Below are 72,089 nucleotides of genomic sequence, written 5' to 3' on the forward strand. Positions count from 1 at the left end.
ATGAGCCTATTCCCCATAGACAACTCCCCACTGCCCCACACCTGATATCACATGTGATAATGTCTGGTGTGAAGCTTTACAAAATACTCCCACTGGGCCCAGAGGTATTGCTGACAACGTGCTCCAAACCTCCAGATAACCCCACCCAGTGTTTTCATGTAGATGTTAAACAGCACAGGGCATTGAGCCCTGAGAAACCCCACACTGAAGGCTCCATGGGACCGAAGAACTGTCCCCAATCAACACCCTCTGGGAACATACAGCCAAGTAGGACCAGAACCACAGCAAAGTGGTGCTACCCACCCTGAGCTCCTACAGCCATTCCAGAAGAATACAATGGCTGATGGTATCAAAAGCTGCTGAGAGGTTGAGGAGAATTAATGGGGACACATTTCCCCTGTCTTTCTCCTGTCAGAGAGGTGACCAATGCAGTTTCTGTGCCAATACCAGGCCTAAACGCCAACTGAAATGGATTTAGAAAGTCAGTTTCCTCCAAGAGTGCCTGGATCAGGTCTGTAATGATTTGCTCAAGAACCTTGCCCAAGAAGGGGAGATTAGCAACTGTCCTGTAGTTACTTAGACTGTCCGAATCCAGTGAGGGTTTCTTGAGAAGCGGTTTCATCGGATACCCCTTATCTAAGAGCATATTTCCTCCCGCCTTCAGATGTATCTCTTTATCCAGCTGCAGATATAGTTAGATTCAATTGATTTAAAAGATTTCGTTTATCAGATGACAGCTGCAGAAACAAAGCAAGGTCTTGCTACTTAAAAACAAAATTCTCTTTTAAAAACTCACAGTGCATTTTCTCTCTTCAATTATTTAGCACACAATCTTGGCCCCATTAAAGGCAGACTTAGTGGGGCTTGTTTGCAAGTTACTGAAAACATGCAGCTTTTTAATTGCTGGCTGAGGCAGGGGTAGGGGGTGGGGCGGAAAAACAAGGACTACTTTTCTACCCCCACTTTCAACTTCACAGCAGCGCTTAATTACAAGCTAGAAGGCAAAGAGCCAGGGACCCAAATCACCTTTCTCCATGAGAACAGCAGCCACAGATAGCAGAGCAGCTGTTCACTGATTTGGTGGGTGGAGCAGAAGAAGAAGAGCATGGCTGGATCAGGCCTATGAAAAACCTGCAAGCAAGAACTGAGTGCAATTGCACTGTCCCCATTTGTGATTCCCAGAAACCCACAAATTTCAGAGGCTTAATGCCTCTGAAAGTGGAGGAAGAACCAAGAAGAATTACCGACGAAAGAAGAATGGAGGACGAAACTGATGGACTATGCAGAGCTAGATAAATTAACAGGAAGGATTCGAAACCTGTGGGACCAGACCTTCTCAGAAGACTGGAGTAAATATACGAACTATTTGAAAAGTAATTGTAATGAACAGATGACGCTAGTAGGATTGCAAGAAGTTTTGTAAGGAGGATTATTTGAAATATTGCAAAAAGGACTATGAAGAAAATTAGTTAATGATAATTAAGAGTAATAGAAAAATTTGGAAATGCAGAGTAAGTGATAAAAAAGGTAAATCCCCAGAGGTGTTGACGGAAGTCTAAAACATTGTATAAGATGAGAAGATATGTTGTATGACATATGTATGTTGGAACTGATATGTTAAAAAATTAATAAAAATGTGTGTGTGTGTGTATATATATATATATATATATATATGCTTTCGTAGATTTTCACGGGTACAGGAATGCAGGTTTTGGTGTCCTCGGGTGTCTTCCCGTGTAAAAGTTGGGGTGTCTAGGCGACGTTTCGACCTCGTCGAAACGTCGCCTAGACACCCCAACTTTTACACGGGAAGACACCCGAGGACACCAAAACCTGCATATATATATATATATATATATATATGAGAAAGTGGAGGAAGAACAAAAACCATCATGGCAAGTAGTCACTGATTAGGTCTATACCCCATTAGTTTGTCCAAACCCCTTTCAAAGCTCTCCAGGTTGGTGGCCATTACGACTTCTTCTGGGAGCTAATTCCACAACTATGCGCTGTGTGAAGAAGTCTTTTCTTTTGTCCTTTATCAGGCCAGCACTGCAGCCTAAGCTGACACACTTCAAACCCCAGAACACAGTCTACCAGTCTTGGAGTGGAAACTGGTTGAAGGAACCACAGCTTAGTGGCAGAGTATTTGGTTTACATATAGAAGGTCCTGGTACGATTTCTGGCATTTGCCTGAAACCCTGCAGAACCACTGCCAGCCAGTCTATTTTTTAAAATTCATTATATTTTATTAAATTTCAAAAATTTCACACATATACTCCAAAACATAATAAACTTTTCTTTGCTTTTTCCCGACTTCCCCTCCCATTTTCCACTGCGTTTTTAATGTCTCCCCCTATTTTCTCTCTCTCATATCATAACCACCACACAGTAATCGGCAATTCCTTCTGTTGCTCATAGTTCAAATCCTGCTCACAAATTCGTCATACTATAATATTTCTGTAAATATTCCAAAATTGGCTTCCGTTCTTCCACAAAACAATCCTCATTAGGTCCTCTTATTTTTGCTGTTAGCTTTGCCAATTCAGCATAGTCCATCACTTTATTTATCCGTTCTTCTTTGCTAGGAACTTCTTCTTCCTTCCATCTTTGTGCATAGAGGATCCTAGCTGCTGTCCTTACATACAGCCACTGCCACTAGACGGACCAATGAACTGACTCAGTATAAAGCAGCTTTGCAACTTATTATGTTGCTATGGTTGCACTGGAGCTAATATCCCAGTCTGACAGTTGAAAGTTGCTGAGATGCGCACACAAAAATGTGCCTTACAGTACCAATGCTGAAATCCCTAGAAGCCATACATCCATGATAGCAAGCTTCTATGTGCATATCCCTAACTGGGTTAGGAGTTCATAAGTGGGACGCTGGTGGCACTGTGGTTTAAACCACTGAGCCTCTTGGGCTTGTCAATCAGAAGGTCAGTGGTTCAAATCCCCATAACGAGGTGAGCTGCCCCTTGCTCTTTCCCAGCTCCTGCCAACCTAGAAGTTCAAAAGTACACCAGTACAAGTAGATAAATAGGTACTGCTGTGGCGGGAAGGTAAATGGTGTTTCTGTGCACTCTGGTTTCTGTCACGGTGTCCCGTTGCGCCACAAGCAGTTTAGTCCTACTGGCCGCATGACCCAGAAAGCTGTCTGTGGACAAATGCTGGCTCCCTTGGCCTGAAAGCGAGATGAGCACCGCAACCCCATAGTCGCCTTTGACTGGACTTATCCGTCCAGGGGTCCTTTATCTTTTTACTTTAGGAGTTCATACATACAGAGAACTGGCACTCCTGTGTTCATAGTTAGGGCTAGGCAGCTTGCATGGTTAGCCCTAAAAAATGATCTACAATTTACTCAATCTACTTCTGGGTTGCTGGACTGCAGTTAAGATTTGCTGAGTTATGAGCATACAACCATGGCTGCTGGAAGTGCATGCCGCTGGATCAGGGCCAGTCTATATTTCTCTTTAATGTGTCCGACAACAGTAAATTTTTCAACAAAACTTTCAAAATTTAAGAGTTCGGGTTCAACAGGTTGTGCTTTCGAAAGGGCCTTCCCTTCACTTAGTGTTGCTGGATAATAAGAACAAATGTTGTTGTTTAGTCGTTTAGTCGTGTCCGACTCTTCGTGAGCCCATGGACCAGAGCACGCCAGGCACTCCTGTCTTCCACTGCCTCCCGCAGTTCGGTCAAACTCATGCTGGTAGCTTCGAGAACACTATCCAACCATCTCGTCCTCTGTCATCCCCTTCTCCTTGTGCCCTCCGTCTTTCCCAACATCAGGGTCTTTTCCAGGGAGTCTTCTCTTCTCATGAGGTGGCCAAAGTATTGGAGCCTCAGCTTCAGGATCTGTCCTTCCAGTGAGCACTCAGGGCTGATTTCCTCCAGAATGGATAAGTTTGATCTTCTTGCAGTCCATGGGACTCTCAAGAGTCTCCTCCAGCACCAACTGGAGCAGGAACCGGCAAGCCACTCCAGTATCCCTGCCAAGAAAACTCCATGGACAAAGACAACAGGCAATAAGAACAAATACAAGACCCTGAATTCATTCTGCAGAAATCAACCCTGCCCAGGAACTCTGAGCCAAAGCAAGGCTTAATCCCATTAATTCCCTTCCACATCTTGGAGCGATGAGATGATGACTTTCTGTACGCAGCCTGCAGGCTTCCAAAGCTTTCTGGCTCTGGTGACACGGCACTAATAGTGTCCTTGGTGCAGCACAGGGACTAAATCAGTGTCAGCTCCAAACCTCTTTGGATCGCTGCGTGCAAAGTGGAGCGTGGCCAAAGCCTGCTGAACCAAATGACGCGCCATGATCTTGAAGCACTCGTCAGAATGAAAGGCTTTCCTCCTTTGATGCCGGCCACTTTTTAAGCAGCTGTTTATTTGCAGCCAACTGTACTTTTGATGTGTCAGAGACCAAGAACATAATAAGAACAACCAAGAACAACCCAAACACCTAATATGGCAAATCCTCTAGGGATGAATTACTGGTATCAATCATGCCAGTTATGCTGTAGAACAGTGGCCTGCCTGAATAGTGGCCCAAGATAGATAGATAGATAGATAGATAGATAGATAGATAGATAGATGATAGATAGATGATAGATAGATAGATAGATAGATAGATAGATAGATAGATAGATGATAGATAGATAGATAGATAGATAGATAGATAGATAGATGATAGATAGATGATAGATAGATAGATAGATAGATAGATAGATAGATAGATAGATGATAGATAGATAGATAGATAGATAGATAGATGATAGATGATAGATAGATAGATAGATAGATAGATAGATAGATGATAGATAGATGATAGATAGATAGATAGATAGATAGATAGATAGATAGATAGATAGATAGATGATAGATAGATAGATAGATAGATAGATGATAGATAGATGATAGATAGATGATAGATAGATAGATAGATAGATAGATAGATGATAGATAGATAGATAGATAGATGATAGACAGATAGATAGATAGATAGATGATAGATAGATGATAGATAGATAGATAGATAGATAGATAGATAGATAGATAGATAGATAATTTATTAAGGTAAGAGACTGGCTTATAAAACATAAAACACACTTGGGGGTACAATCCCAGAAGGAAAACAAACATTTAAAAAATGTACAACAATAAATTTAAAATTTATAAATGCAATAAGTGTATAGACACTTAAAACTTTAAGGTAAGCTACCACAGAGAGATGACCCAGAATCACCCATGGAACCGAGTTTGGGGATTTTATTAACGAACTAGTTTGGGTTGGGGGATGGTCTGTGCCCCTTCTAGAGTTCTGAAATATACTCGGAGTCGAGAGTGGATTTCATGCTCTTTATTCAGCTCATAGTAGTGAGGAATGCCAGTTCCTCCAAAATGTCTGCTTTACATACATTATTTACACAATGGGCCCCGCGTGATTGGCTAATTCCGGGATTCTCCTGTGGGCCAATCAGGTTGCGGATTCACTTCCACCTGGAGCTGGATTGGGTGGCTGCTGCGTTCTGAATCCTATTGTTCTAGGACCAATCAGACTGCTGCATTTTGGATCCTATTGTTCTAGGACCAATCAGACTGCTGCATTTTGGATCCTATTCAACTCAGTACATAACAAGTTCCTATGATCATTTATGGCACCGTGCATACCCCAGCTCTACTACTGTTACATAAAAGCAGGAAGCAGGCTTCTAATGTCCTGTGTCGCCCAGAGCCAGGCTTGGTGGGGAATTTCACTTTTCGGCCAGCCCCAGAGCCCACCCAGTATGGTGAGAGATTCTGCTCTCCCTCTCTCAGGTCCGTTCTCCCCTTATAGAGGGAGACACTGCCACGACTCTCCTGGGCTAAAGAGAAACGAGCATGTTAGCTGCCCGGGCTTAGCACCTGGAGGACTGAGGAGGCGACAGCACTGAGGAGGTAGAGTCCCAGCAAAGGAAGAATGGATACAGAAACTTATGGAGTATGCAGAAATGGCGAAATTTATCGGAGGAATAAGAAATCAAGATGACAAACTTTTTTATATAAAAGATTGGTTTATTGAATATTTACAGATGAATTGTAAACCGATAAGAACATTGGTAGGATTACCGTAATCACCTGCAGTTTCATAAGAGTATATATTTGAAGAAGATGAATGAATGAGCAAATTAAGTTAATTTGGACGTGCAGAAGATATTAAAAATAGATTTAAGGAACCGCAGAAAGAGGGGGAAGGGAGTCAAGTTTTGAAATGTCGAAATGATTGTAAAATTAGTGAAATGTATAAACCTGAAAAATATAAATAACATTTTTTAAAAGGGGGAGGGGGAAGCACTGAGGAGGTAGAATGGGCTGCACCATTTTAGGAGGGGGAGATGGTTTCACACACACACACACCACACCCAATGCCATGACTCAAAAACAGAGCACCAGGCAAAGGGCTGTGCTAGATTCATTTTCTAGTTTCCCGGCCTTTTATTTCTAAGGAATCATCTACATGTGGCTCCCCCCCCCCCAAACCTTAAGTGGTGAAGTCTGTTCCCCATTCTCACTCACACCTGGCTCAGCTGCCCTATGGAGGCTCAGCCTCATGTTGTCCCTGGGGAGGGTGAAGAATTGGAGAACTGGCAGCTTCCACCCCACCCGGAAAAAAGCACTGGGTGTACTACAATCCCAGCCATTAATCGCGGGTGGCGCTGTAGGTTAAACCACAGAGCCTAGGACTTGCTGATCAGAAGGTTGGCGGTTCAAATCCCCGCCACGGGGTGAGCTCCCATTGATCGGCCCCTGCTCCTGCCCACCTAGCAGTTTGAAAGCACGTCAAAGTGCTAGTATATCAATAGGTACCGCTCCAGCGGGAAGGTAAACAGCATTTCCGTGCGCTGCTCTGGTTCGCCAGAAGCGGCTTAGTCGGAAGCTGTACGCCGGCTCCCTTGGCCAGTAAAGCGAGATGAGTGCCGCAACCCCAGAGTCGGTCATGACTGGACCTAATGGTCAGCGGTCCCTTTACCTTTACCATCTTTCCTAAACTGGAGCTCCACCAACCCTTAGTAGATCTTGGTATAGCTACCAATGATTCTGGCGGCATTGCAGGAATTCTCAAGGCAAATTTATCTGCAGCTGGGGGAGCATGTTCTTTGAGAGTGTTTCAGTGACCATCTCTTGGAGCAGAGGCCTCAGCTGCTACATTTGGCAAGGAAAAGATGAAGTCCTAATGACTTTTGGAGTTTGTGCTGAAATTACATTTTTGGCGCCATTAAATCCCACTGCATGCTGCAAAGGATATATAATGCAATATCCATCAGATGAAGGCAAGACTGCAAAGCTTCCTGGCACTTGAAATCGATAGAGCCTGAAAAGAAAAAGAAAAAGTGGCTCCAAGTGATTTAGGATTAGGCGTGCATCTCTTTTCCGTGAGCTCAGATCCATTTGGAAAGGCATTAATTCATTAAAGGGCTCTTGAAGGAGGCCATCAGCCGGTGTGGTCTCAGCCTATGGAAGCCTCAAGGAAACAGAGAGCAGAACAATGGAGAGTAGGGAGGGATGGAGAGATCAATCATCCTTCCTTGGGCCAGACAGGCTTCAAACTAGCCGTCACTCAAGAGGAATGAGAAACACTGCTTCTTTTTCTGCAGTGTACTTGACCGGCTTTTGCAAGTTCTCTGAGAACCACAAGGAATCTCCTGTCACTGCATTGGAAGCTTTGTTGTTGTTGTTTAGTCGTTTAGTCGTGTCCGCCTCTTCGTGACCCCATGGACCAGCGCACGCCAGGCACTTCTGTCTTCCACTGCCTCCCACAGTTTGGTCAAACTCATGCTGGTAGCTTCGAGAACACTGTCCAACCATCTCGTCGTCTGTCATCCCCTTCTCCTTCTGCCCTCCATCTTTCCCAGCATCAGGGTCTTTTCCAGTGAGTCTTCTCTTCTCATGAGGTGGCCAAAGTATTGGAGCCTCAGCTTCAGGATCTGTCCTTCCAGTGAGCACTCAGGGCTGATTTCCTTCAGAATGGAGAGGTTTGATCTTCTTGCAGTCCATGGGACTCTCAAGAGTCTCCCCCAGCACCATAATTCAAAAGCATCAATTCTTTGGCAATCAGCCTTCTTTATGGCCCAGCTCTCACTTCCATACATCACTACTGGGAAAACCATGGCTTTAACTATACGGACCTTTGTTGGCAAGGTGATGTCTCTGCTTTTTAGGATGCTGTCACTAACTCCCATTGCTTTCAGAGCGAACCGCAGCTCCCTGTCACAGTGCATGCTCCCAGGTGCATTCCCCAGCATCTCCAGGTACAACCTGGGGGATGCCTCTGTTTGAAACCTTGGCAATCCACTGCTAGCCCGTGTAGACAGTACTAAGCTAGATGGGCCAGTCATCTAACTTGGTATAAGGCAGCATCCTATTGTCAGGCATCATGGAATCTGATCCCTCCCATGGTAGCAGCCAAGAAGCAGATTAGCAAGAAGAGCTCTTACCAAATCACTAATTCAATTTTCAGAGATATAGAGAGAGGGAGGGAGAGAGACAGGCAGAGAGAGAGAGAGAGAGAAAGGAATGTGGTCTCTCTTAGAATAATAGCGTTGCTCCGAGTAAAGTCCCACCCACTCCATCTCTCCTATTCTATATCATCCCTGCGTCGGCTGATCTGAGCTTTCTGTTCTACTACCCTCAATGTGTGCCTGGTCCTGAGAGAGGGTGTGTTGGTCAGGAATGCTTTCCAAGGACAGTCTGTCAGCTGTCTCTCCCCTGGCTCTTCTTCTTCTTGCTGTTCCTCTCCCAATATTTCCCAGCTCCTCCCCTCTACAGCCTCTGAACTGTGCCCTTCTGCAAACCACTGTTCTAAATTTATACTGTCCTCCTGTTCTCGGGAAGGTTCAGGAGAAGGGGAGGTGGTCCCCACCATTCTTCCTCAGTCCAGCCCCTCATACCTATGTTCCTTTTTTATATATTATATTTTTATTGGTTTTCAAATACAAAAACAAATTTATACATTCCATACATCTTAATTACATCTTACTTCTCTTTTTGACTTCCCTCAATTTGTCTGCCATTCCTTCCCTTTGTTACCTTTTACACATTTCTGCCCTTTTAACCATTTCCCCTCACAGAGCTTCCTTAAAACTTACAAACGTAATTTGATTATCACTCAGTTTTTGCATATATTGGATAAACTTTTCCCAATCTTCTGTAAATATTTGATCTCTTCGATTCCGGATCCTTCCTGTCATTCTATCCAGTTCTGCATAATCCATCATTTTAGTTCTCCATTCTTCTATCGTAGGTAATTCCTCCTGTTTCCATTTCTGGGCCATCAATATTCTTCCTGCTGTCACTGCATATAAAAATAACTTCATTTCTTTCAACACTTCTGTTACCGTATTCATGGGGTCTTCCAAAGTTAATACTAAGTCATCCGCAAATGCTTTAACCTTAAATTCTTTTCTACCCACCGTTACCCCTTTTATCTGATTATTATTTCTAATTGCTCTTAAGAACACTTCCAGGACCGCGATAAATAACAAAGGTGATAGAGGACATCCTTGTCTTGCTCCCTTAGTTATCTTTATATTTTCCATCGTCACATTATTAACTATTAATTTAGTTCTTTGATCCATATATATATACCTATGTTCCTGGGTACACCTCTGGCATAGCCAAGTTAGGTGATCACGGGCAACAGGAAATAATGTATTTAAGATGTGCCGTAGGCAGAGATTAAAACGAATTTGCTTCCAGCAATTCTTTCCGGAGATGTTAGATGCGAGGCCCAATCGGGGGCAATCTAGGGATGTGTCCACTCGATTCACTCAAAGGCCATATGCTCAATTCAGTTTGGGCTCCAACCAAAATGAGTGCATAGCTCAGGTTGATAGACAGGTTGTCTGGAAGTGAAAATTGACTAGCACCCCAGGTCATCCACTGAGCTCCATGCACAAGTGGGGGATTTGAACCTGGGTCTCCCGATCCATAATAGCTGCATTCTATCTCTGCTGTAGGAGGCAGGATGCCTCGGAATAGCTATTGCTGGCAATCTCAGGTAGGAAGGTTGCTGGTGCCCCCCAGGTTCTGCTTGTGGGCTTCCCAAAGGCATCTGGTTGGTCGCTATGTGAACAGGATGATGGATGAGATGGTCCTTTGGCCTGATCCACCAGGGATCTTCTTATGTTCTCACCCTAGTGCAATGACCCAATCACTGCCATTCCTGCTAGGAAATCTGTGGGGGTCCTGAGAACCAGCACAACACAGAAGAAGATTTGCTAACTATCCTTCTTGTTAACAATTATGCACATAGCATCCATTAAGGCATGTAGCAACTTGCAAAAATTAAATCAAATGACCCCCCCCTGCTGGAACTGTACTTTCTGAAATCCAAACAAAGGAAAAAACATTGGGAATGACAGGAGGTGCAGGATAAAGCCAATGCAAATATCTGCAGGGACGGGGGAGCGGGGACTTCCTAATGACTATGACCATCCCAAATTGGAACATGGGACAACACCAATGCACAGAAAACAGATACTCCAATGCACTGAAGTGCCAAGAAGGGCAATAAGGAATTTGTCAGTTTTTATTGAACGAATATGCCGTCCTGATTCCAAAGGGGTGGCTGCATCCTGGGCACTGTAGGGCTGTGGCTGTACTCAAGGACTTGATATATTTGCCTGCTTATTTGTATAGCAGTGTCAAGATGCACCACACTTTACAGGACACAGGAGGACAGGTGTCTGCCCCAAGGAGGAAACAATCTAGAATTCAACACTGGGGAGACAAAGAGGGAGATGGAGGCTGGAGTAGACAGGGCCGTCAATATTTTTGTGCAAGTGTCTCATAATACGCACATTTTTGCATGCAATTTTGTCTGACTTGCATACTTTTGCAAGCAACCCCCCACCCCCAATTTAATGCTTCTCTTTTTTGCTCACTTTATACATTTTTTGCACACCTTGTTGGGCTGGAGAATGCATTGCAAAATTCAGAGAAGTGTTTCACCAACCCCCACTTGAGCTACATGCACACCAAACACTTAAAGTGTTACAATACCACTTTAAATGGTCGTGGCTTCCCCAAAAGAATTCTGGGAACTGTAGTTTCTTTAAAGCACTGAGAGTGGTTAGGAGAGCCCCTATTTCCCTCCCAGAGCTACAGTTCCCAGAGTTCCCTTGGAAGAGGGATTGATGGTTAAACTACCTTGGGAATTGAAGTTCTGGGAGGAGAATAAGGATCTCCAAACAAATCTCAGCAGCCCTCTTAACACACTACATCTCCCAGAATTCTTGGGGAGCACCTGGGACTGTTTAAAGCGATATTGTAGTGTTTTAAATGTACAGTGTGAATGTGGCCTTGGGTAGATTGGTCTTTACATGTGGACTGAACCACGTTTCTCCTCCAACTGGGCTCCCAAAAGCAAGCAGCCTTTCAGACCCCTGAAGGTAATTTTAAAGCTCAGCATCTCATCTTTGTCCCTGCCGTGTGGGGCAGAACAAAAGCTCTGTGGAGGAATGAAAGTGGAAGTGTGCGCAGGGACACGGCAGGGACATTCCCGAAGAAAGCGGTGCTGCCGTCGGACCTCCAGCTCTTTCCCTAGAGAGCGTCCGTCAGCATCTATAGGACCCGAAAGAAGGGCAAACCAGAGACAAGGCTGTGAGGAAGGCCTGTCAAGTGTGCAGTGATTGAGGTCCAGGCAATGGGTGGGAGGGGCGGCAGAGGTGGTGCGAGAGATACAGGGTCACCCTGAAAGAGCATCTGTTCAGGCACGAGCCATATGGAGCCTTTATCCTTTCCTGGGGAGGCACGAGCTTCCCCTCCCCTCCAGCTTCCTTCCCCATTGTGCCAAGAGAATGCAGAGGCCTAACTAGGGATGGGGAGGGGGGGGGACAGCTGCCACCCCAAATGCCTTTGCAGACCCACGGCTGGCAGGAACACATAAAAGGGTGTTATGTGTGCCCCCCTCCTCTGATGAGCTCTTCCCAAATTGCCTCCTCATCAATGAGCTACTCAAAGCATATTGAAGAGGGCGAGAGATGCTTAGCTTCTTCCATCCCAGCGTATACAAATCAGCCCTCACGCCTTAGCTGTGTCCAGATTGGATTATTGCAATCTGCTCTATGCCGGGGAAACCTTTGATGACCCTTTGGGAACTTCTGCTGGTCCCAGAATGCAACAGTGGCGGCGGCAAGTAGGTGCTCACGTCAGGCGTCCCATCAAATGTACTCTGCAATGCCAGCTCCGCTTGCCAGTTTGTTTTCAGGCACAATTCAAAGTGCTGGTGATATGGACGGGGGGAGACATTTGATTCCGTTTGCATTTACAGTGGTACCTCGGGTTAAGAACTTAATTCGTTCTGGAGGGTCTGTTCTTAACCTGGAACTGTTCTTAACCTGAGGTACCACTTTAGCTAATGGGGCCTCCCACTGCTGCCGCCATGCGATTTTTGTTCTCATCCTGAAGCAAAGTTCTTAACCCGGCGTACTATTTCTGGGTTAGCGCAGAAATAGTATCTGCATCTTAAGGCAGCCCTGTTCAGGGAAGTTTTTAATCTGTGATATTTTAGTGTACTTTTGGTTTCTATGGAAGCCGCCCAGAGTGGCTGGGGAAACCCAGCCAGATGGGCGGGGTACAAATAAAATATTATTATTATTATTATTATTATTATTATTATTATTATTATTATTGGAGTCTGTAACCTGAAGCCTCTGTAACCTGAAGCATCTGTAACCCGAGGTACCACTGTAACGGTGAATCTTTAATCTGCACGTTCCAAAACATTGCGGGAACCGAACCAGGGTCATCCTTTGAAACTCACACGTCTATGAATTTAGAGATGTGGTTTCGTCACACACACACCCCACCCACCAAGCAGTTTCTCTCTCTTTTGTTCTTTGTTTTGCTGCTGCGTTTGTAGCACAACAACCTCTCTGCGGCACGAGCCTGGCTAGTGTTTACGGAGGTCCTGGGCTGCCCAGACAACACAACCCCCCCCCCCTTGGCCTGTCTGATGTGGTCCAAAGGATAGCAGAGCAAGGAGGGAGAAAGGTTGTTTTCTGCTGCTCCAGAGAAGCAGACACGGAGCAATGGATCCAAACTACAAGAAAGAAGATTCCACCTAAACATTAGGAAGAACTTCCTGACAGTAAGAGCTGTTTGACAGTGGAATTTGCTGCCAAGGAGTGTGGTGAAGTCTCCTTCTTTGGAGGTCTTTAAGCAGAGGCTTGACAACCATATGTCAGGAGTGCTCTGATGGTGTTTCCTGCTTGGCAGGGGGTTGGACTCGATGGCCCTTGTGGTCTCTTCCAACTATATGATTCTATGATTCTATGAAGACGTTTGGCACCAGCTTGGCTGCAAGAGTTGCCAGAAGAAGGTGTACAAGATGCCATCCAACTGCCTTAAGGACTCCACTCCAGATTTGTGTAGCATTTACACCTTCGCCTTTTCTTCTCCTGCAGTGCAGCAACTATAGATTTTTCCTCAGAGTTTACTCCTCAAGCCTTTCTCATGAATGAGCATAGCCGCAAGGCATGGAAACAGTGGGCATAAATATGCATCTAAAGACTTGATGTCAAGGGAGCCTCACCAACTCAGGAGACTCCTGAGTGCCCAAGCTAAAGGATCTAATGATGTTTTCTATAATGTGTTGCTTGTGCTATAAAGATCTGCTTGTGTGCAAATCAGCTCAAGGATGACCGTAATAGTAGGGTTGCAATATTCCCCAAAAATCCAGACAAAGTTTTTGAGCTGGGTTTTTTGTGTGTGTTTTTTTTGCGGGGGGCAGGGAACACTCCCCCTCCCCCCAAAAAATCATTTGGGGGCTTTTCTTTGATTTTAAAAGCATTTAAAAACAAAACAAAAACACCCCCCCTACTTGCCATACATCCGAGTTTTCACAGACATTTTTCCGATTCAGCAAAAATCCGCCTGGAGGCCATTTAGCGTCCTGATTCCTGGATATGTCCAGGAAAGTAGCACAAATGGCAGCCCTACAGAATAGAGAGGGCCCACCTTCCACCATTGTTGCAGGAAGTTCAATCAGGTATCACAAAGCAGTTTTGCATATGAAAGTGTTAGGTAAATAATAAAGAATAATGAGGATGGCATTTTACCATCTCTCAGGAACGGAGGGATTAATCGTTACAGGCGGGGGGGGGGGGCGGGATGAGAAAGCCCTCCCTTTTCTTTGAATATATGCAAGTTTTGGAAATATGGTTATTTAAGGATGTGTTGGAGGGGAGTAGTAATCCAGAACTAATTACACAGCTGTTGAAAAGCCCTGTAAATATGTGTTACTCAGGGACATATAATACCTTTGATGTAGTTGTAATCCGACAGAAGTTATTATAGGTTTCCACAGCTGCGAAGCATTCCGGCTTAGTGGGGATTTCTCCTCTCTCTCTCTCTCCACCCCCCCCCCCTTTTCTTTTGCTTTCACTCTGTGGCAATTGGTAGAAGCAGAAAACGAAAATTGTGCTGCCAAAGCAAAAGGATGATTCTCCTAGTAACACAGTAACACACTGCCTCTGGGGAGAAGAGAGAGAAATAGAGATTTTGCGGGGGGTGGGGGGGTGGAGAGAGATGGAGAAGGAGAGAGGCAGAGAAGATGCAGATACAGAAGAGCATTAACCTGTCGCGAGGCTTAAGGGGACTTAGGAGATAATAAAACTGCCTCTCTGAATCCAGGCCAGGCTCGGTTTCAACAAGGCTTTGCCATCAAGACAATGCAGAGGTTTAAATAAAAGAAGTGCAACTTCCGCGATGGAGTGGGGGGGATTCTCGAGGCACTTAGGCCTGGGAGGGAGCCAGTGGTCTTCACGTAATGCACACCACATGCACACAAACACACACACACACACACACACGGTATATACTGGATTTTTTAAGGAGGAGAAATGTAGCAAGGACAACAGCCCTATAGGAAAACACATTCAACCTGTTATCATTTAAATTGATCAGCGAAGCAAGAAGATCCTGGGGATTTGTAAACCTGGAGGGGAGGGCGGCGGGCGGGGGGGGGGGTAACAGCTGGAACTTATGGCTGTTTCCATTCCCCAATGCCTCCAGAATTGCAGCTCAGGGATAAAGAGATTTCACACAAGCCCATCAGGCATTAAATGGATCATTTGCTACATCTACTGGGCACTTCATAACACTCCGCGGTGTTATGCCTGGGGCGGGCAGGCTGCTCCCCACAGGCCCCACGGTCTGAGACACAGTCTTGGCATGGAAGAACAGCATAAAGGGGGGGGGGAGTGGGGAGCTGACCTTGCTGCAGGGATGCCACTGGGCAGCCAGCCCAAATCGCTGCTGTTATTCCAATACGTCCCTTTGTGTTAACCTTTGCTTTGCTGCTTCTTACTGAGTAACTTCAGAGACCTCCACCCTGATGCAACATAGACTCGTAATCTGGTGAACCAGGTTTGCTTCCCCGCTCCTCCACATGCAGCTGCTGAGTGGCCTTGGGCTAGTCACACTTCTCTGAAGTCTCTCAGCCCCACTCACCTCACAGAGTGTTTGTTGTGGGGGAGGAAGGGAAAGGAGAATGTTAGCCGCTTTGAGACTCCTTAAGGGGAGTGAAAGGCGGGATATCAAATCCAAACTCTTCTGTCCTGTTCATGATGGGAATGCTACGTACAGGTATGTGAAATTGTCCTGGTACCTTTGCAACAGCATGGGTGAACCTTCCTCCCTCTAGATGTTGCTGGACTCCCACTCTCATCAGCCCCAGATAGTATAGCCAACGGTCAGGGATGATGGGAGATGGAGTCTAAAACCAGAAAGAGGGCCACCGGTTCCCTGTCTTTGCTCTAGGCTGCAATGGCAGCTGTGGTGCCCTCCTTGTGGAATAGCCTCCCATCAGATGTCAATGACCATATAACACTGGTCCTGAAATACCTACTTTGGCTCCCAGTACATTTCCAAGCACAATTCAAAGTGTTGGTAGTGACCTTTAAAGCCCTAAACGGCCTCGGCCCAGTATACCTGGAGGAGCGTCTCCACCCCCATCATTCTGCCTGGACACTGAGGTCCAACACCGAGGGCCTTCTGGCAGTTCCCTCGCTGTGAGAAGCAAAATCACAGGGAGCCAGGCAGAGGGCCTTCTCGATAGTGGTGCCCACTCTGTGGAACACCCTCCCATCAGATGTCAAGGAAATAAACAACTATCTGGCTTTTAGAAGACATCTGAAGGCAGCCCTGTATTGGGAAGTTTTTAATGTTTAATGTCTTCTTACGTTTTTATATGTGCTGGAAGCCGCCCAGATATGGGAACTTATATGAGCAGATTTTCCAGAAGCCTCAAATTGCCTGCATTCCTGTGATCCGGGACCAAGTCTGACAGAAGTGGGATCTAGACACGCACATATTAAAAAAACGCTGTGAAAATTCTGTCTTAAAAATATGCATTGAATTTTCCAGAAGCTCACCATCGCCATCTAGTGCCACATTTGTATAATGCACTTAAAGCACACTTAAAATGTTAAATTTGCAGTTGTATGGGAGTCCAACAAAGGTCTGTATAGTTAAAGCCATGGTTTTCCCAGTAGTGATGTATGGAAGTGAGAGCTGGGCCATAAAGAAGGCTGCTCGCCGAAGAACTGATGCTTTTGAATTGTGGTGCTGGAGGAGACTCTTGAGAGTCCCATGGACTGCAAAAAGATCAAACGCATCCATTCTGAAGGAAATCAGCCCTGAGTGCTCACTGGAAGGAAAGATCATGAAGCTGATGCTCCAATACTTTGGCCACCTCATGAGAAGAGAAGACTCCCTGGAAAAGACCCTGGTGTTGGGAAAGATTGAGGGCACAAGGAGAAGGGGACGACAGAGGACGAGATGGTTGGACAGTGTTCTCGAAGCTACAAACATGAGTCTGACCAAACTGCGGGAGGCAGTGGAAGACAGAAGTGCCTGGCGTGCTCTGGTCCATGGGGCCACGAAGAGTCGGACACGACTAAACGACTAAACCACAACAACAAGCTGATTCCAGAGAATCTTCTGTTCCACGGATGTCCCCTGAATCTTCAGAAAGGACTCAACATGCCCTACAGAATGTGCAGACTTCCCAAACTCACTTCTTTGGGATCAGAGGCTGAAATTCTGTTGTCTTCAATGTCAGTATCCCTTGGCATAGAAGTTTCTTGGAATCAATAGCAGGGAGAGGATTGTGGTCTCAGGTCCACCTTGTCTGCTTCCCACAATCATCTGTTTGGCCACCATGAGAACAGGAAGCTGGGCTAGATGGTCTTTTGACTTGATGCTTTCAATTCTTCTTATGTGGTGCTAGCCTCACCATGTTTCCCTCAGTCCATAATCCTCTATGTGTCTGCAGTGTTTGTGTGTGTGTGTGTGTGTGTGTGTGTGTGTGTGTGTGTGTTTTAATCGGAACACTTAGATCTGCTGCCCCTAAAGCAGGTGAGGGGAAGAGAACAGGGCAAGGGGCAAGTGGAGAAATATTTCTGCTGCAGCACTTAGTTCTTATCCCTTTCAAGTTTAAATTTTGCATTCCAAATTTGCCTTGCAAAACTTTAAAATCCTAGTGTACAGTTGAATATTTGCAAGTATCCATTCCAGGTTTAGTAGGCACTGAGTCATTGTTTCCAAAGTTCAACATGAACATGAAAGCATTCAATCATTTGCTTGCGGGGATCTTTGTAAGACATAAAATACAAAAGAAAGTCCACAGCAGCCTGAGTAGGAGCCAGATCTTTGATATGCGAAAGCAGCCATAGAAGCCAAAGAATTTGCTGACTGATAAGGAATATATGTATCCGTGTCTGTGACTGTGTGTGTGTGTATGGGATTTGAAGGGGGAAGGGAATGAGGAGTCAAGCAAATGCTCCGAAATACATTTTCCTAGTTCAGCTTTGTTTTCAACATTCCCAGTCATGGATCTCTTTGGATTTGGAGATCTTTTTTTTTAAGTGTCAGGGAGGAAACAGACAAGGGATACCAGTAAAGTCTCTCCAACTGGCCCATTTATTTATTTATTTATTTATTTATTTATTTATTTATTTATTTATTTAATATTCTGCCCTTTACCCAGAGGTCTCAGGGCGGTTCACAGAGCAAAATCGAAGTATAAAACCATAAAATAGATAATCAAAATAAAAACAACCCAATAACCACCAGCACCACCACACCAAAAAAACCCACCCTTCACATTTTAAAAGGGCATAGTTTAATAGCTTGGGGCCAGTTTCCTTGCGAGAGCACTTTATGTGCCCACTTGACGACTCCAGTCTGCAGAACTGGCACTGTTTTAGATGCTACATAATACTCAGGTACGAAATACCTGAGTTTGGCAGCGCAAACACTTTGGGACTCCCGGCCAATTGACACCAGGGAGATGTCTTCCCTGTACAGTAGTACCTCTGGATGCGAACAGGATCCAGAAGCAGAACGCCCCCCGCGTCTGCACATGCGCCGGTCGCGATTCGCCGCTTCTGCGCATGTGCGTGACGTCATTTTGAGCATCTGCGCATGCGCGAACGGCAAAACCCAGAAGTAACCTGTTCCGTTACTTCCGGGTCGCTGTGGAACACAACCTGAAAAGGCTCAACCTGAAGCATCTTTAACCCGAGGTATGACTGTACTCCTTTCCGCACCTGCTGAAAACATTTTTCTATCCAGATGTCCACAATGTTGGCACACGTCTTTATTTGTTTTTTATGTTATCGTTGATTTCAATTATTTTCTGAACATTTTAAACAGTTGTGTTCAATTGTTTTTGCTGATAATGTTATTGTTTTCCTCTTTATGCAAAACACCTTGAGGCCTTATTACAATCAAATGGTTTGTAAATCATGTGAAATAAATCTTCTGAACATGGGCAGAAGGGCAGCTCTCCTCATCTCCACTTTGTTGTTGTGGTTTAGTCATTTAGTCGTGTCCGCCTCTTCGTGACCCCATGGACCAGAGCACGCCAGGCACTCCTGTCTTCCACTGCCTCCCGCAGTTTGGTCAAACTCATGCTGGTAGCTTCAAGAACACTATCCAACCATCTCGTCCTCTGTCGTCCCCTTCTCTTTGTGCACTCCATCTTTCACAGCATCAGGGTCTTTTCCAGGGAGTCTTCTCATGAGGTGGCCAAAGTATTGGAGCCTCAGCTTCAGGATCTGTCCTTCTAGTGAGCACTCAGGGCTGATTTCCTTCAGAATTGATAGGTTTGATCTTCTTGCAGTCCATGGGACTCTCAAGAGTCTCCTCCAGCACCACAATTCAAAAGCATCAATTTTTCGGCGATCAGCCCTCTTTATGGTCCAGCTCTCACTTCCATACATCACTACTGGGAAAACCATGGCTTTAACTATACGGACCTTTGTTGGACTCAGCTATACAATTGCAAATATAACATTTTAAGTGTGCTTTAAGTGCATTATACAAATGTGGCACCGCCCCCTTTTCACACAAAAATTACTCAGCGCCCCCCCCCGCTGGAAATCTACCAGGAAAACCCCTCACCTCCAACATGGATGTCGGATCCAGGGGAGGTGTCAAAGTCCTGCAATAGCACCCAAGCTGGTGCCAAGTGTTATTACACAACAGATGAAACATAGCTTTTCAAAATTTTCTTTTATTTTCTTCTTTCTTTATGCTTCTATCACCCCCCTTTTTTTTAATGCCCCCCCAGTTGCACTTGAGGCTACTACCACCCCCCTGGATCATTCCAGCGCCTCCTAGGGAGTGATATCGCCCATTTTGGGAAGCACTGCTCTTAAACTTTTCTCTCTTTTTGTGTGTATATACAGTCATACTTCGGGTTACAGACGCTTTCAGTTGCCTCTTTTTTGGTTACGGATGTGCCGAAACCCAGAAGTACCGGAACAGGTTACTTCCGGGTTTTGGCAGTTGTGCATGCGCAGAAGCGCTAAATCGCACTTTGCACATGTGCAGAAGCGCAAGCTGCGCATGTGCAGACGCGGTGCTGCGGGTTGCGAACAATGCAGGTTGCGAATGTACCTCCCACATGGATCACGTTCGCAAGCTGAGCATCCACTGCAATTTTTATTAAGTTTTCTGTTTTACAATTTAAGATACTCATTTACATCCTTAAGATATCAGTGACTTCCCTTCTTCTCTTTCCATGGTTCCTTTTACATATTATAAACCCCTGCATATTTTACAAAAACTATACCAGTCGGTATTCCATTATTGCATCCATCAAAACTTATTTACACTGTTGAATTTATCTTAATGCTGCCACTGTTTTCAGCTATACACAATTATTTCCCATATATTCAATAAACGTTTTCCAACCTTCTTTAAACACATGTTCTTTTTGTTCTCATATTCTATATGTTAAGTCTGCGAGTTGTGCATATTCTGTCAACTTAAGTTGCCATTCTTCTTTAGTTGGCACCTCACTTGTTTTCCATTTTGGGGCTAACAAAACACAGGCCGCAGTAGTAGCATACCTTTTTTGACACCTGGGAATTTCATTTGGAGTTATCCCCAACAGAAAGGGCTCTGTTTTTTTTTGAGGGAAAGTACTTTTAAACATTTTTTTCAATGCATTATGGATCATTTCCCAATACTCTTTTACCCTTTTGCAAGTCCACTGCTCTTAATGTTCTCAGTCCTGAAAATGTAAGGCAGTGTCTTGTCCAAAATTAACCCTCTTGAGAACTGAGATAGAGTGTTAGCACTTTATCATAGGTTTCTTCACAGGTTGGGGCAAGATTAACACCCATCTCAGAAGCCTGCTGTGATGTAACAAGGCTTTTAGTGTGGCTGCCCCTGTTCTGTGGAATAGCATCCCTGTCAAAAAGTGCTTTGGGGGGCTGATTTCATATGGGTCATGTGACTTGCCCGGGAGCACAGCCTGGAAGATGCGTGTCCCAGTTTTGGGCCTGGATATGTTTGAGGGTCTTTGTCTTTGTCCATGGAGTTTTCTTCGCAGGGATACTGCAGTGGCTTGCCGGTTCCTCCTCCAGGTGGATCACGTTTGGTCAAAACTCTCCACTATGACCTGTTCATCTTGGGTGCCCTGCTCAGCATTGTTCATAGCTTCTCTGAGTTATTCAAGCCCCTTCACCACGGCAAGGCGCTGAGGCTCCAATACTTTGGCCACCTCACGAGAAGAGAAGACTCCTTGGAAAAGACCCTGATGTTGGGAAAGATTGAGGGCACAAGGAGAAGGGGACGACAGAGGACGAGATGGTTGGGCAGTGTTCTCGAAGCTACCAGCATGAGTTTGACCAAACTGCGGGAGGCAGTGGAAGACAGGAGTGCCTGGCATGCTCTGGTCCACGGGGTCACAAAGAGTCGGACACGACTAAACAACAAAATGTTTGAGGGTAACAGACAGAAACCCAGAACTGGCTTATATAGTCAATAATATCCTGCAGCTTAGCATTGGGCTTTTCTGGAAGCCCATAAATCAGCAAGGAAAGATTTGGTCTTTTAGCCAACTGACCTTGTCAACGGGAACATCAACATCTAGCAAAGAAGAGGGTTTTGAAGGAGGAGCTTGCTGCGTTGTACAGTCATTTATATACTTTGCCATCCCCACCGCTTCCCACTGAGTGGGTGCTTAAAAGCTTATTGCAGCCGGCTCACTTCCAGCCCTGTAGTGATCTGTAGAGTAATAAAATGTCTGCCCAAAGCACTTCAGTTAGCTTGGGAATCCTTTTATAGATTAGCCATGAGAAACAGCCAGAGCATCAAAAGCACAACATTAGCTTTTTGATGAGAAACAATTACAGGCCAGCAACAACTCAGAGCTGACAGTGCAGTGGCCCCACTCGATTCAAATGCACTAACTATATATATATATATATATATATATATATATATGCTTTCGTAGATTTTCACGGGTACAGGAATGCAGGTTTTGGTGTCCTCGGGTGTCTTCCCGTGTAAAAGTTGGGGTGTCTAGGCGACGTTTCGACGAGGTCTCACTCGTCATCTTCAGGCTGGTGCTTTCGGCTTCTTGTTACTGGAACAGAGCAGGATCTCAGTGTTTGAGTTCCTATAAATACTGTTGAGGAGGTGTGGTGTATAGCCTCCAATGTTCTGGGCAGAGAGGAGGTTCCCAGGCTAGTGTGCCTTTTCTTCTTTTGTTCCTTAATTACTTGAGGGATATCTTGAGTGATTTCTTGAGTGATTTCCTGAATCCCACTTAGGTGGGTCATTAGGTGTGGATTAGTTGCTAAAGCCTTCGTGTCTTGAACTCTTGAACTTTGTGAAGAGTTTTTCTGAGAAGATGGCTGTACTGCACTTGGTTGTGCTCTGGCTTGGCTTCGTGTATAGGGGCGAGCTGTGGTTTTGTGGCCTGTGCCAGCCAAATCTGTGTAGGGATTGCAGGGGGGTGCAGCATCCGGAGGTGCCACCCTGGTTTGGCTACTGGATGGTGTCTGTAATTTATCTGTGGAGAGGGTCTGGGTTTGGGTCTGGTGTGGTTGATTGGTGATGGCGTTCTGTGTGCCTCTGGATCTGGTGTCAGATTTTGTGGGGAGGGCTAATTTCCAGATGTCTGGCAAGCGGGATGTGTCGTCACGCTTGTTCATGTTGTGAGGGTGTTTCTCTATCTCGATGGCTTCCATGATTATTCTCTTGTGGTGATGTTCCATGTTAAAGAGCAATTTGGAATCTGCAAAATTAATTTCGTGTCCTGTTTCTTTCATGTGTTGGAAAAGAGAGGAAGTTTTTTCTTCTTTTTTGACGGCATTCTTGTGTTCTGCGATACGTGCATTTATTCGTCTGTTTGTTTGTCCAATGTACGTGGCTGGGCAGACTTTGCAGGGTATTTCATAGACCCCTTGGTTTTCCAACTGAATTTTATCCTTGGGGTTTCTGAGGATATTGGCTATTTTTTGGTTGGTGCAAAAGGCTGTTTTGATATTGTGTTTATGGAGGATTTTGCTAATTTTATCTGTAGTGCCCTTGATATAAGGACGTCTTTGACGTCTTAATCTACAAAAAGGACGTCCTTGACGTCTTAATCTACAAAAAACCTGATGGCTCCCTAGGACACACTATCTACCGGAAAAAAAACACACACCAACCGCTACTTACATGCACAATCACACCACCACCCTGCACAAATAAACTCCGTAGCCAAGACTCTCATCTCCAGAACCAAACGCCTGGCTGACGAAGACCACTTGACAACTGAGTTACAGAATCTCTCAAATGTGTTAATTGCCAATGGATACCAGCAAAACAGGGTTACGAAGCTAATCCAAAAAGAAACACCCCCCAAAAACCAAGACACAGAAGAAAACAATGGCATAGCCCTCCTTCCTTATATCAAGGGCACTACAGATAAAATTAGCAAAATCCTCCATAAACACAATATCAAAACAGCCTTTTGCACCAACCAAAAAATAGCCAATATCCTCAGAAACCCCAAGGATAAAATTCAGTTGGAAAACCAAGGGGTCTATGAAATACCCTGCAAAGTCTGCCCAGCCACGTACATTGGACAAACAAACAGACGAATAAATGCACGTATCGCAGAACACAAGAATGCCGTCAAAAAAGAAGAAAAAACTTCCTCTCTTTTCCAACACATGAAAGAAACAGGACACGAAATTAATTTTGCAGATTCCAAATTGCTCTTTAACATGGAACATCACCACAAGAGAATAATCATGGAAGCCATCGAGATAGAGAAACACCCTCACAACATGAACAAGCGTGACGACACATCCCGCTTGCCAGACATCTGGAAATTAGCCCTCCCCACAAAATCTGACACCAGATCCAGAGGCACACAGAACGCCATCACCAATCAACCACACCAGACCCAAACCCAGACCCTCTCCACAGATAAATTACAGACACCATCCAGTAGCCAAACCAGGGTGGCACCTCCGGATGCTGCACCCCCCTGCAATCCCTACACAGATTTGGCTGGCACAGGCCACAAAACCACAGCTCGCCCCTATACACGAAGCCAAGCCAGAGCACAACCAAGTGCAGTACAGCCATCTTCTCAGAAAAACTCTTCACAAAGTTCAAGAGTTCAAGACACGAAGGCTTTAGCAACTAATCCACACCTAATGACCCACCTAAGTGGGATTCAGGAAATCACTCAAGAAATCACTCAAGATATCCCTCAAGTAATTAAGGAACAAAAGAAGAAAAGGCACACTAGCCTGGGAACCTCCTCTCTGCCCAGAACATTGGAGGCTATACACCACACCTCCTCAACAGTATTTATAGGAACTCAAACACTGAGATCCTGCTCTGTTCCAGTAACAAGAAGCCGAAAGCACCAGCCTGAAGATGACGAGTGAGACCTCGTCGAAACGTCGCCTAGACACCCCAACTTTTACACGGGAAGACACCCGAGGACACCAAAACCTGCATATATATATATATATATACATATATATATATATACACACACACAAACACACACACACAGCGGATTCCTCCCCTCACAAAATACCCAGAGATCTGCTGCCAGCAAGGCTGCCAAATGCATATTGAACCAGCTTTTTCTGTAATGTGCTTAAAATCACCGTGAATTCCTTCAGAACAGGGAGCTTCACTTGGCAGGGATTCAATGTCAAACTAATTAGACGGTTGTGAGCCTCCCAAAAGATGTCCCGTCCCCCCCCCGCTGAGAGCGGGGAGCTCAGCAAGTGAGGTGCCTTCACTATTAATGCTGTGGAATAAAAAATGCACCCCCTAGAATAGGTCCAGGAGGCTGTTGTCATAGCGGGGGGGGGGGTGTTTCTTCCCATCAAAAGATGATAACACACAGCAGTTGCCAAAGGGAACGCAGTAAAACCAAAACACCCACCACATAAAATGCTGGTTCCAGGTGTTAAATCATAAATTATTTCAGCGGTGTGTTGATCTACGTTTTTTATAGGGTGTTCGAAATGGCAGAGACTGTACTGTACACTAATTGTTGGCCCATACCGCTGTGATCTCTTTTCCCTGAGCTGTAAATGTGTGTGAGAGATGCAGCCACTTCCATGACGTTCGCTAGGAGAGAAAGTGAGATACCCTTAAGAGGCTTGCTGTTGTTGCAGCCCAGGGCTGTTTCTTTTGAGTGCGGCAGGTGTGAGGAACCTTTGGCTCTCTGGATGTTGCTGAACTACAACTCCCACCATCCATGGGAGTTGTAGTTCAGCAGCATGTGGAGGGCCAAAGGTCCCCAACACCTGAGATAATAATAATAATAATAATAATAATAATAATAATAATAATAATAATTTATTATTTATACCCCACACATCTGGCTGGGTTTCCCCAGCCACTCTGGGCGGCTTCCAACAAAATATTAAAATACAGTAATGCATCAAATATTAAAAGCTTCCCTAAACAGGGCTGCCTTCAGATGTCTTCTAAATGTCAGGTAGCTGTTCTTCTCTTTGATATCTGGTGGGAGGGCATTCCACAGGGCAGGTGCCACTACCAAGAAGGCCCTCTGCCTGGTTCCCTGTAACTTGGTTTCTCACAGGGAGGGAACCGCCAGAAGGCCCTCAGTGCTCGACCTCAGTGTCTGGGCAGAACGATGGGGGTGGAGACGCTCCTTCAGGTATATTATTATTATTAAATTTCCAAGTAGCTCTGTTGGTAGAGCATGAGACTCATAATCTCAGAGATGTGGGTTCGAGCCCCACTTTGGGCAGCTAGACAGGTGACTGGTAGCAGCCACCAGGACCAAATAACACCGGTCCTAAAGGACTGGCTCCCAGTATGTTTCCGAGCACAATTCAAAGTGTTTGTGCTGACCTTTAAAGCCCTAAACCCTAAACGGCCTCAGCCCAGTATACCTGAAGGAGCATCTTTACACCCATCATTCAGCCCGAACATTGAGGTCCACCTCCAAGGGCCTTCTGGTGCTTCCCTCACTGAGAGAAGTGAGGTTACAGGAAACCAGGCAGAGGGCCTTCTTGGTAGTGGCACCTACCCTGTGAAATGCCATCCCATCAAATGTCATACAGATAAACAACTATTTACTGGCAAAGGTTCCTTGGGCATTGTAGAACCCTTCTTTTAGGCTTCTGGGGCATGTGGGAAGCTTACATGGGGATGGGTCAGTGGTAGGAGCATCTGCTTTGCATGCAGAAGGTTCCAGGTTCAATCCTAGGAGTATCCAAGAAGGATTAGAAGACACCCCTTCCTGAAATTTTGGAAGCTGCTGTCAGTCAGTGGAGACAATACTAAGCAATATGGACCATTGTTTTGACTCAATATAAGGCCACTTCTGGTCCACCACTGGTCCCATCACCTCCTGGCAAATAGAAGGGGAAGAAATGGAGGCAGTGAGAGATTTTACTTTCTTGGGTTCCATGATCACTGCAGATGGTGACAGCAGTCACGAAATTAAAAGATCCTGCTTCTTGGGAGAAAAGCAATGACAAACCTAGACAGCATCTTAAAAAGAAGAGACATCACCTTGCCAACAAATGTCCATATAATAAAAGCCATGGTTTTCCCAGTAGTGAAGTATGGAAGTGAGAGCTGGACCATAAAGAAGGCTGATCACCGAAGAATTGATGCTTTTGAATTATGGTGCTGGGGGAGACTCTTGAGAGTCCCATGGACTGCAAGAAGATCAAACCTATCCATTCTGAAGGAAATCAGCCCTGAGTGCTCACTGGAAGGACAGATCCTGAAGCTGAGGTTCCAATACTTTGGCCACCTCATGAGAAGAGAAGACTCCCTGGAATAGGCCCTGATGTTGGGAAAGATGGAGGGCACAAGGAGAAGGGGACGACAGAGGACGAGATGGTTGGACAGTGTTCTTGAAGCTACCAGCATGAGTTTGACCAATCTGCGGGAGGCAGTAGAAGACAGGAGTGCCTGGCGTGCTCTGGTCCAGGGGGTCACAAAGAGTCGGACACAACTAAACGGCTAAACAACAACAAGGCCACTTCATGTCTTCCTGTGTGCACGAAAACAGGGGTCTCCCCGCTTCAGATAGTCACCCTCCAGCTCATGGGGGTGATAAGAGCAATAATTGTGGTTGTTTGTGGAGTCAGCAGGTTCATCGCAATTGTGTGAACACACACACACACACACACACACACACCTGCCTCACTTGTTCACTCTACAATGCTGGGGAACGAACACCTGAAGATGGCTTGTGTTGACGTCACCACATTTGAGCTCTTTTGTTCTGACCAAATGCTCACTCTGTGAAAACGACACAGCTTCTGCACTCAGCTGACCCTGAAGGAGACTGAGAAATGTGCCTCAGGAGAGTCTCCCGCTGAGCAGCCTTTTAAAATAAGCAAAGGGACGCTTTCAAGTCCTTCCTCCTTTCCGCCCCAACTCACCCTCAACCCCCTGAGTTGAAACAAAGGCAGGAAGACATGGGAGTATGGAGGAGGAAGTGGCGACCGGTTGATAAAATGCCCCCCAAGTGAAACGCAGAGGAGCGAAGAAGTGCAGATGTTGGGAGAAGACCTGTTGATCATCCAATCCATTTCCCCAGCAAGGCTTCCTGAGGCAGCCCACATCCTTGGGATGGTCCCCAGATGTCTTTTGTTTTCAAGAGCCATCGTTTATTTGCTAGGGCCTCTTCTTTCTTCCAGGCAGCCACTGCTCCAGGATTTCCTGAGTCATGACACTGAACACCAGGAGAGAGGATTAAGGATGGGCTGGCAGGAAACTACTTTTGTTGAGTGTTGCTGCAGCACCACACCTAATGAAGAGGATAAAAATTTATAGGGGGTGGGGGGTCCTGGGCATGTTTATGCAGAACTAAGGCCAGTGGAGTTTACTGAGTCTTACAGAGCAATCTGGAAGCAGCAGGGGCTAATGGAACAGCCAGTTGAGACCCACATCTGAATGCTTGCCGGCTTACACTAGCCAGGATGGAAGGTGGAGGGGCAGTTTTTATGGATTGGGGAGATGTTCAATTTTCTTTGTAATCAAAGATGAACCTACCTGATTTGAACTTTCCAAGAAGCAAGAGTCGGCGAAAGTCACGCTTCTCTGAATTTTGCAATGCAGCTCTCCCAGCCAACTATTGTGTACCCAAATGCAATGCACTAGAATAAACCATGCATAGAAATGCAGAGATTGGTGGAGATAACAAATAAAACGTATCACATTCGGGGAAGCTGCTTTGCAAAAATGGGTGCATTGGCCAAACGGAGTAGAAAAATGTGTTCGTTCGGAGAAATCGGCGCTGAACCGCTGGTGAATTTTCACGAGGACTTTGAAAAAAATAATGTCAAAATGATGAGGAAATGTGGAGAGTCGGAGTTAAGTTTGGAAAAAGGAGGAACCAAGGGAAACCAAAATTGACCTATTTGGCCATTCCTAGTGGTTTTAGAGTCATTTTTGGCAGTGCCACATTTAGGCTGGTACAGTTGATGCCTCTGGATTGGGTCCCTCTCTGTGTAATGGGCTTAAAAGGTAAAGGGACCCCTGACCATTAGGTCCAGTCATGGCCGACTCTGGGGTTGCAGTGCTCATCTCGCTTTATTGGCCGAGGGAGCCGGCGTACAGCTTCCGGGTCATGTGGCCATTATGACTAAGCCGCTTCTGGCGAACCAAAGCAGTGCGTGGAAACGCCGTTTACCTTCCCGCCAGAGTGGTACCTATTGATCTACTTGCACTTTGATGTGCTTTTGAACTGCTAGGTTGGCAGGAGCAGGGGCAGAGCAATGGGAGCTCACCCTGTCACGGAGATTCGAACTACCGACCTTCTGATCGGCAAGTCCTAGGCTCTGTGGTTTAACCCACAGCGCCACCCGCGTCCCTGTGTAATGGTCTTAGGATTCAGCAAATTCATGGCCTGTCATGCTTTGCCCCAAAGACTTCTGCTGTGGAGCCCACCCAACAGTGGGGCCTGGTGATACCTCTGGCCATTTTCTTTATTTCACACATGAGTACCCCCATCTTTTCAATTTTTCCCCATGTGCAAAGCTGCTTGCACCCATCTGCACTACACCATCGAAGCAGCATCAAACCACTTTAAACAATCATGGCTCCCCCTCCCCAGAAGGATCCAGGGAAGTGTAGTTTGTTAAGTGTGCTGAGAGTTGCTACGGGACCTCCTATTCCCCTCCCACACACAGAGCTACAATTCTCAGGGTGGTTTAACAATCCATCTCTCTTTCCAGGGAACTTTGGGAACTGTAGCCCATGGAGGGCTGAGTGTGGTAAGCACCAGAACACTTGCTGACTATTGCAGGAATTGGAAAATTCGGAAGGAGAGGGACTGGAATGGAATATTGCAAAGGAGGACATGGCTGGCTGGTTGAAACTGCGAACAGGAGTACAATATTTGGCTGCAGGTATCATTTGTCAGTCTAATAGAACCACTACTTCCATTAGGCAGGGTGATTGGTTCCATTTGAGAGTCTAATTCTGGGTGCTGGCGCACAGCTTTAAGATCTCTTTAGTGTTTGCTTCAGTCATTGGCAAACCAACCAAGGTCCTCTGTCCCTATTTGACTTTGATCATTACCTGCTCAGAGAGACTGCGCTCTCCCCTAAATTGGAGCTCTCTCGTGTCTATATAGTCAAGTACTTCGTGGTGAAAATAGAAATCATTAAAATTTGCAAGGCGTATCACTCGGATGGCTCCAACGACCTGTGGGACTGCCCCACTTTTCAGGCAATTGAAGCACTAAGGCATAATTTATGTGCTGCAGGAGATATTTCCATATCACAGAGATCACTCCTTTCCCTGTGATGGCTTGTGAAGGGATGCTGCTGGTGTAAGAAGCCACAGAGAGACGTCGATTACATAACAACTTGTTTTGACATGTATAGTGCATCTTATTTATGGTGATAGCCCAAATGTGCGGCTTTAATGCGCCTGAGCATTATTTCCAAGGCTGCTTTCACCAAACCGAAACGGGATCAGAGAGAGCGGATGTTTCACAATGAATCAACGTCCTGAGCCACCACTGACAGTTTGGACAAGCAGCCTCCGACGCAAGGAGTTTAATTTTTATTTTAATTATTATTTATACATGAGAAGGATCTGTGTCCATTAGGGGGAGACTCAGAACATGAAAGAAGACACTGGAACTGGAGGTGGTGGTGGTGGTGGAAGAGGAGGGGGTTGCAGCAACAAAGAACAAAGAGTAAACCAAGAGTCAGAGTAGCTCATAGGTGTGTCCTGATACAACTGGGGCCAGTATGCGCAAAATCATGCGCACAAATGCATGCTAAGTATTTTATTTTATTTATTGTTACTTTTAAATTCCAAAAATCCCCAAAAGAGAACATGTGCCAAGATGCCAAAAATATTTTATTTTCAAAGCAGCCCAGCATGTTCCTGCCAATAATTAGGAACACAGGAACATAGGAAGCTGACTTATACCAGATCAGACCATTGGGCAGTCTAGTTCAGCACTGTCTACACTAAGGTTAAAAAAAAAAAAGGAAAGGACCCCTGGGCGGCTAACTCCAGTAAAAGGTGACTTTGGGATGCAGCACTCATCTCGCTTCAGGCCAAGGGAGCCAATGTTTGTCCACAGTCACTTTTAAGGATCAAGTCGCTAGCATGACTAAACCACTTTTGGCTCAACGCGACACCGTGACGGAAACCAGACCACATGGAAACGCTGTTTACCTTCCCATCGCAGTGGTACCTATTTATCTACTTGCACTGGTGTGCTTTCGAACTGCTAGGTTGGCAGGAGCTGAGACAGAGCAACAGGAGCTCACCCCATCGCGGAGATTCTAACCGCCGGTCTTCTGATCAGCAAGCCCAAGAGGCTCAGTGGTTTAGACCACAGCACCACCCGTGTCCCATTGTTTACACTGTCTGGCAGTGGTGCCCACCCTGTGAAACACCCTCCCATCAGATATCAAGGAAATAAACGACTTTCTGACTTTTAGAAGACATCTGAAGGCAGCTCTGTTTAGAGAAGTTTTTATTGACATTTTACTGTGTTTTTAATATTCTGTTGGGAGTTGCCCAGAGTGGCTGAGGAAACCCAGCCAGATGGGCAGGGTATAAATAAGATGTTGTTGTTGTTGTTGTTGTTGTTGTTGTCAGCTTCCTCTTCATTTTCACATCCAGTTCAAAGTATTTGGAAATATGCCTCATTCGAGGGTAAATATGGAAACCATGGAAGGAAAGAATCAGAAGCCAATGGATAAAGTAACTTACGGTTTATGTTAAAATTTGTAAAGTTTTTTCGTGAAGAACAAATAAATAAGGTTTTTTTATATAAAAAAACACACAACAAAAAAGAAAATATTGGTGTCAAGGAGGACAGCTTTCCAAACATCTAAATAAATGAATGAATACGAGGCATATTGCTACCATTGATTAATACCCCTTTGCATCAAGATTCTGCAGCTTAGTCAGCACAGAGAAGAACAGAGCATATTATGGTTGGCTATAGCAATATATCTGCAGGCAAGAACTGTAACGTAACAGTTGCCACCTGCCACATCGTGCTGTGTGTCTCTCTCCAACACACGTCCAGCTTCCCCTCCACAGATCTGTTCTCTTATTTGAGAGATGCAACATGTTTCCTGTCCGGGAAGTATCAGCTCAGGGAGAAGCTATGTGGTATGTATCTCAAGCTGCAAAGAATACATGTCAAAATAAGCCTCTGCAGCTCTGCGTTGAGTGAATGTAAATTGTCACTCATGCCACTTTTGGCATGTCACAGTGCCGCAAGGCAGAGACTTTTCGATGCAAGGAAATCTTGCAAGGGATTCGCGAGAAACTGCTAAAGCTGTGGTTCTCAACCTTCCTAATGCAGCGATCCTTTAACACAGTTCCTCATGTCGTGGTGACCCCTTGCGAGCGGCAGAGGCTGTTGTCGAGCGAGGAGCCCACCCCAAAAAAAGCTTGCTGACCCCTGGTCTTAGGTGACCCCTGTGAAAGGGTCGTTCAACCCCCAAAGGGGTCGTGACCCACAGGTTGAGAACCGTTGTGCTAAAGGACCCCCAAAAGGGAATGGCCATTCAAATATGTCGGGCGGTTCAGTGTAAATGATGCACATTGGGGTTAAAAATAAAAAATCTCAACTTTGCAAAGACGTAGGTGGAGTTTGAGCAGGCAGTGACCAACCTGGATAAGATGATGGTGGATAAAACAAAGTCCTTCAGGGCAGACAAAAGAAAAATACTTCTTCACCCAGTGCACAGCTGGCTTACTAGTAGAACATGTGAAAACAATCGATAGGTCTTAGTGGACCACAAGCTTAACAGGAGTCAACAGTGTGATGCACCAAGCAAAAATAGTGAATCCTGTTCTAGGCTGCTCCAACAGAAGTATAGTGTCCAGATTGAGGGAAGTAAAAGGAGCGCTCTATTCTGTCTTGGCCAGAGCACATCTGGAGTACTGTGTCCAACTCTGGGCACCACAGTTTAAGATGGATGTTGACAAGCTGGACAGTTGGGCAGAGGAGGGCGACCAAGATGATCAAGAGTCTGGAAACCAAGTGTTATGAGGAGCAGTTGAAGGAGCTGGGTATGTTTAGCCTGGAAAAGAGGTGACTGAGAGGAGATATGATAGCCATCTTCAAAGATCTCAAGAGCTGCGACATAGAGGATGGAGCCAGCTTGTTTTCTCCTGCTTTGGAGGGTAGGATTCGAACCAATGCTTTCAAGTTCCAAGAAAGGAGATTCCAATGAATGACCGGAAAGAATTTTCTGAGAGTAAGAGCTGTTTGATAGTGGAACGGATTCCCACGAGAAGCAGTGAACTCTCCTTCCGTGGAGGTTTTTAAGGAGAGGTTGGATGGCCATCTTCCATGGATGCTTCAGCTGAGATTCGGCATTGCATGGGATTGGACCAGATGACCCTCAGGGTCCCTTCCATCTCTACAAATCTATGATTCTATAGCTAAACTATGGATCTCACACCTACAGAAGGCAGCAATGGCCAACTTAGATGACTTTAAAAGAGGATTAGACGAATTCATGGAGGAGCAGGTTATCAATGACTACTAGCCCCACTGTCAGTATGCATCTGAAATACCAGTTGCTGGGAATCAGTTGCTGCTTGTTTCCAGGTTGCAGGCATCTGATCAGCTACTACGAGAATAGGATACTGAACTAGATGGGCCATTGTTAACCTTCTCCTTTGGGAATTTGTCTAAACCGCTTTTAATACAGTCCAAATTGGTGGGAATCATGAGATCTAGAGAAGGAGAAGAAGAGTTTGGATTTGATATCCCGCTTTATCACTACCCTGAGGAGTCTCAAAGCAGCTAACATTCTCCTTTTCCCTTCCTCCCCCACAACAAACACTCTGTGAGGTGAGTGGGGCTGAGAGATTTCAGAGAAGTGTGACTGGCCCAAGGCCAGCCAGCCGCTGCATGTGGAGGAGCGGGGAAGCGAACCCGGTTCTCCAGATTACGAGTCCACCGCTCTTAACCACTACACCATACTTTAACCACATGCCGTGCAAAGGAGTTCTTTCCTTAGCCAGTCTGGAATCTCCCAACGCTCCGTTTCATTGGGTAGTCCTGGGCTCTAGTGTAATGAGAGGGAAAGAAAAGCTTCAGTCTCTGGAAGGCAGAGGGTGGGAAGGCAAGACGATAGTTGGGGCAATCAGGGTGGGGGTGGAGCAAACATGACAGGGAGTCCATGATGAAGACCCAAGCAAACTCAGAGCCATCCTTACTTCCAAGATCATCTATGTTGGAGAAGGTCCATAAGATAGAGCGTCCATTTTATATACCAGGCAAATCCCCACCACTGGTCACACTGGGCTGACTCTACCATTAGGCAAAGTTAGGCAATGACCTCAGGTGGCAGATTCTGGGATGGTGGCCATCCCCCGGCTGCAGATTTTTGGTAGAGCATCTGATTTCCATCCAGAAGGTCCTTGGTTCAATCTTATCTCCAGGAAGGGCATTTAATGCCCCCTGTCCGAAACCCTTTAGAACCACTGCCGTCCAGTGTTGACAATATTGAGCGAGATGGAGCGACAGTCTGACATGCTATAAGGAAACTTCCAACGTTCCTTTCTCAATGCACAATTCCTAAAGTCGCTTTCGGCCTACCTACCTGCCCTAATGTAATTACATCGCTTTCTGAAATATACTCAGAGTCGCAAAGTGATTTCATGCTCTTTATTCAGCTCATAGTGGTGAGGAGGAATGAATGAATGTCCTCTCAATGTATCTGCTTTATATACATTATTTACACAATGGGCTGCACATGATTGGCTAATTCTGGAATTCTACTGTAAGCCAATCAGGTTGTGGATTCACTTATATCTGGAGCATGATTGGGTAGTTCCTGCCAACCAATCATATTGCTGCATTGTTCTAGGACCAATCCGACTGCTGCATTCTGAATCCTATTGTTCTAGGACCAATCAGACTGCTGCAATTTGGATCCTATTGTTCTAGGACCAATCAGACTGCTGCAGTTTGGATCCTATTCAACTCAGTACATAACACTTTCATTTCACCTCACATACACAACAAACTTTCTTTTATACCTGGAGAAGAGGGGCACCTCTTTGAACGGGGTGGCTATAAGGAATGTCATTTCAGAGAATGCCCTGTTTTGTTCGTGCTCTTCTCTATCTCCATGTGGGAAATGGCAGGATTCTCCAAAGAAACACCCTCCTGTCTGGCGCCTTCAAAACCCTGACTTGGTCCCCCCCCCCCTCTTTCCTAGCACAGGCAGCCGTTCCCCTTGTATATAAACACAGGCTGAATAGAGCAGTCTCCGAAATAACATCCAGCGACTTCAAATGCAGGGTTGTATTTTTCACGTATCAAAAGAAGTTGGTGTGTGAGAGAGAGCTAAAAAAAATAAAATCTAAGCAACATAATTATGCTAAGGCTGTCTGCTTTTGAGGTGCTTTCTGCAGTATACATTTAAAACACTCTTAGACCGCTTTAAACAGAGTCCTGGGAAATGCAGGTTGCTAAAGGTACTGTTGAGAGTTGACAGGAGACCCTCTAAATCTCTCCCCCCCGCTCCCAAGCTATAATTTCCAGAGCGGTTTAGCAATCAGTCCCAGGGACCTTGGGAAGTGGAGTTCTGTGGAAGGAATAGGGGTCTCAGCAGCTTCCTTAGCAAACTGCAATTCTCAGGATTCTTTGCCATTATCCATAGCTGTTACAGAGCCATAATAGTGGTTTAAACGTGTAGTGAAGACAAGGCCAGAATCATGCTTTTGAAATTGGGCTAGTTAGTTTTGCAGATCTTCTGGCTTGTTATATTTAATAAATACAGTGGTACCTCGGGTTGAGAACTTAATTCGATCCGGAGGTCCGTTCTTAACCTGAAACTGTTCTTAACCTGAGGTACCACTTTAGCTAATGGGGCCTCCCGCTGCCGCCGCACGATTTCTGTTCTCATCCTGAAGCAAAGTTCTTAGCCTGAGGTACTATTTCTGGGTTAGCGGAGTCTGTAACCTGAAGCGTCTGTAACCCAAGGTACCACTGTAGAACCATTTTGCCACCTAACGGCCTGTCAGGTCTTCCTTGTGGTTGCACTGGCAATGCATAACCTCAGAGTTAGGGAGGTTTAAGGGCTACATACCATCTGGGGACCACATGCCAGAGATATAATAATAATAATAATAATATAATAATAATAATAATTTATTATTTATACCCCGCCCATCTGGCTGGGTTTCCCCAGCCACTCTGGACGGCTCCCAACAGAATATTAAAAACACAATGAAGCATCAAACATTATAAACTTCCCTAAACAAGGCTCCCTTCAGATGTCTTCTAAAAGTCAGATCATTGTTTATTTCCTTGACATTTGATGGGAGGGGGTTCCACAGGGCGGGTGCCACTACCGAGAAGGCCCTCTGCCTGGTTCCCTGTAACCTCACTTCTCACAGTGAGGGAACCGCCTGAAGGCCCTTGGAGCTGGACCTCAGTGTCCAGGCTGAACGATGGAAGTGGAGATGCTCCTTCAGGTATACAGGAACAGCACATGCACATTTCATCATTGTACTGTTCGCTAGTATCTACACACACACACAGTCACACATGCCTCTCCAGCTTCTGCCTGGGTGAGCAACTCATTATCACAGTTCGGTGAGACATTCTACAAGGCAGCAACACTCGGCATGTGAAGCAGGACAATTGGGGTGTGTGGCTGAAGGGGGGGGGGAGACCTGAGGGTCAGATAGAGAGGATTTTGGGGGACAACATCTGACTCCCAGATGTGAATCTCCTTTCTCCCTTGTGAAAGCCAGAGTTTCCAGCTATTTCACCCCTTCTCTGGCCACCAGCAGAAGCCTATTTGCGAACCACTTGTAGGCTAATGTCAATCTGAATCAGATTCCACATGGAAAAAATAATAATTTGCTCCTACCCTGCTATTCCCTATCTGCTTGTTCTCCCCCGGGCTGTTTTGAGAGTCTGTCACACTTACCTGCAAAGATACCTATTATAATACAGGCACGAGGCAAAATAAGTGTTGCTTTTTATGGTTCTTGAATGACATTGCTGAGTACTAGAGAAATGTCTGACATCACGTATCATTCAATGTGAATTTTCTGAAGAGATTCCCAAGGCCGTCCTTGGAGTCAAACGAAACCCACAACAGTGGGAAGGAACTTTTAAATAGAACTGAATGTCGTTTTGCCGCTTTCCACAGAGCTGACAAGCAACATTATGCAATCCTTTAAAAGGGTTTGCCAGCTGCTCTCTTTTAAAAAAAACAACCAAAAACCTATGCTTACCATTTCTTTCAAAGGCCTTCAGATTGAATGTGTGTGATTGTGGGCGGGGGCTTTTTTCTTCAGACAGAACCGGCCAGAACTTAGTTCCGGCACCTCTCAGGTGGGCACCATTGTCAATATAAGAGAACAAGGGAGCCAGGGTGGTGTAGTGGTTAAGAGCGGTAGTCTTGTAATCTGGGGAACCGGGTTCGATTCCCCGCTCCTCCACCTGCAGCTGCTGGGTGACCTTGGGCTAGTCACACTTCTCTGAAGTCTCTCGGCCCCACTCACCTCACAGAGTGTTTGTTGTGGGGGAGGAAGGGAAAGGAGAATGTTAGCCGCTTTGAGACTCCTGAAGGGGAGTGAAAGGCGGGATATCAAATCCAAACTCTTCTTCTTCTTCTTCTATGGTGAGTTCCAACACCTCTTTTTCTAGAAAAATAGAAAAGTGGGATAGAAATGCTATAAGTAAATAAATAAAAACAGTCATCTGGCTGTACATGCAACATACATAAAAGGACTCCTGACCATTAAGTCCAGTCGTGACCAACTCTGGGGTTGCGGCGCTCATCTCGCTTTATTGGCCGAGGGAGCCGGCGTACAGCTTCCGGGTCATGTGGCCAGCATGACTAAGCCGCTTCTGGCGAACCAGAGCAGCGCACGGAAACGCCATTTACCTTCCCGCTGGAGCGGTCCCTATTTATCTACTTGCACTTTGATGTGCTTTCGAACTGCTAGGTTGGCAGGAGCAGGGACCGAGCAACGGGAGCTCACCCCGTCGCGGAGATTCGAACTGCCGACTTTCTGATTGGCAAGTCCTAGGCTCTGTGGTTTAACCCACAGTGCCACCCATGTCCCGCAACATACATAATGGAGGCTTGTTTGCAAAAGAGCTTCAGTCTTTTGTAGGTGTTCCATTTTCTGTCCCCTCTAAGTTCAAACAATTGCGTCTTCCTCTTCCAGTCTCTCCTAATTCCACCATGCATTCCTCTAGACTAGCAATGTGTGCGAGAATGCTTATATTAGGACAAAGCATGCATATATTTGTGGACATACAAAAATGCATCACATTAGGGGAAATTGCTTGGCGAAAAATGTGCTCATTAGGCAAAACCGCATATAAAAATGTGCCTCATAGAAGGACTTGGCACTGAAATGCTGATCAGCTTCAGGCTGCTAGTGGGGAATCTCCCATTTTGAATAACCCTCTGTCTTAAAAAACGAACAAAGCAAACCTCTGTCCCTATGGAGAGCTAGTTCGTTAGGGTGGCAGTTTATAGCCTGTTCCACGATGTGTTGGTTTTCTGCGCGCAGGGAGATTTGGGGGGAGCATTCAAATGTCATTCGCCCAGTAATGGTGTGAATCAGTAAGAGTCCAATGGCAGCTGTGATTCTGCTGACCATGCAGCTTTGCTCTGGCTACTCCCTGCATGGATCCAGCATTCAGCAAATGGCTATTTGAATGCAGATGGTGCTTCTAGCAATAGGAGGAGGGCAGGAAGGAGGCATGGCTGTGTTAACATGGCTACTTAGCAACAGCTCCATATGCCCTCCTACTGCTTCCAGATAACCTCGGAACGGCAAGGGAGTGAGCCTGCTGAGAGTCACCGCAACCGTTGCATCTTAAATGCCTGTTGCAGAAAAGCAAATAGCAGGGGGAGACTTTGGTCCCCTTAGGTAATGCAGTGCCCTGAGTGTGTTAATGTACAGTGGTACCTTGGTTCTCAAACTTAATCTGTTCCGGAAGTCCGTTCCAAAACCAAAGCATTCCAAAACCAAGGCGCGCTTTCCCATAGAAAGTAACGCAAAATGGATTAATCCGTTCCAGACTTTTAAAAACAACCCCTGAAACAGCATTTTAACATGAATTTTACTATCTAACGAGACCACTGACCCATAAAATGAAAGCAACAAACAATGTACTGCACACAAGCGATCATTCAGTAGCTGAACTGGGTTCCACACAGTCACAAAAACAAAACAAAAAGAGCCGCAAAAACAAAAACGCAAAATAAATAGCAAAAACAGACAGACCTCAGCATAACACTAAAAATGAAAGTGTGGCACTCAAATAGAAAGTGTAACACTCAAATAGGAAGTGTAACACTCAAAACGGAGCACATTTGGCTTCTGAAAAAAGTTCACAAACTAGAACACTTACTTGTGGGTTTGCAGTGTTTGGGTTCCAAGTTGTTTGCGCACCAAGGCTTTTGAGAACCAAGGTACCACTGTATATGGGTTTATGCATGCAGAGAAAAAGGACAAGAAAGGGTTAAGTTAGGTATGCTGGTTAATTTTGGGCGTGTTTGTCCTGCACCTGCAACAGGTTCAGCATGTGAGAGTGAGTGAGTCAGCAAGCATGAGAGAGTGACTCAGCACAACCAAAAGGATAAATATGCTCTGGTTTGAAGCGGGTTTGCTCTCGGACCCTTCCCACGACTGGAGCCTAGTCTGTGTTGAAACACTGCAAGGAGACTGTATGGCGCTGGGAAGGCTGTATACTACAGTTGTATGTAACTGCTAAGCTGTGGAAAGGCATTGTACTGTCAGTAAAGGAACCAACCCTACCTAAAAGTGTCCGGTGTTTTCCTGTTCTATTGGCACACTCGGCTGATGTGTGAAATGAGCACTCTTCACATGCCCCAATACAGCCAGGCCTACATTTGGTGTCCCAAAATGGATCTTCTCAATTATGGATCTTCTCAATTTTGCACGCCCCCCCCCAACTTGACACCCTGTGCCGCGGGATGGCCTGCACCACCCCAGGGGTGAAGCTGCATGCTCTGGCACCGAGAGCGGAGAGCAGGTGGGGGTGTGGCTGGAGCAGGTCCCAGGGGCGTGAGGTGCGTCCTGGGGGCGTGACTCATTGCCCATGAGGGTGTGGTGCCCGTAGCGGTCAGATGTGCATGGCGTGTGTCCAGGGGGGCGGGTGCGATGGTACCCCCTCCCTGATGGTACCAGGGGCGGTGCACTCCCCCCCGCCCCATTCCTCCTCCAGTTGTTGTTGTTTAGTCGTTTAGTCGTGTCCGACTCTTCAGGACCCCATGGACCAGAGCACGCCAGGCACTCCTGTCTACCACTGCCTCCCGCAGTTTGGTCAAACTCATGTTAGTAGCTTTGAGAACACTGTCCAACCATCTCGTCCTCTGTCGTCCCCTTCTCCTTGTGCCCTCCATCTTTCCCAACATCAGGGTCTTTTCCAGGGAGTCTTCTCTTCTCATGAGGTGGCCAAAATATTGGAGCCTCAGCTTCAGGATCTGTCCTTCCAGTGAGCACTCAGGGCTGATTTCCTTCAGAATGGATCAGTTTGATCTTCTCGCAGTCCATGGGATTCTCAAGAGTCTCCTCCAGCACCATAATTCAAAAGCATCAATTCTTCGGCGATCAGCCTTCTTTATGGTCCAGCTCTCACTTCCTCCGCCAGTGAACCACCCTAAATCCAGTGCTGCAAATGGCAAGGAAAGTTCGGCTGCCGGGGAGTAATTCAGCACACTTTAGAGGTCTCGGGCCCTAAGGAAGTCAGATTAGCCTCAACCAGGGCCAGGGCCTTTTCAACACTGGCTCCAGCCTGGTGGAACGCTCTGTCTCATGAGACCAGGGCCCTGCGGGATCTGATTTCTTTCCGCAGGGCCTGTAAGACAGAGTTGTTCCGGCCAACCTTTGGCTTAGAACCAGCCTGATCCCCTTCCCCTCTTTCCTTTTTCCTTTCTCCTTCTGTAATGGAACCCCTATCTGGGGACTTCCCTGGCTTTTCTGGCCCACGCAGGACCAGTCTGGCCTTGGTGCAGATTTGACGTTTTCTCCCCCCAAACAGTTTTTGATCTGGGCTTCCACTGAAACGAGGCAGCATTTTAAGTAGTATTTAAATCTTGTTTTTAAGTTGAATTTTAATCAATTGTTGATGTTAGCTGCCCTGAGCCCAGTCTTGGCTGGGGAGGGTGGAGTATAAGGTAAAGGTAAAGGTACCCCTGCCCGTATGGGCCAGTCTTGACAGACTCTAGGGTTGTGCGCCCATCTCACTCAAGAGGCCGGGGGCCAGCGCTGTCCGCAGACACTTCCGGGTCACGTGGCCAGCGTGACAAGCTGCATCTGGCGAGCCAGCGCAGCACACGGAACGCCATTTACCTTCCCGCTAGTAAGCAGTCCCTATTTATCTACTTGCACCCGGGAGTGCTTTCGAACTGCTAGGTTGGCAGGAGCTGGGACCAAAAAACAGGAGCGCACCCCGCCGCAGGGATTCAAACCGCCGACCTTTCGATCGGCAAGCCCTGGGTGCTGAGGCTTTTACCCACAGCATATAAATAAATATAAATAAATAAATAAATAAATTAGAATAGAATAGAATAGAATAGAATAGAATAGAATAGAATAAGGGTAGATGGAAGGGCTTGCTGTTGCCAGCCCCTCAAAGTGCGGAAGGGTGGTTAGATTGCTGGACTGGGACCTGGGAGCCCAGGGTTCAAATCCTGACTCAGCCTGGAAGCCCATTGGGTGACTTTGGGCCAGCCCACTGTCTCTCTGCCTAACCTACCACACCAGGTCACTGTGAGGATATACTGGGGAGAGAATCCAGGGTTCACTACCTTGAGCTCCTTGGAGGAAGCGGGGGGGGGGGGAATACAAATGTGATAAAAACAAAATTAAAAATAAACTTGCACCGAATGTAAATGCAAGCTGCACACTCCTAAAACCTACCTGAAGCATGAGTTAGAAGACCGGCATATTTTAGGTCTGTACGGCAGAGTTTGTGCATCTGTCTTCATGGGCATGTTAATGTTCTAGGTGCTGATGAGTTTTTCGACTGTAGCCCATTTGCAGGTTGCTGGCTTGAGGTGCTGGAACGTCACGTGCAATTGGAGCCGTGCAGCGAATCAGCGGCAGCTCGGAGCTCTCTGGGATCCTCTTGGAATGAAAGGTTGTCCTGCGTCAATATATATTAGCAGCCTTCTCCGTTGACAGTTGTGCAAGGCTCTCTTGAGCGGAAAGGAGTTGTTTACCATCAAGCAAAGCGGGCGTTGCTGGCTTGGAGATCATCTACATTTCAAAACACTGTCAAATCCTGACAAGGAGCAGATTGTGAAAGAGAGAGAGGACTGACGTTGCCATCTCATGAAATGTTGGGATCATCTCCGATTGTGTTCCCCTTCCATGTTGTCGAGGTGAGAGGAGGAGGCATTCCAGAGATGCTCTGCTCAGGATGACCTCCCGTCTATGGTATCAGAACAGCACCCCTCTTTGTTGTTGTTGTTGTTTAGTCGTTTAGTCATGTCCGACCCTTCGTGACCCCATGGACCAGATCATGCTAGGTACTCCTGTCTTCCACTGCATCCCGCAGTTTGGTCAAACTCATGCTGGTAGCTTCGAGAACACTGTCCAACCGTCTCATCCTCTGCCGTCCCCTTCTCCTTGTGCCCTCCATCTTTCCCAACATCAGGGTCTTTTCCAAGGAGTCTTCTCTTCTCATGAGGTGGCCAAAGTACTGGAGCCTCAGCTTCTCTCATTTTGCCAGTTTAGTTCTTCACATTTCTACATCAGTTTGCAACTGGGGAGTCCTCATGAAAATTCTCCAGCCTTTTTGTGCTACTTTCTGCTCCTGCGTATACACATTTTTTACGTGCAATTTTGCCTAATATACACATTTTTGCAAAACAGTTCCCCCTAATACAATACATTTCTGTATGTTATTTTCATGAATATATGCACACTTAACCCTACTGTGTGCATTTTTCTACACATTACTTGCCTGGAGAAATGCATTGAAAAATTCAGAGCAGTGTGAATTTCAATGGATGTTCATGTTTTAGTTCACATATTACCTTGGGAAGTGCAAATTAAATGCATTCACATTTCAATGTGAACTGAATCAAATGCCTCAACCATCCATACATTCTTTTAAAAAGGGCGGTGCTGACAATTGCAACATGTCATTGTTGCATCAGTAGTGCGGCCTAGGACCCACGTACCTACGGGACCACCTCTCCTGGTATGCCCCGTGGAGGACCTTAAGGTCCACAAATGACAAAATTTTGGGGGTCCCAAGTCACAAGGTGGTTAGATTGGTCTCAACTAGGGCCAGGGCCTTTTCAGTACTGGCCCCGACTTGGTGGAACGCTCTGTCACAAGAGACTAGGGCCCTGCGGGATTTGACATCTTTCCACAGGGCCTGCAAGACAGAGCTGTTCCGCCTGGCCTTTGGTTTGGACTCAGTCTGACCCTTATGTATCCCTCCCCTTATGGTTTTGATCTATGGGCTACTTTTAAAATGAGGCTGCATTTTAAATTTTAAATTGAATTTTAACTTGTATTTTAAATTGGTTTTTACTGTAATTTTACTGGTGTTAGCCTCTCTGAGCCTGGCTCTGGCCAGGGAGGGCGGGGTATAAATAAAAATTATTATTATTATTATTATTATTATTATTAGTGCATCAGAGGTGGATCTATGTCCAGTTCTGGGCAGCACAATTTAAGGAGGATATTGGCAAGCTGGAACATGTACAGAGGAGAGTGACCAAGATGATAAAACTTCTGGAAACCAAGCCTTATGAGGAATGGTTGAGGGAACTGGGTGTGTTTAGCCTGGAAAAGAGGGGACTGAGAGGACTCTCGTTCCTTCAAGGGTTTTAAGCAAACATTGGATAACCATCTGTAATGGATTCTTTAGCTGAGGTTCCTGTATTGCAGGGGGTTGGACTAGATGACCCTTAGGGTCCCTTCCAACTCTATGATTCTATAGTGGACTATCTGCACATCATTCCCCTTTATTAGTTGCTCTGTGATGCTTCCCCAGGGTTATCACATTATTGCCATCTAGAGGGGTAACAAACATGGTACTCAAGAAAACCTCCCTACAGATTATGTGTGGCATTTAAAATTAAAGGAATTCACCAAAAGACTGGAGGCCTTTTTATTAGGAATAATGACAACAGGAATTTAAAAAAAGTCAGACCACTCTTCATGGATGCAACAACAACAGCCAGGATTCTGGTATCAAAGAACTGGAAAAGTGAAAAGATCCCCACCAAAACGGAATGGCAGGCCAAAATGATAGAATATATATAGCTGGCAATGATGACAGGGAGAGTTAGAGGATATTCAATGCAGAAGGTACATAAAGAATGGATGATATTTAAAGATTATTTGAAAAATTATTGCAACAACGGCAATCTCCTGGCAGACCTCGAATGATTCTTGTAAAACTAAGGTGACAAACAACAAAGTAAAATAAAAAAAAATCCTTCCAGTAGCACCATAGAGACCAGGTGCTACTGGAAGGAACTTTATTTTATTTTGTTTCGACTATGGCAGACCAACACGGCTACCTACCTGTAACTAAAACAACAAAGTACTTTTGATAAGAATTGGGTAAGCAAAAATAATAATTAGGTGCTGTGCGTAAAATAACAAAATGAGAAATAGTATACTGAGAATAATCGGAAGTTAACTATTTATTTTAATCTCTTATTTTTCTTCTTTTTCTTTTCTTTTCTGCATAATAGGTATATGTAAGATTTGTGACTGATGATGTAAATAATGTATTGCTGTGTGCTGTTATGTGTTGGTATGTAAGTTTATGTTGATCGTTGAATAAAATGTTTCTTAAACAAATTAAAGGAATTCATCAGGAAGCTATGGGGCACGCACCAATTTGAAAGGAAGCAGAATGTCCACCTAAAATATTTGCAGATGCAAACAGTATTAAAAGTGGAATCACACGTAATCACCTCAGTGAGCACAAATCTTCACAAATGCATGTTAAAAGGACATCTGGAGCGGTCTTCGATCCATGGGACAAGGCGTGGATGGGCTTCTCTTATGGCAGAACGTGGACTAGGTGGCCTTCCATCCCTGAACGAATGAAAACTACAGGTGAATGGACATTCCTCCCCCTAATTCTTCTTCCTTAGCAGAGGGCTAGAGTTTGGGTGCCCTGAAAAAAACAACCCATTATCTGGAAGTACGAGGGCGTTCAGTATTCCTCAAAGCATCTTGTGAGTACACATTGCAAGGAAACAGGCAGGGAGAAGAGCTTGGCTCTCACCCTGTCAATTTGCAATTTGCCAGACAGGCAGAAGCTCTCCCCTGTCTATCAAATGCATTGATTTAAATAATTACATGCCACGTTTAAAGCAGCAACAGAAAAAAACATGGCTTGGTTTTAAGAAATTGCTTGTGTGCGTTGAATAATGATCAAGATTGGGGATTCTTAAACCAAGTTTATCTATTTTAGGGATGAGCACAACTCCACACATGAACACATACAGAGGTCAAACATGAAGATCTGTCCCTAAAGCAATTTGAGATGGGGCCAATGTTTAAGTAGGGTTTGAAAACCCTAATTAAACATATAGTTGGGAGTGCAGGGGGGATTTCCTGACTGAGACCAGCTGGGTTCAATCCTGCTCTGCAAGAGATGCAGTATTGAGTGTGCTGTCAGGAGCAGCTCCAGCCTACTCACAGAAGCACCCATTTGTTTGGGCCAGTTCCATGACTCAGGATGAAACCCCCCCAACCCGCTCTTGAAAAGGGGAACTTGGCATGTGTGTCAAGTGTCGGGACAATGTCTTAGCGTGTGCCTAGTCACAAAATACAGTTTTGGATTCAGTTATTGATTTACACACCTTGTAACCTGATCTATGTTTGGGCAACTGTAATGAAATAGACAACATCTTAAAAAGTAGAGACATCACCTTGCCAACAAAGGTCCATTTAGTAAAAGCTATGGTTTTCCCAGTAGCGATGTAAGTGAGAGCTGGACCATAAAGAAGGCTGATCACCGAAGAATTGATGCTTTTGAATTATGGTGCTGGAGGAGACTCTTGGGAGTCCCATGGACTGCAAGAAGATCATACCTATCCATTCTGAAGGAAATCAGCCCTGAGTGCTCACTGGAAGGACAGATCGTGAAGCTGAGGCTCCAATACTTTGGCCACCTCATGAGAAGAGAAGACTCCCTGGAAAAGACCCTGATGTTGGGAAAGATGGAGGGCACAAGGAGAAGGGGACGATAGAGGACGGGATGGTTGGACAGTGTTCTCGAAGCTACCAGCATGAGTTTGACCAAACTGCGGGAGGCAGTGGAAGATGGGAGTGCCTGGCGTGCTCTGGTCCATGGGGTCACAAAGAGTCGGACATGACTAAATAACTAAAGAACAACAACATGATTCTATGATTCTACCTTGTTTCTGAAGCTACAGACACCAGCTGATTATTGGATCTTTAGAAGCCTCTGCAGAAGGGGCTGCACAAAACAGCACTTTGAGACAGGCTTCTTAAGACCCCCTTGTCTGAAGACAAGGGCCCTCAATATACCACCAGGTGACTGACAGGTGTGTGACTATGCCCACCTATCACATTTGGCACCTAAGGGGTGGGGGGTTGGGTGGGGGAGTTGCACCTTTCTTGGCTCAGAGGTTTCCATATGCTGATTTAGACCTCTGCTGGTTCGTGCCCTAACCAGGGAAGGTCTTGTCTCTGGTACCTTAGGCCATGAAATAACATTGTCCTTTTTGAAAAAAGAAAGAAAGAAAGAGCATGCAAATGAAGAAGGAGTAGCTGTCTTAATTCTCAGCGACCGCCCGTGTCAGTTTTCTCAGGCTGTAGCAAGTCGCCGCCCATTTGCTGTCGCTATGCCTGCGACACTCTCCTTGCGGCAGCAAAGTACAGATATTACAGTATTGTGTGCCCCTTCAGCACTCGGTTGGTGGATAAAAGGCTCCTTTTCATTCTTCCCCCTTGGCGCTGACAGAAGGCCTCTATTGCCCCTCTTTCATCGCAAACAAAGGTTCTCACACTGCCGCTGCCCCCTCCCCGAGCGCAGAAATCTTTTGTACGCGCAGAGACAGTGGTGAAGGAGCCTTCTGGTCCGTGCCGTCCTGGCGGAGGGGGATTAATAAAGAACAAACTCTCCCTTCTGATGAAGGAGCGGAGCCATAATGCCTTTCTATCACACCAATTACAGCATCCATTGTTTTAATGGCAGTGCTGTTGGGAATCGGGGAGAGGCCTCCGTCCCAAAGAGGTAGCCCTGCGCATCGGAATAAGCTATATATTATATCGGTGTCAGATTAGCTGGAAGAACTTCGGAATGCTGGGGGCCAGGGGAGTGCGGCTTTTGCTATTTTCCCTCTCCCCCAAACTGTCTGCCTGCAGGTTTTCTTGTTTGCTTTGCCAGATTATGCAAATTGGGACAGCCCTATAAAACAAAACAAAGCCCAGCTCTTCGTTCTCTCTTTCATTGCTGAAGTTCCACCAGGGCTTGCAAGATGCAGGGCAATGCTATGCATTCATTCGCGTGAGTCTCGCTCTGGAGATCAAACAGGCAATCGAAATGTGGGTTATGCAGATACAGTGGTACCTCTGGATGCGAACGGGATCCGTTCCGGAGCCCCGTTCGCATCCTGAAGCAAACGCAACCTACATCTGTGCGTGTGTGGGTTGCGATTTGCTGCTTCTGCGCATGTGTGTGACCTCACTTTGAGTGTCTGCGCATGTGTGAGAGGCGAAACCCAGAAGTAACGCGTTCCATTACTTCCTTTTTTTATATAATTAATTTTTATTCAATTTCCAATAAACATTCTATCCAAATTTAACATTCACCTTATACATATACATCTTTTGGACTTCCCTCAGCCTATCTGACAATTCTCCTTATTATCACTACATCTCACATTTCTTAAGTTTATATTGCACTTTACCACTCTTAATTTTAACCTGTCTTTCAAACAACATTTCAAACAGTCTTTTTCACAAAGCTTCTTGAAAACCAACAAGCGTTAGTTGCTCCTCACATACATTTTTGATATATTCTGTGAATTTATTCCAGTCCTCGGAAAATCTCTGATCGCGTTCCATTACTTCCGGGTCGCCGCGGAGCGCAACCTGAAAATGCTCAACCTGAAGCAACTTTAACCCGAAGTATGACTGTACTCTGATTTTTAAAAAAGTGTTGCCTCAACATACCGACCAAATACCCACCTCAGTCAGCCCTGCCGCCAGGAAAAGTGAGTCCTCAGGTGGTAGATGCTGAGAGGCAATGTTGACAGACCCCCAAGCCTTCGCTCTGCTTTGGGTGTAAAAGGTCCCAGGTTCTGTAACCAGCATCTGCAGGTAGGGCTGGGAATATCCCCTGCCTGAACCTCTTGCTGCCGGTCAGTGTGGACAATACTCAGCTACATAGGCCACTGGCCAGTCTCAATATAAGGCAACTTCCTATGACCCTAAGCCTGCCGTTTGGAGGAGAGAGCTGTGTCTGCTACAAGACTTCCCATGCCCATGTGAAACTGGCCTTAGGAGTGTTGGGGGACTATTGCCAGTGTTGAATGGAGATTGAACTGCTAATCCAGACATCTTCTGTCTGTGGAATGTGGACAGGGTGCCATCTTGTTTTTTTACCTCAGGCAACAAAATGGTTCTGGCTAGCCTTATTTTTCACCGCCATTGGTATTTATAAAAGTGGGTGGGGGGACCCTTCCAAGAGGTTTAAGGGGCTAATCCTATTTTGTTTATGTATTTATTACATTTCTATATCACCTTTATCTTCCAAGGAACTCAAGGTGGTGTACATGGTTCTACCATTTCATCCTCACAATGACTCTTTGACGTAGGTTGGGCTAAGAGATGGTGGCTGACTCCAAGGTCAACCAGTGAGCTTCATGTCGGAGTGGGGATTTGAACTCTGGTCTCCCAGGTCCTAGTTCAGGGGTCAGCAAACTTTTTCAGCAGGGGGCCAGTCCACTGTCCCTCAGACCTTGTGGGGGGCCCGGCCTATATTTTGAAGGGGGGGAAATGAACTAATTTCTGTGCCCCAGAGGTGCATTTTAAATAAAAGCACACATTCTACTCATGTAAAAACACGCTGATTCCCAGAGCCTCCGCAGGCCAGATTGAGAAGGCGATTGGGTCGGATCAGGCCCCCGGGCCTTAGTTTGCCTACCCACGTACTCTACAACACTTCAACACTCTAACCATTGTGCCACACAGCGACCCTAGGAGGTAGATTAGGCGACAAGATAGTGGCTCTGGCCCGAGGTCACCACCGATGTGTGATGGTCAAGTTACCCAGGCAGTGCATGAACACTCTGTATATGGTTTGCGTTTTTAAAAACACATGGAAAGCAGCCTTAGCGGCTGCAATCAAAGCTGAATCTAAACAGGTCAAAGAAGCAATTCAGCTAAACACATTGCAAACTCATACAGGGAAATCCAGTAGGGAAATATGGGGACTCCGCAGCGCCATCTGGTGTCACAGTGTTATATTGCATATACAACACATATAAAACATTTTTTCTTTAGCTGAGTCCCAGGTGCAGACTACCCCTTCTCAAAATCACCCCTCAAGCTGGAAAGTTCTTACCCACAGCTGGAAAGTTCTCTTGGGAAAGGAGAAAGATTGAGCAAGGCAATTTTGTAGGGACCCAAGATGGGAAGGGAGGGTAAGCGTTAAGCAAGCCTTGGGCCCCACCATTCCTTTCCTCAAATTGGCAGCCCCTTGTGACTGCTTTTCATTAAAAAAAAAAAAAATCAGAAAATTGTTACTACAACTCCCATGCAATGATTTTTGCCTTCAATGGACATTTAAAACCAGCCATTTCTGCTCCCAGCCTAATATTTCTCTCTACGTTGCAGTGGTCCTTGTAGGTTGCTCAACAAAACTATTTGCATTATGGTGAACTGAAAACACCTGAAGGTTTTCCTCTTTCCTTTCAAATGTCAAATATGGTGACATCTGGAATTTTTCAATATCTGCATGATGCTCCTTCATTAGTGTTTTGACATTTAAGTCGAAGCTGAGAAATGTTGACAATCCCTCAGCTTGACTGGCGATGTAGTGCTAATATTTTGAGTGTGGAGATTCTGTGCTAGGAAATATTTTGTGTTTTTAAAAAATCAGCAAGTGGTTCTGTGTGTTTTTTTTTAAAAAACACAAACCCGGTATTTCTTCACAGCTGGGTTGTTTGAGATGCAAAAGGCAATGGGTTTCTTATATCACAGAATGCCTTATCTCTTTAAGATCAGTCATTCAGAGCTATTTAATTTTATATAATTACTTATTACTAGATTTGAGGGGACGCAGGTGGCGCTGTGGGTAAAACCTCAGTGCCTAGGACTTGCCGATCGCATGGTCGGCGGTTCGAATCCCCGCGGCGGGGTGAGCTCCCGTCTTTCGGTCCCAGCTCCTGTCCACCTAGCAGTTCGAAAGCACCTCTAAGTGCAAGTAGATAAATAGGTACCGCCTTATAGCGGGAAGGTAAACGGCGTTTCCGTGTGCTGCGCTGGTGCCGGCTCGCCAGAGCAACTTCGTCACGCTGGCCACGTGACCCGGAAGTGTCTCCGGACAGCTCTGGCCCCCGGCCTCTTAAGTGAGATGAGCGCACAACCCTAGAGTCGGACACGACTGGCCCGTATGGGCAGGGGTACCTTTACCTTACCTTTACCTTTATTACTAGATTTATATGACCGCCCATCCACACATGTTTCCTGAGCAGATTACACTGTGAGCAATGCAATGCAAAAATACAGTACAATACATGGGTGGAGCACATTGGCTGAGCGAGGACACAGAACGAAAGAGAGGGCACCATTTTGTCAAACGAAGGCCTACTTATCCTCCCGCAAAAACTTTACACCACACACAGATAGACAACTTGACCTTACGCAGGGATTTGTTGGTAGAAATAAAAGCCCAGCCCACAACTAATACTGGAACATGCTGTACGTTAGGGTTGCCATTATTTCTAGAAGAAGAAGAAGAAGAAGAAGAGTTTGGATTTGATATCCCGCCTTTCACTCCCCTTCAGGAGTCTCAAAGCGGCTAACATTCTCCTTTCCCTTCCTCCCCCACAACAAACACTCTGTGAGGTGAGTGGGGCTGAGAGACTTCAGAGAAGTGTGACTGGCCCAAGGTCACACAGGAGTTGCATGTGGAGGAGCAGGAAATCGAACCCGGTTCCCCAGATTACAAGACTACCGCTCTTAACCACTACACCACACTGGCTCTCAGTAAATTTCAGGACATGAAAGTTGTTGAGCTATTTTTGCCAGTTAAATCCCAGACCTGCCCAGGAAATCCTGGACCCGTGGCAACAGTACTGTATGTAACATTTATTGACAGTACAGTATTTGGCAAGTTATAGAGTGGCTTCCCCCATGTGGCGAACCAGTAAATTGCAGGTAACAGTTTCTCAAGAAAATACCTCTAGCTCATGGATTAACCCTGCCTAAGGTCGGCGGTTCGAATCCCCACGACGGGCTGAGCTCCCGTTGCTCGGTCCCTGCTCCTGCCAACCTGGCAGTTTGAAAGCACGTCAAAGTGCAAGTAGATAAATAGGTACCACTCCGGCGGGAAGGTAAACGGCGTTTCCGTGCGCTGCTCTGGTTCGCCAGAAGCAGCTTAGTCATACTGGCCACATGATCCAGAAGCTGTACGCCGGCTCCCTCGGCCAATAAAGCGAGATGAGCGCTGCAACCCCAGAGTCGTCCGTGACTGGACCTAATGGTCAGGGGTCTTGACTTACTCTTTTGTCAGAATTACTGGCATCTATGCACAGCTGCTGGCTCACTTCAGATTGTTAGCCCAGGCAAGAGCCTTCTTTTCAACAACTGCTCTACCTTTTTTAAGGTCCCTGGTCTTCTCAGAGCCCCAGAGTTTCTCTTAACTTCAGGAACCACTTGGTGGTCTCTGAGAGCTTGGGCACTCCTTTCATCACAGGACCTTGACCTGGAAACTGCAATTAATCCAGAATGTGGCAGCTAGACTGGTGACTAGGGGTGGCCACCGAGACCACATAACACCGGTCTTGAAAGACCTACATCGGCTCCCAGTATGTTTCCAAGCACAATTAAAAGTGTTGGTGCTGACACTTAAAGCCCTAAATGTCCGCGGTCCAGTATATCTGAAGGATCGTCTCCACCCCCATCGTTCTAACTGGACACTGAGGTCCAGAGCCAAGGGCCTTCTGCCGGTTCCCACACTGAGAGAAGCCAAGTTACAGGGAACCAGGCAGAGGGCCTTCTCAGTAGTGGCACCCACCCTGTGGAACACCCTCCCACGAGATGTCAATGAGAACAGCAACTACCAGACTTTTAGAAGACACCTGAAGGCTGTTTAGGGAAGCTTTTAATGTTTGATGCATTACTGTATTTTAATATTTTGTTGGAAGCCACCCAGAGTGGCTGGGGAAGCCCAGCCAGATGGGCAGGGTATAAATAATAAATAATTGTTGTTGTTGTTATTTCTGTAGTGCCGTGGTCCCTACTGTGCTTGTTTGTCTTTTCTGCCCTCACCACTGGAAAAAACAGCCCCAGAAAATTCGCTATGTCTTCTTTTTGTCTCCTCTGACATTGTAGTAGTAGATAATATGCCGCCCAACTAACTGTGTTGCCCCATCTACTCTGGGCAGCTTCTAGCAAATTATAAAGAATGCAATGAAAAAGCAAACATTAAAAGCATCCCTTTACAGGGCTGCCTTCAGATGTAAGACAGATTTCCTTTTCTTCTTTTTTCTCTCCTCTCGTTTCTATTTCCCTCTCGTTCTGAACGTGTCCAGAGGAGGGCAACCAAAATGGTCAAAGGCCTAGAAACGATGCCTTATGAGGAACGGCTAAGGGAGCTGGGCATGTTTAGCCTGGAGAAGAGGAGGTTAAGGGGTGATATGATAGCCATGTTCAAATATATAAAAGGATGTCACATAGAGGAGGGAGAAAGGTTGTTTTCTGCTGCTCCAGAGAAGCGGACACGGAGCAATGGATCCAAACTACAAGAAAGAAGATTCCACCTAAACATTAGGAAGAACTTCCTGACAGTAAGAGCTGTTCGACAGTGGAATTTGCTGCCAAGGTGTGTGGTGGAGTCTCCTTCTTTGGAGGTCTTTAAGCAGAGGCTTGACAACCATATGTCAGGAGTGCTCTGATGGTGTTTGCTGCTTGGCAGGGGGTTGGACTCGATGGCCCTTGTGGTCTCTTCCAACTCTATGATTCTATGATTCTATGATTCCTCTTCACTGTGCTTGCACATTGCCTCTTTCCCCAGCATCCCTTTCCCACTCCCTCCTCCCAGGACCTGCTTCTCCCAGCTCCTCTTTCAAGATGCCCCCTCCACGTCACTGACCCATCACTCCCCTTCCGTTTCTCCCATCTCACCTTCTCACCATATCCTGACAAATTGTTCACCAAGCAGGTGATGTATTTCTTGGGCTTTCTATCCAAATCCAAGTTTTCAGAGGTCTTAATGCGTTGTGTTCTTGGAACCTTGATAAATGTCAACTGCTGACTCCTTGTAAAACATATCATGCCGTTGTTCTTGGGAGTTATTTTCTTCCAGTAACTTATGTTTTTTTGAAAGCAGATGGATCCACCATGCTTTCAGCTTAATCTACTTAAACCTGCCTGTATGCTAATGCCCATGTAAACAAATACCTCGGTGGCCATTAAGATGAAAGCAGATAATAATACTGGGAAGAGATTGTTTGTGACCCTTGGGACAGCAAACATAATGTTGAGCTTGGCATCATTAATCTTGTGGTCAGAAAAGCACTGCATCAGCATGTTTAATGAGGGAGTAAAATGCCAGCCATAAAAGTTTTCTTCTCAGAGAGAAAGACAAACATAAATCTCTGGAAGTTCCTGCTCTGCAAGATTTTAGTTTGAAACTTGCAGATTCTAAGGCATAGCTCGGCCACATAGCGTAACCACAAGCTTCAAATTTTGTCCAAAGCATAGGGTTCTACAGACTTCAGGTGTTCCTCCTCATAGGAGCACCATCTCAAGAACATGAGAAGAGCCAGGCTGGATCTGGCCCATGGCTCATCTGGTCCATCACATTCTCATAGGATGGATGGCCATACTTTACAGAGTGCAGTTCTCTATTTCAAGAGTTGTCTGGTCCAAGAACCCTAAGAAGAGACCAGGAGTGGCCGGTGCCAATGGTGAAAATAACACAAATGTGACCCAAATTGCCCTAAAAAGTCACAGGAAAAAATTACATTTCCCCAGCAATTTCAGCTTTGTTTTTTGAATGTAGGTGATAGATGTGATAGCTAGGGGGACATTGTCTGTACTCACCACCAGAAACAAGTAACAGCTGTGGCTTCCTTGTGCAGAAAGCAATACCATTTGCAGAGGTTGTGAGGTATCGCATACCTCACAGTGATAGCTTGCTGAGGGACAGGCGATAGTCTTTGGAAATGTATCAGGCCTCTCGGAGACTGATCAATTGTTTCCTGTCAGACTCCATCTGTCATTAGGAAGCAATCATTTCATTCCAGCCGCATAATCCCAAGGCTATGAATGGTCTAACCTGGATGATTTATCTGAGGTGAGAGAATTCAGTTCATCAGGGAAGTGTCTCAGCTAACATAATATTTGATGCTAACACTTAAGATGAAAATGTGGAGAAATCTCCCTTTTGAGTTCTAGGTGATATATGAGGTGGATGCACAAGACCCTGGGCTCTGACGTAGGGGTGGCTGGTGGCTTGAGTCTAGATTTGCTAGATTCATTCTCTTCATATCTACTTCTGGAACATAGCGCCTTATGCCAGTTCAAACCATTGTTCATCTCTAGCCTGCTGTAACCTACCTAAAATTCTGAGCATGAATATCCCTGCAGGTTCTCACAGATGTCTTTGCCACCTTCTTCGGCGATCACTCGTAGTCGCATAAGTTTGTCTTCCATGAACACGGTTTTAACAATGAATCCGTAACTGACTGCGGAGGCCACTTCTGGATCCACACGTCCTTCCACAGTGGGGACATAGGTTTCCGGGCAGGAGTTGATCATGGTGAGTGTTTGCCAAGCGTGCCTTCCTCTTAACACGTTTCTCCCTTTCATCCTGAGTTCAAGCATCTTCAAAGTCCATGACATCTTTGGTAAAGGCTGTTCTCCAACTGGAGCGCTTGCAGGCCAGTGTTTCCCAGTTGTCTGTGTTCATACTACATTTTTAAAGATTTGCCTTGAGAGAGTCTTTGAAACTCTTTTGTTGACCACCAGCATTACGCTTTCCATTTTTAAGTTCGGACTAGAGTAGTTGCTTTGGAAGACGATCATCAGGCATCCGCACAACATGACCAGTCCAATGAAGTTGATGTTGAAGAATCATTGCTTCAACACTGGTGATTTTTGCTTCTTCCAGTACACTGGCATTAGTTCGCACGCCTTCCCAAGTGATGTGCAAACATTTTCAGAGACACCGTTGATGGAATCTTTCGAGGAGTTGGAGATGGCATTTATAAGTGGTCCACGTTTCACAAGCACACAGCAAGGTTGGTAGCACCAATAGTCTGTTTCTTAACTGGAGATCCCAGGGCTTGAACCCGGATTTTCTTTTCCAGCAAAGTATGTGGTCTACCACTGAACTATACTCCCAGCATGTATTTATTTTTAAAGATTCTTCTATTTATATTCTGCCTTTCTTCCATTGTGGAGCCTAAGGTGGGAGACATTTGATTCCTGGGTGGTCAACAGCACTGACTAGCCATGGATTCCCAGGCAATAGTCTTTCCCAGCCCAACTGGAAACTTCAGGAATTGAACCTGGGGGAACTTCTACTTGCAAAAGAGATGCTTTGCCACAGCTCAGCATTAGAGCAATGGTAACACAACTTCTTTGCTTAACTGTGACGTCAGCCTGACCACCATTTTACATCTTCTGCAATGCCCTGCACTGGATCTAGTGTCATGCCACAGGATTGTGTGTTGTGTGGAGACAGTGGCTACCCGCCCCCCAAAATGGAGAATGTTCTGCAAACTGGCCATTTCTTGGGAGGTGAGCAAAAGAAGCAACCCCAGGAAAAAAATTGTTTACTGAGAAGTATTGACTCAGCTTTAGACAACAGGAGACATTTATTTTAGTTTGAGCTGAACTCTGAACTCTTTCCAGAAGTAGTGATTGAGCTTATCAAATGCAAAACTGGGTTTTGCTAGAGAAAATGTACTCAATTCATTTTCTGCTTTGATAGTTCTTTAATGTCCTGTTGTAGGAGTAGTAGTAGTAGTAATAATAATAATAATAATAATAATAATAATAATAATAATAATAATAATAGAAGGTATCATAGACAAACCTATCATTGATGCCAAAGATGAAGCTGGGCTCTCTGACCCCCCAAAATTATGCCATAATAAATGTAGTTATGTTTAAGCCCATATCCACACTATACATTAAAAGCACTTTTACACCACTTTAATAGTCGTAGCTTCCCAGAAACAATCTTGGGAACTGTAGGGTTTTTTTAAGGGTGCTGGGGAGACCATTGTTCCTTTTGCAGAGCTACAATTCTAATAGATCCCTGGAAAGAGGAGCTGATTGTTCAGCCACTCTGGGAATTGTAGCTCTGTGAGAGGTCTCCTAAAAACTCACAGCACCCATAGTAAACTAGAGTTCCCAGTACACTGGTACTTCGGTTTTTGAACATCTCGGTCAACATTTCAGTTTTCGTAAATCCGGAAGTAAAAGCTTCGGTTTTTGAACACGCCTCGGAAGTCGAACATGCCACACGGTTTCCTCTGAGTGCAAGATCCTGAGGCCTAGCTGTCAGCTGTTGAGTTTTTGGTTTTTGAACTTTTCAGAACTCAAAAAGTCTTGCGGAACGGATTACGTTCGAAAACTGAGGTACCACTGCATTTGGGGAAATCTATGGGTGTTTAAGGGACGCGGGTGGCACTGTAGGTTAAACCACAGAGCCTAGGACTTGCCGATCAGAAGGTCGGTGGTTCGAATCCCCGCGATGGGGTGAGCTCCCACTGTTCGGTCCCTGCTCCTGCCAACCTAGCAGTTCAAAAGCACATCAAAGTGCAAGTAGATAAATAGGTACTGCTCCGGCTGGAAGGTAAACGGCGTTTCCGTGCACTACTCTGGTTCGCCAGAAGCGGCTTAGTCATGCTGGCCACATGACCCGGAAGCTGTACACTGGCTCCCTCAGCCAGTAAAGCGATATGAGTGCTGCAACCCCAGAGTCGGTCACGACTGAACTGAATGGTCAGGGGTCCCTTTACCTTTGGGTGTTTAAAGTGGCATGAAATGGGAGTTCTCCTTGGGGTTTTTTTGCCACAGCAAGACTAGCATAGCTACCACTTTAGAAAGTATCAGTTGTATTTCGTCTTCCAAGAAGATGGGCACATTCAGGTCCAAATCCAGTTAAGCCAAAGTACTTGGCTTTAGACTAACGGAACTAATCTGACTTAAATCCTAGGACTTTAGCTTAGGACCCTGAGTTGTGGATTGGGTTGTTAATTACTCCTGATGGTAATCCTGCGGCTTCCATAACCTGGAGTAGTTTTGTCAACTGGTGGAGATAGAAAATGACTCCTCCATGACATTTGCAATGCCATCTGTTCACTGCTGCCTATTTCTCGTTCCCGCAAGATTAGGAATTGGCTGAGCACGGATTCATGGAATGGGAAGGGTGTATTGCTGGAACAGCAGTTTCTCACCCCCTTCACCTTCTTCAGGCAAGAGAGGAAACGTTAGATACGAATCGCAGGTGACTCAGAGGAGAATGTGCAGATGATTGCACAAGAATAAAACCCCTCTGTGTCTGGCTTAAAGGCAAGTGCCAACTGTTGACAATCCCCAACAAATTTAAAGAGGGATTATGGAATTACAGCTCCCCCTCCAAAATCTTTGAAACCTCTTTTAATCCAGGCTATTTGAGTCTTTTCCACCGGTGCTGCTCTGACCATCTCCTTCCTTGAAGGTTTTAAAGCAGAGGTTGGATGGCCATTTGTCATGTATGATCTAGTTCAGGGGTCGGCAACCTAAGGCCCGTGGGCCACAAGTGGCCCATGGGGGTCATTTAACCAGCCCATGGACCCCCACCGCCCGCTCAGGGAACCCCGCCGCCCAATTGGCTGGCTCCCATGCACCGCGCTAAACCAGCGCGGAGCAGAGCGAGGACCGCCTTCCGCAACACTGGCTGGCTTCCCATTGGCTGCAGTGAGCTCCTGCAGCCAGTGGGAAGCTGCGCACACCTCTTCTGCACCGGAAGGCACGCCGGAAATAGTGTTTGCGCATGCATGTGTACGCACACACATACACACACTCTGGCCGACCGCAGCGTGTGCGGGACTGTGAACCGGCCCAAGCCACAAAAACTTTGCCGATCCCTGGTCTAGTAGAGATTCCTGCATTACAGGGAGATGGATTTGATGACCCTCAAGGTCTCTTAGAATCATAGAATCATAGAGTTGGAAGAGACCACAAGGGCCATCGAGTCCAACCCCCTGCCAAGCAGGAAACACCATCAGAGCACTCCTGACATATGGTTGTCAAGCCTCTGCTTAAAGACCTCCAAAGAAGGAGACTCCACCGAGACTTCCGGGGGCGGCGCGAAACCGTGATGGCGGACCTCTTCGAGTTCTGAAGAGGGGCACCGCAGAAAAGGGTTGTTCGCGACGGCGCAGCGACAACCCATCAAGAGAAACCACGGGCAGAGTGAGTCCGTGGCCGTGGGACCCGGCGGGCACCTGGAGCGACCCCGAAATCACGAAAGGAACCCCGTAAGGGGCTCCGGAGTGAAGGAGGGGGAGCGGTGCTGTGGGTTCATCGCTCTTTCTGCGGAGGCGAAGCCGCGCGGCTGTCACGGATGAGCGCTGATCCTTCTTCCAAGAAACATCGGGCTGAAACATCAAACCCGTGAGTAAGGACCTAAGATCCTACAAATTAATTCGGAAAATTTGGCTGAAAACGGGAGACGAGAAAGAGGAAGTCCGTCTTCCGGCACTGCTTGCAAGATCAAAGCAGATGATCTAAAGAGCGGAAAGCGCTGTGAGTAGAGAAGCTTTCAAGCTTTAAATTGGGACTTTCGTGCACATTGGAAACTTTCCTTTTAAGAATAAATACAGCATAAATTGGACCTGAGGTGGTCCCCCAAGGGGCAAGGGAAGACTCTAACTCCATATTCCCGGGTGGCCGGGCAAAGTTGTATAAACTGCGGAACTGTTGCAAACCTCCAGATACTTTTGTAACTGGAAAGTGTAATTTTGAGCTTATTTAGCTGAAGTGGATACATTTGCAGGCACCTTGCTGGAACTTTGTTACATGTTTAAAAGTGCTCTGCAGGACTCTTTTCTTAGTACGTTGGAACTAATTCGCCTTTAAAGGTGCTTTCAAAGTTGGAACAAAGGGACTTTAATGGCGGAAAGTTACCTTCTTCTCACTAAAATTTTGGTGGCACTCCCCCTAGAGGATATTGGCAATATAGAGGCCAGGGAAAAGTTTTCTGTTTATCCTCTCTCAATGGACTGTTTTTAAATTTGAGCTTGTCTTTCCCATGGGATTATAACATTTGACCTTGAACATTGACTGATGAGTGGCGCAGGAAAGACAAGAGCAGCCAAAGCTAAAGAAGCTAAGGAGAAAGAGAAAGCAAAAAAGCAGGCACAGCTTGTCCAAACAACTTTAACTCAGGGACGCAGATTATCAGTTCCAGCTGTGCTTGCGATACAAAAAGTAGAAACCGAAAAGCCTGAAAAATCAGAGGAGGGAGACATGGCAACAGGAGGAGCTGAGGGTGTACTGAAACAAGTTCTGGAACAATTGGCAGTGATAAATCAAAAAATTGATAATCAATCAATAAAAATTGATCAATCAACATCCTCAATCCAGAAGTTGACAGAGCAAGTTTCCCTACATAACCTAGCAATTGAAAAATTGCAAGGAGCATCAGAAGAGAATCGTAAACTGGCAGGGGAAGCCGCTCAAATTGCAATATCGGCTAAAAAAGAGGTTGAGGAAGTTAAAGCGGAAGTCAAACCTCTACACAAACAGATAGGTGACCAACAAACCTATCTCTCATTGGTGGAATTGAAAAATCGGGAGACTAACCTCAGGCTGAGGGCAGTCCCAGAAATTGAGCAAGAAGATTTGATTGGACTCTTGACAACAGAGTTTACAAAGTTCTGGGATCTAAAAGAAGAAAGTGACTTTAAAATTGTATCGGCTTTTCGGTTGGGAAGATTGGTAAGAAAAGATAGATCCAGAGACTGCTTAATAGCTTTGAGATCAAGGGAAGAGAGAGACAAAATACTAGGCCTACACTTTAAAAACTCAATTGTGATACAAGAGAAAAGGGTGGAAATTTACCGAGACATTCCCAAACAGTTATTGGATTTGAGAGCCACCTATTCAGAATTGGCTAAATTGTTGAGACTTAACATAATTCCTTACAGGTGGGAGTTCCCACAAGGACTATCATTTACTTACAAACAGAAGAAGGCTAAAATAAGATCACCAGAGGACCTGCAAAAGTTCCTGCACGACCACGGAGAAGATCTCCAAAAACAAGCAGCAGCTAATTGGCCTTTACCCAACCCAGGTGGACCAACGCCTGCACCTTCGGAACCAGAGGAGAAAGAAGACACACCGCTCTAGGTGTGACAGAATAGTTCAGGATGTCTCTGCGGCTACTTAGTTGGAATATTAATGGCGGAAATTCCCCGGAGAAAAGAAGGAGGTTATTTCACATATTGAAGAAAGAACAATTGGACATTATTTGCCTACAAGAAACTCATGTGACCAGGCTCCATAGAAAGGTTTTAGTTAATAAAAGATTAGGCCAAGAATTTATATCGTCGGACAAAGTAAAGAAGAGAGGAGTGGTGATTTATGCTAAAGAGAGCCTGACACCTAAATTTTTATTCAAGGATGAACAAGGTAGAATTTTGGCAATTGAAATTCAAGCTCAAGGAGAAAGAATATTGATATTAGGAATTTATGCTCCAAACGACGGGAAATCAGAATTTTTCAAGAAGCTGCATGAGACGCTGCTGGACTATCTGGATTATGCTAACATCATATTGGTGGGAGACATGAATGGAGTGGTGTCTACACACATGGATAAGTCTTATAATCAGAATTTAACATCAGATGGCAGACTGCCTAAAACTTTTTTTGAACTGACTGACAATCTGGATTTGATTGACATATGGAGGACAAAGAACCCCCTAGGTAAAGAAGGAACTTTCTTCTCTGAGGCCCATCTGTCCTGGTCAAGGATCGACCAAATTTGGACCTCCAGGGGGCTGGCACCAAAGACTAAAAAGGTGGAAATCTGCCCAAAAACATGCTCCGACCACAACGCCTTGAAAATAGAATTTAGACTAACTCAATCCGGTTCCTTCAGATGGAGAATGAATGACACATTATTAAGAGATCAAGAGATTGTGAAAAAGGCCCAAAAAACACTAAAGGACTACTTTGAGATAAATTTGAATACTACAGTAGAAAAAAGAACGATCTGGGATGCAAGCAAAGCCGTTATGAGAGGGTTTCTGATACAGCAGAATACAATCAAGAAAAAATTCCGGAATGGAAAGAAAGATAAAATATTGGAGAAAATACACCAAGGAGAGAAAAAATTGAGAACTAAACCAAAGTCAAAGGAGGTGCTGAGAGAAATTAAATTCCATCAAGCAGAATATTCAAAATTGATTAATCAGGAGATTGAATGGAAAATAAAACAGATGAAGCAAAGATCCTTTGAATCAGCGAATAAATGTGGAAAGCTGCTAGCATGGCAGCTGAAAAAAAGACAAAAGTTAAACACGGTTACAAATCTAGAGATTGAAGGAAGGATGATTCAGAAACCAGAAGAAATCAGGAAGTGCTTCCACAGATATTTTAAAGAACTGTATGCACAGGGGCCTCAGAAAGAATCAGAGATAGATCAATTTTTAAAGACAAATGGATTATCAAAGATAACTCAAGATAAAAAATTAATCTTGAACTCTATAATAACTCCACAGGAAATTGAAGGTGCCATTCAGAATATGCAACTAGGCAAATCTCCAGGCCCGGATGGGCTTACCTCCAAATATTACAAGACTTTGAAGGACTATTTGATACAACCCTTGTTGGAGGTATGCAATCAGATCATGGAGGGGAAGAGGGCACCAGAAACGTGGAAAGAAGCCTTCATCACATTGATACCCAAGTCAGAATCTGAAAAGACTCAGCTCAAGAACTACCGTCCCATCTCACTCCTAAATGTGGATTACAAAATATTTGCAGACATTTTGGCAAGTAGACTTAAAAAAGTATTAAATGAAGTAATTCATAAGGACCAAGCAGGCTTTCTCCCTGGTAGACACTTATATGAAAATACCAGAAACATCATTGACATTTTGGAACTTTTGCAGACTAATAGGAACACAAGGGCGGTGTTAATCTTTATTGATGCGGAGAAAGCATTTGACAACATATCTTGGATGTTTATGAAGAAGAACTTGGAAGGGATGGGAGTGGGACGGGGGATTGAGAATGGATTACAAGCAATCTATTCAGAACAAAAGGCTAAATTAATAGTGAACAATGTGGTGACGGAGGAATTTAGAATCGAGAAAGGGACACGACAAGGGTGCCCCCTATCCCCTCTGTTATTTATTTCAGTCCTGGAGGTGCTATTGAACATGATCAGAGAGGACCGGTTGGTACAAGGGATAGAGGTCGGAGTGAAACAATATAAACTGAAAGCATTTGCAGATGACCTAGTTTTGACATTGCAGGAGCCAGAACCCAGTACAAAAAGAGTTCTTGAACTTATATCTGAATTTGGTCGGGTGGCGGGATTTAAGTTAAATAAACAAAAAACTAAGGTGTTGACCAAGAATTTGACAATTACAGAAACAGAGGGGTTTCAGAGAGAAACAGAATTGAATGTGGTAAAAAAAGTGAAATACCTAGGGATCTATTTGTCCTCCAAAAATTTGAATTTATTTAAGGACAATTATGAGAAATGTTGGTTGGAAGTTAAAAGGGATTTAGAAATTTGGTCAAGATTGAAACTTTCCTTGTTGGGAAGAATCGCAGCTATAAAAATGAATGTGTTGCCGAAAATGTTATTTTTGTTTCAAACCTTGCAGATCGTGGACAGAGTGGACTGTTTTGGAAAATGGCAGAAGGACATATCTAGATTTATCTGGCAGGGCAAAAAGCCCCGAATAAAGTTTAAAATACTAACAGATTCAAAAGAAAGAGGGGGGTTTGCCCTGCCGGACTTGAGGTTGTATTATGAGGCTGCAGCCTTCTGCTGGCTGAAAGATTGGTTTTTGTTGGAAAACACCGATGTCCTAGATCTGGAAGGATTTGATAATGCTTTTGGTTGGCACGCATACCTATGGTACGACAAGGTTAAAGTACATAAATTGTTTAAAAGCCACATTGTCAGAAAAGCAATTTTTGCAGTCTGGATGAAATATAAAGACCTACTAGAGAGTAAAACTCCGAGGTGGTTATCACCAATGGAGGCCAAGGCCCGAAAAAGACCCAATATGGAGGCCTACTGGCCGAAATATTGGGAACTAATTGAAAAAATTGGAGACAATTGGAAGCTGCAGAGCCAGGAGAAATTAAAAAACAAGGTGCGAGATTGGTTACATTATGCTCAAATTCAAGAGGTTTTCAAAATGGATAAAAAAGTTGGATTCCAGGTGGAAAAGTCGAAACTAGAGACAGAATTGTTAGAACCAAAGACAAAGCTGTTATCTAGAATGTATAACTTGCTGCTTATGTGGAATACACAGGATGAGATAGTTAAATCTGCTATGATTAAATGGGCACAGGATGTTGGACACAACATTATGTTTGAAGACTGGGAAAGGTTATGGAACACCGGAATGAAATTCACGGCAAGTACTGCCTTGAAGGAAAACATTATGAAAATGATATACCGGTGGTACATGACCCCAGTCAAGTTAGCTAAGATACATCACCTGTCTGACAATAAATGTTGGAAGTGTAAAGAAGCAGAGGGGACTTTCTTTCACCTCTGGTGGACTTGCCCAAGGGTTAAGACCTTTTGGGAAATGATTTATAATGAGTTGAAAAAGGTATTTAGGTATACCTTTCCCAAGAAACCAGAGGCCTTCCTGTTGGGCATGGTGGACCAGAGAGTGTTAAAGAAGGACAGAATTTTGTTTATGTATGCTAGTACAGCAGCAAGAATACTCATCGCTAAGAACTGGAAGACACAAGATCTACCCACGCTGGAGGAATGGCAGACGCAGTTGATGGATTACATGGAGATAGCTGAATTGACCGGCAGAATCCGAGATGTGGATGTAGAAACAATTGAGGTGGACTGGAAAAAATTTAAAGATTATTTGCAAAAGTATTATAAGCTGTATGAATCTTAAGATTGTGCATGATTTGGAAAGGATATGCTTTAGCAACTATGATTAAGTAAACAGTAAATTAAGTGAGCAAAGAGAAAAGGAGACAATATGAATTGAACATGTTACGTTTATTTTCAAAGGTATAAAAATGGTGACATAATATATTGAATTTGGATACATAACATGTGAAAGTTACAATAAGGTATGATATAAGGTAACAAATTGCTGACATTGTTAATACAAAGAATGCAGAATCGGAAGGGGTGGGGAAGTCCAAGTTAGGACTCTTTTTTGTTTTGATTTATATTGTTTTGTTATATTAAAAAAAAAAAAAAAAAATGGTTTCTTGTAAATTTGTAGGTATGTTGTTTGCAATGTACAAAATTTGGAAAGAAACGCAATAAAAAAATATTATAAAAAAAAAAAAAAAGAAGGAGACTCCACCACACTCCTTGGCAGCAAATTCCACTGTCGAACAGCTCTTACTGTCAGGAAGTTCTTCCTAATGTTTAGGTGGAATCTTCTTTCTTGTAGTTTGGATCCATTGCTCCGTGTCCGCTTCTCTGGAGCAGCAGAAAACAACTTTTCTCCCTCCTCTATGTGACATCCTTTTATATATTTGAACATGGCTATCATATCACCCCTTAACCTCCTTTTCTCCAGGCTAAACATGCCCAGCTCCCTTAGCCGTTCTTCATAAGGCATCGTTTCCAGGCCTTTGACCATTTTGGTTGCCCTCCTCTGGACACGTTCCAGTTTGTCAGTGTCCTTCTTGAACTGTGGTGCCCTTCCAATTCTACAGTTCTATCATTCTTCATCAGAACGTGAGAAGAGCCCTGGTGGATCAAGCCAAAGACCCATCTGGTCCAACGTTCTGGTCTCACAGTGTCCAACCAGACACCGCAGTGGGAAACCCGAAAGCATGTCCTTAGTACAACAGCACTTTCCCCTGTTGGGATTCCCAGCAATTGAGAGGCTTATCGCCTCCAAGAAGGAGAACATAGGGGTTTGGGCTAGTAGCTATTGATAGCCTGATTTTCCATAAGTTTACCTAATCTTCTTTTAAAGCCTTCCAAATTGGTGGCCTTCACGGCCTCTTGAAGGATCTAATTCCATAGTTCAGCTATGAGCGGAGTAAAAAATAAATAAATGTTTTCCTTTATCTGTCTTGCAAGGAGAGCCAGTGTGGTGTAGTGGTTAAGAGCGGTAGTCACGTAATCTGGGTAACCGGGTTCGCGTCTCCGCTCCTCCACATGCAGCTGCTGGGTGACCTTGGGCCAGTCACACTTCTCTGAAGTCTCTCAGCCCCACTCACCTCACAGAGTGTTTGTTGTGGGGGAGGAAGGGAAAGGAGAATGTTAGCCGCTTTGAGACTCCTTAAAGGGAGTGAAAGGCGGGATATCAAATCCAAACTCTTCTTCTTCTTCTTCTTCTTCTTTCAACATTTAGCTTCACTGGATGTCCACAAGTTCTAGTGTCAGGAGAGAGATAGAGAGAGAAACTCGTATTGCCTTCTTGTTTGTTTGTTCCTTCCTTCCAAATCTATGGAAGTACCAGATCACAAGTTACATCCTCCACTGACAATAATGCGAACTGAGAACAACACAGGCTGCATCACACACAGGCAAATTTGTTTGCTTATCAGTTCAGGTGTCTTTGCGGGTACCAGGACAGTGCATGGGATTCATTTCACTTACAAATAAGCACACATTTACAACTATGTTCTGGGGGGGTGGTCCCACAAGGGTTTGCAATGTGACTCTGCCTGGGGAGTGATTTCAGTTGTGCATCATTCAACAGGAACTATTTTTTATTTTTATTTATTTTACTTTATTAAACTTAACTAAGGGAATGGTTTGGCATGCAGTGGAAGGAGACAAAATCTAGCACTGGGTTCACAACAGGGTGGATCCAGAAGGAAATTGGCTCATCTCCAGTTTTTAAAATCAAAACCCCTCAAATGCTATTCCATTACTGCAGGGTTCTAGGGCATAAATAGCAATGTATGTTTGTCTGTGTCGTGTGTGTGTGTGTGTGTGTGTGTGATCAGAACTTGCTTTGTTTTTCTTCCAAACACGACGTGGCTAGCATATCATGCTCAACCCTGTTTTCCGGGTGTTTTTCGCAAATAAATTCTCTCAGGAAGTGCTATTTGTTTTGACAAACGTTTTTGAAATCTGTCATGTGGAATAATGAGCTTTCAAATGATGCACTCAGTGATCTAATTCGCACAGTATTGTTTCTGCTCTTTAAGTCGGGTAGCAGACATCTTGATACGAAACCCGGTGAAGGCAGCAAACTTGAACGCAGCCGCCCGCCCACAGTGCCACTCATACCACCCGCTCTACGGATATGTGCCTGGCCGTGATGGCACAGGGGAGTGACTTGAGCTGCTGCATGTTTGACACGCAAGGCAATTCCTCCCATGATGCTTCTTGTCAATGCTCTCCATCCAGCACACATGGAAAGCTCGCCCCTTCGCTCTGAATGCCAGTGGGTCAGTTTGTGGGGAGAGCTCTTTTTGAGGGCATAAACTTTCTGGGAAGGCAGAGACATTCTTACAGTATATTATCACGTTCCCACCACAACAAGGATCTCAAGTTGGCATACATGGCTCTCGCCACATCTCCCTATGGAACTCCCTGCCTCTTGACATTGGGCAGGAACTTTCGCTATAACCTTTTAGATGCCTGCTGAAAACCTTTCTGTTTCAGAGCGCCTCCCTAGACTAGGGATGTTGGGGAATTCCAGCAAAAACAAAAAATGGGAGCAACAATTACCGCTGCTCACCTGTTTGTCCCGTGTCCGGAATGGAAGCCCATCCAGTCAGCATTCACCGCTGTTGTTGCTCTCAGGCTGCAAAGAAGATTTACACACACACACACAATTTGCATTGTGCTTCTTTTGCACTGGAACGAACAGGGTGGACTAAGATGACGATAACACAGCATGCCTAGTTTACATCAACTTGGCTGTGTTTCTCATAAAGCAAGGAAAATGGGGGTGGGTTTTTAAATAGCCGAGGCCAAAAAGCAACCTGCAAGCTTAGTGAGACCTCGGCCGGACTTGGGATGCCTTGTTAATGGTGTGAGCCAACTTAGAATCATAGAATTGTAGAGTTGGAAGGGATGCAACGGTCATCTAGTCCAACCCCTTGAAATGCAGGAATCACAGCTAAAAAAATCACCACCCAACCTCTGCTTAAAACCTCCAATGAAGGTGCCAGGATGCTGTCGGCAGCTCCCGGCTGGTTGCCCTGGGAAGACAAGGAAAAGTTTCTTACAGTCCTTTTTTAAATTTCAAACTTTACAGACAGAGGCTGTAATGGTGTTGTCCTGAGTGAATCTCCACCCCCTCTCCCACTTCTTCATTCATCATCATCGTCTCCTCCTCTACGGATGCTGCTACTTGCCCTCTGTCTTTGAGCTCTTTGCTCTCCTACTTTTAAGGCTCGCCAGGTTCTGGGAGATGGTGGGTCTGGAATGTTTCCTAGTGACAACATGTCAGCCAGCTGCTGCTCTGCTTCTGCCTGCTCCTCTTCTCCCATTATTTCCCAGCTTTTCCCCTCATCTGCCTCTGAGCTATAACCTCCTGCAATCCCCTGTTGTAAATCTATACTGTCTTCCTCTTCCCTGGAAGGGTCAGGATGGGGAGGCCGACTCCACCATTCCTCCTCCTCTGCCCAGCCTCTGACCGAAGGAGAGTCCTTCCCCAAATCACCCTGATTCACCTTGTAATTTGGGGTACACACACACAGCTGATGCATGCCGCCCAGGACTTACAAAGCTATCCCAGTATTGCCCACACAGGCGGGCAGCAGCTGGGCACTCAATCTCAAGTCTTTCCCCGGGACTGCTGCCTAACAGTGACTCTGGCACCATCTCCTATGCTCTATCACTGCTCCAGGCCCCTTGTCTGCTTATGTGAAGATCTGTTTTGCTCATTAATCAAATTGCATGTGTTTTGAGACTATGATTCCGGGCTGTGCAATATGTGACCCGCCAAGCTGCTTGCAAACTCCTAACACTCATAGAATCATAGAATCATAGAGTTGGAAGAGACCACAAGGGCCATCAAGTCCAACCCCCTGCCAAGCAGGAAACACCATCAGAGCACTCCTAACATATGGTTGTCAAGCCTCTGCTTCAAGACCTCCAAAGAAGGAGACTCCACCACACTCCTTGGCAGCAAATTCCACTGTCCAACAGCTCTTACTGTCAGGAAGCATAAATGGGCAGCGCCATTCAGCAATTGGTAAGCTGCAGTTCATGAACGAATAGGTGCTTTTGGCTGGAGTGAGACACAAATTTTGCAGCCATGCAACCCCTTCCCACTCCTGTTCCCGGTGGTGACGGTGGTGAGGGAACACTCAGCTACTTCTTGTGCTTATCCTATTTGCAAGATGGTTCGAGTGTGACTCATTCGAACGATGTGCACAGGGTTCCTCTGGCAGTCTGAACAAGCTCCAGTCCCTCCTGTGTACAACATGTTCTCTCCCAGATAACATCATTTTAACTTCATTCCAAAGCACATTTTCTGTCGCAAATGTCAAAAGGCAGCCTCGTAATAAACTGATAGCGCTGTGTTGAGGGTTTACAAGTTAGCAGTTTGGGCATGAAAGGGCAGCTTTCCAAGGCCCCACAGTTTCCTTGAAAGGCTCTCTCACTTTCTCACAGCTGTTAGCAACCTGTTTATCACCTTCAAAAAAAAAAAACCCTGCACTTAAAATAAAATAAAATACCAGTGTCTTTGGGAGCTGGGTCAGCCAGTCAGGGAAGCTGTCATGCCATGTAACCAATTAGATTTAGTTGTATGTTTACATCATGATTTGGCTGTGATGATTGCATTGCAGGGGGCTGGTCTTAGATGGCTCTTCCAGTTCTACAGTTCATAGAATCATAGAATCATAGAGTTGGAAGAGACCACAAGGGCCATCGAGTCCAACCCCCTGCCAAGCAGGAAACACCATCAGAGCACTCCTGACATATGGTTGTCAAGCCTCTGCTTAAAGACCTCCAAAGAAGGAGACTCCACCACATTCCTTGGCAGCAAATTCCACTGTCAAACAGCTCTTACTGTCAGGAAGTTCTTCCTAATGTTTAGGTGGAATCTTCTTTCTTGTAGTTTGGATCCATTGCTCCGTGTCCGCTTCTCTGGAGCAGCAGAAAACAACCTTTCTCCCTCCTCTATATGACATCCTTTTATATATTTGAACATGGCTATCATATCACCCCTTAACCTCTAAACAGGCTAAACATGCCCAGCTCCCTTAGCCGTTCTATTATTCTATGAAGCCAAATCAGAATGAGGGTAGGAACTAATATCCTCACTCTGAAAAGGCTTTGTGATAAAGCCAAGTAATCACATCACAAAGTCAATCTTGTGCTCTCTGAGAAGCTGAACATGTTCTTCTCTGTTCATATCCTTCCCTCCACCACCACCCCAAACCATTACTGAAAGGGAGGCTTTTTTCCTGAGTTGTGAAAGCTTCTATGAAAAGCACGTCATGTTTCCACTCAATCATATTCTTTATACTTAAAAAAAAACAACCTAACCTCTATTCATTTTGCTAGTTCTCAGGTCATGTTTTGACCACTTAAGAATGCTGCCACAAGACACATGAATCGATTCATCCTTTTAATTGATTGATTGATTGATTGATTGATTCCTTCCTTCCTTCCTTCATCACACAGTGGGGTTTTATTTATTTTACTGAATGTCCGCTGGCGTTGTCACCTGAGAAGGGATGTTCATTGCCATTGGTGCTGGACATGGGATCCAGAGCTGGCCTCTTGAGCAATTTGCACCCATTGATACTGGGTCCATGCAAGTGATGCTGCTGGCTGATTACTGAGAAATATTACTGATTACTGAGAAATATTGCCTTGAGTCAAGAAACGTGTTTTTGGAGGTTTTTCCTAGAGCCTTTCAACTTGTCCACTGTCTTCTACTATGACCCTTGTACAGCTGGTGACCCAATGTCTTTGTAAGATAGATTGGATGCTGACTTATACTGACTCAGACCATGGTCCATCTAGTGCGGTACTGTCTGCACTGACTGGCAGTGGCTGTCCAGGATTTCAGGCTGGGTCTCTCATTGGAGATGCCAGGGTATGGACCAGGGGCCGTTTTTATGCAAGGTAGATGCTCTACCATTGAGCTATGACCCTTACACTTTCTGTTAGGATATAGAGAGTTGGAATCTAGATAGCAATTTTGTTTGTGTGTGTGTGCTTTTCTTACAATGTTAGGTTAGGAAGAAAGAAGAAAAGGGGGTAGAGGGAGAGGGGGAATGGTGAGTGGGGTGGGGTCAGGTGGTAATGCTTCTATTCTTCTACTTAGTGTATATGTGTGGTTTTGTGTCAGCGTCACTTGTGTGGGTTCTCTTTACTATTCGCTTGTTGTAGTTATTTGGTGGTGAGAGAGGTTTAGTTTGGCCTAGGGTGTGGTTGGTTGTATTTCATTGGCTGTAGTGAAATTTGTTTTCGGGTGTGTGGGGGGTGTGTGTGTGTGTTTGGATCAGGTTGTTGTCTTGTTGGGCTGTGTATGTGATAAAGGGGAACCATACCAGGGTGAAGGCATCTTCTATTTGTCCCCATGTCAGTTTCAGTTTGTTGGTTAGTTGTTTCCCATACTATTTGATACTATTGGGCCATGCTTACTCCTGACAGTTCTCCCCAGTGTCTGGCTATAATGCTTCTGGATGCTGACAGTAGGTGGGTTATGAGCTCTATGTGATGTGAGTGGGCATTAGTATGTTGGAAGATGTTTAGTAGGGCCAGTTCTGAGGTGACTTCTAATACTTGCTTAGTTAATTTGCATATTTCTTGTATGATTGATGTCCAGAAGAGTTGGATTTTAGAACATTCTCACCACATGTGGAGGTATGTGCCTGTGGAGGTGCATCATCTCCAGCATTTGGGTGAGGTTCCTGGCTGTATTAGCGTTAGTTTCCTTGGTGTTAGGTACCACCTGTAAGTGAGTTTCAGAGTGAGTTCTTTTCTTTTCACTGATAATAGATTTAAAGGAAGGTTTAGACCACATTCTGGTCCGTTGGGTGGGGTTAATCTCATAACCTATGTCATCCATCCAATTTTTAAATCTCTAGGATGAATTATGGGTGGGAAGAGTTCTTCCAACCTTGCCAAATTTCATCCCAGAGCAAAGGAACCTGCAGTCCTTCAGATCTTGCTGGACTCTTAAATTCCATCAGCCCAGCCAGCATGCCCAATGGTCAGGGAGGATGGGAGCTTTGGTCCAATATTATCTGGAGGGACACCAACACCCCCAATCCTGCATTAGCAGAAACCCACATCTGAAACTCATCCCTGGGCTGGTGTGGTATCCCCTTATCTCACACACTCCCTGAAGACTGCTTATTTTGGACTCGAGAGGGAAATGTGTAAAAGTAGCCCTTGTTTGCTTTCAGAGTTAACAAAGCCTCACACAGCTTATTCCCACCCCACAGATCTGGCTCTCTGGGGCAGCTTGTTGTGTGAGATGGTTTGGCCCGGTTGCTTTCCTTCCCAGTGACCCATCCTAAACCCCAAAGCTGTGCATTTCAATTTCCGCTTCCTCAAAAACAAAGCAAACCTCCCAGCGAATGTGTTTGCAGCCAGTGGGAGGCTGGGATTGTTGCTCTTTCTCCCAGGCCTCCCTTTGATTTACCGATCCAAGGACGCAGCAGACATGAAGGTCCAGTCGGCTTGGTGTGACTTTATATACATAAGAACGAGCAAGGAAAACAGCTCGCTGCCACCCACCCTAAAGCTGCATCTTCAACACAGACAGGAAGCTGCAGCAGAAGTTGGAAAGGCGTTTCAACGGTGAGTTTTCTTGGAACCTGGGGCACCTGGAAGCAATCATAAACATGATATGAAATGTTAGCTTTCCCCCCCTTGTTCTCCTCCTGATCTTACTCTACTCTGTTTTAAACATTAGCACCGTTGGTGAGGATTAGTCCCAAACAAAGCAGGCCATTCATTCTCCCTCCTTGTTCCGTTTGAGAAGCTAGGCGGCAAGACCTGGCAGTCGGAGACAAGAAAGACATCTCTTCAGGTTGGCTTTTTGTCGAGCGATTCATTCCGCTGAAGAGTATTGTTCTTTTAGCTTCTTCTTCAACGCAGCCGAAAGGCAGCTGCGGTGGGAAGAGGTGGAATTATTCCAGCAAAGCAAATTCTGAATCTGTCTCTCCCATTGATTCCCCAGGAGATATCGGAAGCAATGGATCTGCAACGGAGGCTTTGTTTTTCTGTTTCAGGCAAATCTCGGATTTAATTTGCCCTCTGCCTTTTCGGTAATGCAAGCTCCCGGGGCAAATTAGGTTCCATATAATGCGACACGAGTAGACAGCTTCCTAGCGGAAGTCCATGTCCAGACAGCAAGGCCTAGAAATGAATAACAACACTGTCCCCATTTCCAGCCTATGTTGACCAAAACAAATGATCAATCGAA

At 45.4% G+C, this 72,089-nt stretch overlaps 1 long non-coding RNA gene across 1 annotated transcript in view; it reads right to left on the minus strand.

Moving 5' to 3' along the window:
- Positions 1 to 71,331: 71,331 nt before the first annotated feature.
- The window catches only part of LOC310677899, a 7,888-nt gene continuing 7,130 nt past the window's right edge, over positions 71,332 to 72,089 (minus strand). The window contains exon 2 of the long non-coding RNA XR_014511498.1: positions 71,332 to 71,487. This is a non-coding gene — a long non-coding RNA (uncharacterized lncRNA). The remainder of the gene's footprint in view (positions 71,488 to 72,089) is intronic.

The sequence above is a fragment of the Podarcis tiliguerta genome (assembly GCF_965153285.1).
Source record: "Podarcis tiliguerta genome assembly, chromosome: 1".
NCBI lineage: Eukaryota > Metazoa > Chordata > Lepidosauria > Squamata > Lacertidae > Podarcis > Podarcis tiliguerta.